Genomic DNA, 72,089 nt, shown 5'->3' on the forward strand with positions numbered 1-72,089 from the left:
GGCTTCTTCGGGCTTCTGGCTTTGGGATTCCGGCTCCCTAGAAGGGTGAGCGACAGCCCCGCTGAGCAAGGAGGCAGGGCCTAGCCAGCACCAGCCCTCTGTTGGTGCAGGGTCACCCCTGAGCTGTTAGCTACCTGGAACCAGAGTCAGCTTGAGTAATATGGGTGCTACGTTGTGTTCTTACCTGATTCCCCAAAGCAAAACAGGCTTGTTGTAAAAACCTTGGAAAGATGCATGAGTCAAGAAAAAAAGGCAAACTTTTCAATACTTGATCACACCAAGTATTAGACATAAATACTTAAAATGTCATTGTTCTTACACAAGTTTTTATATGCATGTACGCACGTGTGTATATTATATGCATAGATCATATTTCCTATGTTTATATATGCATGAATATATCATATATGTGTGTATATATCAAATATATGTGTATATATATAACGTATTTTTTATATATTACAATGGTATTATATACAAAAGATTTCTGGAGAATTTCTCCAGAAATTCTCTAGAAAGCAGTATTATGTGACCTGCCTTCTTCACAATACACTATATCTAGAAACTCCATATCATTATATCATCTACAACATGATTTTAATGACTTTATTATTGTAGTCTCTAATAAGGATGTGTCATTTGTTTATTAAGCCCCTATTTTGGACATTTAAATGATTTGCAAAATTTGACTATTATATGCTGGAATGAACATCCTTGGATATAAATCTTGTTGTAGATCTCTGATGGTTACCTTAGGATCAGTTCCTAAGAGTAGAATTACTGGGGCAAAAGTTCAATCATTCATTCATTAGGTGTATGTTGAGCACCCTAGTTATGGGCTAGTGCTGTTCTAAGTACTTGGGACAGACAAGTAAGCAATGTCCCTGTCACCAAGGTGCATATTGACCTGGTAGGGGGAAGCGGTGAGGGGAAATAAGTAATAAATAAACACAGTGATGGTGATAAAGGCTATGGAAAAAAGCGTTCATGACGGACACCTGTAAGCTAACCATGGCCCCCAGAAATGTGCCACCAGCAGAATGGGGGCCTGTGGCTTCACGTCTTCACTGACACTATGCAATTTTGCAATTTGCCACTTTAAGGTGCAAAAAAAGTTGCATTTTACTTATATTTCATGACCAGTGAGATTGAACATGTTCTATATTCCTGTGAGTTTATATTTTTAGGTTGTCAGTTCAGATTCTTCATCCGTTTTCCTCTGATATTCTGGTTTAGGGTATTCATCCTTTGTCTCTCATACATGTAGCCAAACTTTTCCCAATTGTTACTTGCTTTTGATTTTGTTTTTGATGGTTCTTGGGGGCATGGAGCTTTTTAATTTTATATAATCAATTCTGTAAATCATTTCCTTTATATTTTCTACCTTTACTGTAATGCTGAAGGAAATCTCTCTAATCTGAGATAATAGAACAGGTCAACCGTATTTTTTTCTAGTTTTCTAAATTTTCTTTTTAAGTTTTCTTTCTTTAATTCATTAATTCGTATGGAATTTGTTTTTCAGTAGGAATCTCAAATACTTTTTTCTAAAGTTTTTTTGGATAATGATTGGGAAAGACACTATCTTAAGAAAACTGGGGAGGCTGTAGCAGTGGGCCACCCGTGAGCTGAGACTCTGGGACAGCCTTGAGGCTGAAGTGTGGGAACCATTCCAGCCGCCAGGCACGCTAGAAGCTGCCTGTGAGAAGTAGAGCTCTCTGTGCTACGCTACCCAGGTGCTACCCAGGTCCTCACCTTGACTTTGCCGGTGTGGGCCCTGTCATTGGGAGAGATGGACTTGCACTGGGTCATGGAGGAAACTTGAGAGGTGTGGGCAGGGGCCGAGTTTGCTGAGGGACAAGTAGGCAGTGGTTGCTGACTGTCCCCTGTGCCTGGACCTCCCAGGGGGATGCCCTGGGAAGCAGCCAGCTCTTCCATTGCAGAGCTCAGGGGAATAGCATCTGGGGTCAGAAGCTGATGATCACATTGATTGGATCAATAAATGGGGACCGCTTGAGTCTTCTCTGTGGGTAGAAGGAGAGGTGAGTGATGACCTGGTGGGATGAACAGAGCAGAATGTCCTGGCTTATGCTGTAACTTTGCAACTAATTGCTGTGTGTCTTTGACCAAGTTACAGTACCTCTCTGGGCCTAGTTTTTAATCTATCAGATGTTCTTTCTATTATACTATATTTAGCAGCACTAATTGATTGGGAAGAATATCCACTCTAGACTTAATGGTTTGGAGTACAAGGTGCAGTAGTACAGATAGAATTTGGGAATGTGTACAGTATACTAGCTTGATGCATTGGAGTGAGTGAGTGAGTGAGTGTGTGTGTGTGTGTGTGTGTGTGACAGAGAGAGAGAGAGATATAATTAGAGAAAGAGAAGGGAGGAGAGAAAGAAGGGAGGGAGAGAGGGAAGGAGGAAGGACGCGAAGAAGGAAGTTGAAAATAAGTTGGCCCTGTGAGAATATCGAAGCAAGGTTTGTCGTGAGTTGGAATTTCTGCCAATCATCCTAACTGCATAAAGGTAAGTGGGAGGGGTAGGGGCCACTCATACAGGTGCAACAGCAACCTTTCAACCCACCAGCTGGATCAGGAGGGGACAGTCCTGTTAGCCTTCAAAATTAACATTTAAAACCCCCTTGTCCAGAATGACTGTAAGTCATAGCTACTTGCTGCCCTCTGCTGGTCAAAATAAATAATGTCTGCATTACAAAAGAGTTCTAACTGATTGTAATGATGATATTTATTTACCCCCAAAATATTTACGGAGCACCTATTAAGTGCCAGGCACTGTTCCAAAGCAGACCAGTAACCAAAACAGACAAATATCCCTACCTTCATGGGATTTAATTTAATAACAACAATGATAATATCTAACATTTATAGATCCCATGCTATGCATGTGCCAGGTAGCATTTTAATTCCTTGATATTTATCAATTCATTTCCATCCTCAAATCAGTCCCAAGAGGTAGGTATGATTATTTCCATCGTTTTAAAGCTGAAGAAACTGGTGCGCATCGAGGTTAAACGATTTCCCTGAGGTCAGACAGCTGGGAAATAACTGAGTCATGTTTAATTCATTTTGCTTCTAGAGCCTGTTCTTAACCACTCCATTCACTGCCTTTACTGGCGTTTCTAGCAGATACGCTTCTCCTCCTGTCCCAAATACTGTGTAGGTGCTGGCATTATGAGGTGGAAAGGCAAACACCCACCTGCTCCTTTGGCTCAGTCACTCATCCATCTCAGTCTCTGTGTGCCCTCGAGCCAGTCCCTTACCCCATGCAGCTGTGGGAAGATTAACACAGGGCGAGGGCATGCTGACAGCAGGGTCCTGCCAAGTGTTGTCCCTGTCCTCCGCCATCCCCTAAGCTGACCCTCAGATGGGAGGCTCAAGGAAGCCGCTGGAGGGGTGGAATCTCTAACCTGCTGCTCCAGGCTTCTGTCTTGAGGTCCTAGTGAGTCCTTCTCCAGTTCAGCGCTAAGGGCAGGAGGCAACCTGGAAGTTAGTGATGAAACTCAGAGTTCTTTCCTGCTTGGCCTAGATTTCTGGGGCAAAGGGATGGCATACAGCAAGAGGGCTTCAGGTCAGCTCCAGGGGAGAGCTGCACCTACTGACCTGGGAGATGGAGCTCCCCCAGTCTCCAGGGAGAGCTGCACTAAAATGCCAGTGGTTGCTGCCAGGAGGGAAAGGGTCCAGAGCAGTGGGGTACAGGAGGAACGAGGAAGTCCTCAAATTTTGTAAGCCCTAGATTTCTACTTGTTAAATTTTTTGTCATGTGTGCCCGACCTCATATAAAATGTCTCTCTTATTGGGAGAGAACATATTTTTAAATTTTATTTTAATAAAATCTCTTCAGAAATTTGATGTTTTTGAAAGGCAAATTTAAGAAGTATTCTGTTATTGTATACCCCAGAATCCCCTCTTGTAACCAATGTCTAAATAACATTATAAGAGCTGCTCTTTAGGAAGCACTGATGATGTGCCAGCACCTCACAGCAGCCCCATGACATAGGTACTTTAGTCATGTCACTTACAGATGAGCAAGCTAAAACTCAGAGAGGTTAAGTCATTTGTTCTGGGTCACACAGCCAACTCTCAAGGCTGTGCCTGGATGACTCCATTACCACCACCCTATACTATGTCCCAAAGTGAGGAAAACACCATAAACTGAGCGATTGACTTCTAGGTCCCAGGGACTGCTAAGTGTCATCCCAAGAACCAAAGATGATTTATCCGTGGGTTTTGTCTGAACGCACAATAGGGGTTTTATCCTCATCTCTGGGGTTCTCTCGTGTGATTTGGAAGCAGCAGATCTGCATGTCCGTGGGAGAGGGGTGATTGGGCCAGCTCTCATGTGATCCGGATCTGCCAGCCTGGAGCAACCACAAGCCCAAGGGAGCCCCGGAAAGGACCTCGTGAGAAGCAGTCAGTGAGTTGAAACAGGAGGTGCCAGGGACTGTCACATACACTCGGTGAGAAACTTTCAGCAGCTTCACGTGGGGACGGGGAAGAGGGGTATCATTATTCTGAACGCTAAAGAGAAGGGACTAAGGCTTCAGGGAAGAGGCCTGCCAGAGGCCCCGCAGCAGCTGGGGGCCAGAGTGGGTAGAGCCCAGGCCTTACAGAAGCAAGTTTAGTCCCACCTTCTGTCCTGCCTTCCAGGTCTGCCCCAGCAGCACTGTCACCACCCGGGGCATGATAGAAAGGCAGAATCCCAGCCCTGGCCCACTACTGAGGCTGCTCCAGTCTGCACCTGCCCACTTAGGGCTACCTCACACCTGAAGTGACACCCCAAATTGCAGACAGGAGAGACATTCTCCCAAAGGGGATTCGACTTTCTTGGTTTACACTATTTCAGTAGGAAGGAGACCATAGCATGGTAACTGGAAGTTTTGCTGAGGCACAAATTTGAGTCATGGCCACTGCCAGGCTGGTGCTCTGGGCAAGGCTCTCAGCTCTTGGGGGCTGGCTAGGAGGATAGAGGGGACCCAGGGACCACTTCCTCCTCTGGCTGGTTTGGTCCTGCCACCTAGATCTCAGAAGTTGCATTCAGAGTAAAAGGGGTGGAAGTGAGGAACCATCTCTGTGCCTCAGTTTCCTAGTGTGTAAAATGATTCACACTGTTTATCTCATTGCGTTGTAAGGAAACGTGAGCTAGGACAGTGCTTGGCGTGCCAGAAACTCTCCATAAATGTTAGCTGTTATCATCATGATCATCGCCACGGATTCTTGACACCTGTGAGTATATGTAGCCCAGACCCTTTTCCAGCTCCCTAAATGACAAATAAGGAATGCTTATATTGGCTCCTGGGTTTCTCCAAATGACACGTTCCATCTAGAATGCAGTGTTTCCTATGTACATCCTCACAATGCACGTTAACCAGCAATTTAAATTATCTCGAAGGCTTATCTCTCATGCAGTGGTGGTATTCATTGAGATGCAGTGTTTTCATTACCCCATGAGCTTTGCCACGGACTCAGTCAGAAACAGAGACCAACCCAGCCACGTGAAGGAGTAGTCCCTGGGTCCCCTCCACAACCCTCCCAAAAGCTCCCCAGAGCTGAGACTTTTGCCCAGAGCCCCAGCAGTAGGCATGATTCAAATCTGTGCCTCAGCAAAGCTGCCGGTTATCGTGCTATGGGCTCATTCCATCTGGAATTGTTTAAACTGAGTAAGTTGAAACTGTGACTGTCAGAGAGCCATCACGGTTTTTCCCAAGGTAGGTTTCACAGGACACTAGTTCCGTCGAATGTTTACAGGTGCTGAGTCATTGTTGGGCTGTCCAGTGAGTTTGAGGAACATTGGCATTTTAAACAAGTTCCTTTTCTGAGGACATCTGCACCTTTCTCATGCCAGCTTTCTGAGTCTGTGACAGAGGGACGGGTAGGCTCTTCCTCAAACTTTTTTGACCATCTACTCTTTTTTGGGTGGGACATGTTCTATCGCAGTGCTTTCCAAACCTTCACCTGCACATGGTTCACCTGGGAGCTTAGTCAGGTGCAGTTTCCGACTCAGAAGATCTTGGGAGAAGCCTGAGATCCTGCATTTCTACCAGCTCGCGGGGATGCTGCTGGTACACAGACCGCACTTGAAACAGTGGGGTTTGAGAAGATATTTCTGAAAGGTGTGTGCTGTGTTCCCTACCCCAGGGGCTCCTGTGACCTCCCTGTCACAGCCTTAACACCTGCTCAAGTGCTCGGATCCTGAGGAAAATTGAGCTAGGCACTGAGCTGGAGTGGAAGCTCGTGAGAGCAGAGTTCCATCTGTTTTGTTCCCAGCTGTATGTCCAGAACCTAAAGCTGTGCCTGGATCGCAGAGGGGCTCAGTCATACCTGTGGAATGATGGTGTTACTAGGGAAACTCAGCAAAGATGCCCATTTCCAGGGATTTTCTGAAACACGCTGTACTGAGTTGTGGTGGATTTGAGTTTTTAAGTGGTCTGAGATTGCTGCAAACTCACCAAAGAGTTTGAAAACCACCCAAAGCATCTCTTTCTTAAGCTCATAAATCTGACTCGGCCAACATCTAGGTGGGTCCTCCACCTGTGAGGCACAGTTGCTTTTCTTGTTATGGGAGCTTCAGCCCATGTGGCCTCCAAGCACTCATGAAGAGCGAGTGCTTCCCGCTCTGGCATTCAGGGGTGTGAGCTACAGGTGGACCAGTATCTCCAGAACGAGGCACTTTCTGTGAGAAGGGACCAAAGTAGCCCAGGCCGAGTTCATGGGCAACTTATTAAGCCAGGTTCACGGATTTGGCCTCAATCTTGTCCTGATGTTCTAATTACCAGTCCAGGCAGGGAGCCAGACTCCTTGCTCTTCAATGGTTGGTTTGTTTGTTTGCTTTGATCTGAGAGAACAGGTGAAGCTATTTGTTACCATGGTAACTGCTCAGTGAGATTCTTATTTATTTATTTTTTTTATTGAAGTATTGTTGACTTATTTTATTAGTTTCAGGTGTACAACAGAGTGATTCAGTATTTTTATAGATTATACTCCAGTTTTAGTTATTATAAAATATTGGCTATATTCCCTGTGCTGTACAATATATCCTTGTAGGTTATTTTATACATAGTAGTTTGTGCCTCTTAATCCCCTACTCTCATCTCACCCCTCCTTCCATCCCTTTTCCTACTGGTAACCACTGTGAGTCTGTTTCTGTTTTGTTATATTTGTTCATTTGTTTTATGTTTTTTGATTCTACATGGAATTGAAAATATACAGTACTGTCCCTCTCTGTCTGACTTATTTCACTAAGCATAATACCCTCCAGCAAGTTTCTTAAGTTGGGGAACATAAGTCTCCTCAAAAGCTTCCTACCTTTGAGAAACTTATGATCTTTTTTAGGGAGCTAGGCTCTCAGTACATGAGCTGTGCAGTCAGTGACCAATGGGAAGGGAAGTACAGTGGGTGCTTTGCGGTGGTTTCTGAGCTGGGGCAATTCGGGACCACTTCTCAGAGAAGTGAAAATGAGCTTAGTCTTCAAGTGGGTGGATAACAGGGCAGGATAAAGGAAGAGTGTGAGAGTGTGAAGATGAAATTTCACAAGCATTTTTTGGAAGACGGTGACTAGAGTAGCCTGCCTAGAAGAAAGTCTGATGTGTAGTGGACAGAAAAGCAAATTGGAAGCAGAGTGTAGAAGGCCTTGAATGTCAGGCCATGGGGGCTGGACACCTGGACCCATCTCTTTAGAACTGGAGTCCAGTTCAGGCAGTCACGAAGCAATCACAGAAAGGCAGGCTCCTCCTGAATGAAGCCAAGGCTGGGTCACCAGACTGATAGGGAGCAAGACGGTTTGACTACTAGGTACAGTGGTACAGCATGTGCACTGCACAAGAGAACCTGGGCAAGGGAGCAGGTTCTCACTCCTCATCAAGCTATGCACCCTGGCATGGGGCTGCCTTCTTCTAGAGGGGCCCTCCATCCAGTGTTCATAAGCTGGCAGTGGTCTGATCCTCTAAAGCCACAGCCATGGGTGTTTTCTCCTCACGGCAAGGCATTTTCTCAGAGCAGCCAGTCGTGTACGTTCCCAGGGTGTCCCAGGGAGGGCGCTGCTCAGCTTTGCAGGGGACGACAGAGCCCAGAACACAGAGTGGTTCTGAGAATGCAGCTAGAACTGGAGCAAGCCAGTTTTCTGCTCCTGAGCAGACAGGCCAGCGAGCAAGTGTTCTGTAACTGTCCACTTCAACCGAATTTAAACCAAATCTTACTGCGAGGACAACTTGCTGCTCCCAAGCAGCAAAGGAGTGAGGACAGAGCATCTGCAGCCCTGAAGATTCTGAAGTTAGGACCAGCAGCCCTCTGTCCTGAGGGGTCTGGGCAGAGACTTGCTTGCTTCCCAGAGGCCAGCAGTTACCAGCTGGGCAGGAGTGAACATCACATATACAGACAAAACAGAGAGACGCAGAGGGCTCCGAGGATGGGAGAGCCGGTGTGTCTCACCAGGGCCACTGCTGGCCTTTTGGCTCCCAAGTCCCTGTGACAACCAGGAACTTTCCCCTGCATGATTCAAAGGCTCTCTAAGGAGGGTTGAATCACCCCCAAATGAGAACTGAGCTAGCAGCATGTGGATAGAGGCAAGGGTCCCAGCCTCAGTCAAAGGCTGCTGAGTGGGCAACGCCACTACCTCCCACCAGGTCCTCGGCTAGCATCCTCAGAAGAGTGAGTTTACTCACTGGGACACAACCCCCAGCAAGGAGGGGGTGTCCCCAGTTATTTTCAGGGAGGCGAATCCAATGGCAAATCACCACTTAGATAGAGAAGGCCATGTGTGGCTTTGGTTGTTTACTGTTCCTTTGCCTTATTTTCATATTTTATCACATTCTTTCTTTTTTTAATTTTAATTTATTTTTGGCTGCGTTGGGTCTTCGTTGCTGCGTGCAGGCTTTCTCTAGTTGTGGCGAGCAGGAGCTACTCTTCTTTGCGGTGCGTGGGCTTCTCGTTGTGGTGGCTTCTCTTGTTGCGGAGCACGGGCTCTAGGGTATGCAGGCTCAGTAGTTGTGGCGCACGGGCTTAGTTGCTCCGCGGCATGTGGGATCTTCCCTGACCAGGGCTCAAACCCGTGTCCCCTGCACTGGCAGGTGGATTCTTAACCACTGCACCACCAAGGAACTCCCTATCACATTCTTATGAATGTTTAAACGATGTATTGTTTCATCTTGCTCGTTTGGGAATTTTAGAAAAAGATCATACCCTGGGTGAGCTACATTTTTTTAAAATTCAAAGCTACGTTTGTGAGATTCTTTTGAGTTGGTGCAAATAGCTGTAGTTCATTCATTTTCACATTCTCATTACAGGTCTCCCAGTGCACATGTGCAAGAGTCTCTCCAGGTATGTATTTAGGAATGGAATTGATAGGTCATAGAGTTAGCAAATTTTCAGCTTCACTAAGCAGTACCAAATCATTTTGCAAAATGATTGTGGATTTCATACATAGTTATTTCATATTTATATATGATTATTTTAATATTTAAAGTCCTTGAAGATCTAAATCTGGTGTACTTTGTTTCTGCTGCCTCTGGCCCAAAGTGGTTTGACTTCTTATGTTTTGGTTTCTTAAATCTTATTAAGAGCTTATATTTTGTTGATCTTAATCTGTGGAAATCCTAGAAACCCTAAATGAGGAAGCTTTGCTCCAGAGCAGAATTGTATTGGCATTTGCTGAGAGCCAGAGAGTCAGTGTTACCCAGCTTATACTTTAGCCCCCCTGTAGAATCCCAGACTTAATCTCTTCACCTTGTTACTTAGCTTTGAGTTCTGGTTTTGATACCAGCATTTGCCAGCAGGGCAGCACTACCTTTCTCCCATACTTATCACTTATCACTGTGAGTTCAGATCTCTGGGAGAGGGTGAGTGTGGGTGTGCATCGCAAGCCTGGGAATGAGATAAAAGGTATGTTTTATCAGGTTGTATTCATTTCATAGTAGTGGAGACTCCATAGCACGTAGTTCTCCATAGTGCCAGAAATGTTTTTTAACACTTCACTATTGGATTCTATTAACAGGGAATTTTGGTGTAGATGGTCAGGATAGAAATTATCTGGGCTTCACAGTCATCTCTACCTCCCAGACACCTTTAGGCAATATCATTTGTTTCTTTTGTATTCCTTTGGCCTTTCTCTGAATCTGCAGCATCTTTGGTGTGCGAATTTTTCCCATGATAAGAAAATCTCTTCAATCTTTTGCAGCTCTTTGGTTTCTGTTTTACCCTCTCCGGAGAATAAATCTATAAGCCTGCACTGTTCAGTATGATAGCCAGTAGCTCCATGTGGCTATTTAAATTTAAATTAATCAAAATTAAATGAAATTAAAAATTCAGTTCTCAGTGAAAAATCTCAAAAGAGAAAGGTGTTCCAAGTGACTGCATTCAGCATGTTGATGGATTTCTTTGAGGCCAGCTCACCACTCTTTGGTGTAGCTGCTTACCTCATTCTAATCAACCCCAGTAGAGAAGGGAGTTGGGGGCTGGGGGTAGATCACAGAACACAAAGCAGGGCGGGAGAGGGGAGTGTACTGCCTTAGAGGGAGCAGGGAGACAGTGGTGGGCATTTCTAATATCCTCCATGACTTCATTTGGTTCTCAAGAAAATCCTGGTACATTATGACCCCTGTTTAAGCACCCTTTTAAAAGATGAAGAAACTGAGACTCTGAGAAGTAAAGTGAGTTGACCGAAGATGCAGAGCTATGAAGTGTAAAGCCACACACAGACACACAGACACACACACGATTTATAGAATAATCCTTTTCCCACTTTCCTAATGAAGGTCTTTGTGCGTTCCTCTGACTTTCAGTGTATAGTACTGAAAGGTCTCCCATAGATGTAGCCACAGAATCCAGTCCTGTCTTCCCACCCCCGCTTCCTAAGTCAGACTCCTTGCTCTAAGACTGAGGTTACCCACACCCTCCACATTCTAATAAGTATAATTTTCCAGTTTTACATGGTAGCTAGTTTCTTAGTAATTTTTGAGTAGAATTCAGAGAGAAAACTAGGATCCTTTCTTGTCTGGGATTTGGACTTTCTGGAGAGCCCAGGGCCCCTTTGACAGTGAAGTCTGCCATCGTTTCATAGCTTGAAATTTGCAAAGTTGCCACTCATGACCATTTATTGCTTCCTGGAATCTTTCTCTCCAATGAGGCAGACCTTGGTTATGGCTTTGTGGCACATAAAACTAGATTTTGCATAAAAGCGACTGAACTGAATGTGTCCATTTTTATAGACCCGGGAACTCTTCGTTAAAACAATTAAGTAGCACAAAAACAAGCAATACTAAACAATGTGAAAGGGCTACACAAAATATAAACACTCAGGTTGGAAGTCTTTTTCCAAAATCCTAAACTATTACCTCTCACATGGATTATATATATATATATATATATATATATATATTTTATCAGATAAACTAATTATGATGCTTCAGTAGATCAGAGAAGGAGAAGGACTCCTCAGCCCCTGCCTTTCCTCCAACTTTTCTGTCAAGGAATTGGAAAGAGAGACTAGACATTGATAAAGGGTGGATTAGACATTTAGATTCATTAAAGATACTGGTTTGGATAAGTTAGAGCTGAGGAGAATGGGACCATGCCAGTGAGATCAGTTGTCCACAGGCAGTGAGCTCCTGGGACCTTAAAGACCAGGAGAGGTGCCAAGGAGCCAGAGACAGCAGGCTGCCACCTCTACGATCCTGAATTTTCCAATGCTGAAGGTGAGCTCATAAACTTGACAACAGAAGCAGACAAGGAGCTAGGAGCCCTGGACATCCACGGTCCCAGTAGAGCTGGGGTGGGGCCATGTAATGTTGCACCAACAAAGGAGAAGCAGTCTGGGGATTCTCACTGATTGCAGACTCCAACATGAATCACCACTGGGATGTAGCAGCCACGAGCTAATGTGACCTTCAGCCGCATTCACGGAACTATGGTGTTTCCAAAAGAGAGCACAGCGACTCCCCACACCCGCCCCCAGACTTAGCGACATCTGAAACACCGAGTCATCCTCTGTTGATCCTGATATTGTATAAAGAAGAGTTTCATATGACATTTACGCTGGGCAACAGGGTCTGTGCTTTGATTTTGGTTTTCTACCGCAATGAGATAAACATCACAGGGCCCTAGAGACAGCGGCTCTTCTCTTTGTTCTTAATCAAGCGTTGTATCAAGGAACATTCTGTTTTTTTCCCCACTGCTGCTCCCCTCCATCTGAAGGTAGGAGTCCCCAACTGAATGGATAGTCCTGGGCCCCAGAGCCAGTGTGGCTTGTTGATGACGAGCACATAGGACAGAGGAAGGATATGTCTCAGCTTAGAAACAAGCCTGTGGAAACTTGGCCAGTCGACTGCATCAATCAGGGAAAAGTGCCACCCACCCTGCATCCCATTTTTTGACACACTATAAGGCAGATTTCCTAACAATCAGGTCTGTTTAAAAGTAAAATTGGCTGTCTTGGGGAGGAGTGAGTTCCTCATCATTGGAAATGTGCAAGAGCAGAGTGTGGGTGACCCTCTGAAAATGAACGTGGATCAAGAAAAGGCTTGGGGGCTTCCCTGGTGGTGCAGTGGTTGAGAATCTGCCTGCTAATGCAGGGGACACGGGTTCGAGCCCTGGTCTGGGAGCATCCCACATGCTGTGGAGCAACTAGGCCCGTGAGCCACAACTACTGAGCCTGCGCGTCTGGAGCCTGTGTTCCGCAACAAGAGAGGCCCGCACACCGCGATGGAGAGTGGCCCCCGCTCGCCACAACTAGAGAAAGCCCTCGCACAGAAACGAAGACCCAACACAGCCAAAAATAAATAAATTAATTAATAAACTCCTACCCCCAACATCTTCTTTAAAAAAAAAAAAAAAGGAAAGGCTTGGTAGAGATGATGCTGGGCCCTCCTCCAAATCTAACACCATGATCTTACATTTAGACCGCCCTGCTTTTTGCTGGTGATAAAATTTTCCAAGTAGCTTGATCCTCCCCGTTTGGAGTTAGCAGCCCCCTGTGAATTACAGCGTTAGGATTCTGAATCCATTTTAAAATAAAAAGCCTTTGCAGATGTTCCTTTACGTCTCTCCATCACTATTGGTGTAGCCCTCAGTGCCTCTGCTATGACCACCTGAATTCATAAGAAGGGAGAGACTGCCCTCTTGGGTTTTCTGGATTTTCGGGTCCAGTAGAAGGATACCATGGTGTTCCCTCTGGCCTCCTCTCTAATCCCCATAGGCTTTTTGGCAAAGCGATGGAAAAAACACTTTATAAGGAGTGTGAACAGATTGCCATGGGAGCCAACCTGTGATCATTCTCTCCTCCTCACCTGCTTCCCAGCCAGCTCAGTCCAAAAGCATTTGAAGCGAGAGCATGAATTACTCTAATTTAGGGCAATTATAGGATTTACACATTAAACATATTCCTGGTGGTTTCCCTGGCAACCACCTCTGAATCACACAGTGAGATAAAACTATTATTCTATTTAATAGAGTCCACTGTTAAGAGAAGTCCAACTATAATTCACAGCGAGTACCCACCTGGTGTGGGAAGAAAGAACACTGGGCAAGGGGGCAGGAGACCTATATGCAGGTTCCAGTCCACGGGGGTCAGATCCAGGACAGGAACACATCCTGAGACCCTGGTGACAGTGCCCCAGCAAAGCAAAGGGGTCTGAGCAGGGCCAGGAGAACGAAGACTCAGGTGCTTCCGAGTGAGTGAAAACAAGCACAGAACAATCTGAGGCAAAGAGTCTATGTGAACGATGATGAGATGTAGTAGGGTCCGGTGCAAAGCAGGCTTATGCAGTGCCACAGGGCTCAGGCAGTGCTTAATTAATGCAGCAGGGCCAGGCCAGGCAACCGAGCAGTCTTGGGCAACATACTTCACTATGCTGCTAGCCTTGGTGGGGCCTGGGAGGGCGAGCCAGCAGGAGGGCATTCAGTTCGCAGCTTTTTACCTGTACGATAAGAGACTTGAGCCATATCCCTTTCAAGCCCCTTTCTAGCTCTTCTGGGTAGTAGGACTTATCTGGTTCTGGAACAATTAAAAACATAGTCATACTTATAGTCAGATAGAGATGAAAATAGCAGCTTTATTGGTGGTCATGTTGGAGCACTTCAACTGGACCTACAACCAAATGACCTTCAAAATGATACAACCCTGACCGAGTCTGGACCTGCACGTGGGCAGAATTGGGGCTACAACTCAGACACACGGGAGTGTGCAGCTTGCCTCGAACCCATGAATTCTGGAGAAAGACGTGTCCCGCTTGACTGTGGACTGGGATCCAACTGTTCTTCTTACAGGAAAGCAGAAACACTAAAAAAACTCTTCATCCAGCACACAGCCAGCCTAACAAAGAGAGTCCACGTTTCAGGGCGCTTCTCCAATCTCACCAGAAAGAGAAGTCTTTCCCTCCCCTGGGAAGAAATGAAGGAGAGGGAGAAAGATGGGTGTGCGCTAGCTCTCCGGTACCCCAAAGAGGGCAGAGATTCCTGTTTTGTGGACTGGCAAGAATGCCGGAGGGGAGAAAAGGATTCCCTAACACAGAGTCGGGGGGTGTTGAGTGAAATACTAGAGGCACGTAGCTGGCTCCTGGTGGACGCACTTTGCCTCTTCTTCCTTCCCAGACAAAAGACGTCTGGCCACCTGCACCCCTGTGTGTGCACGGAGAGCCTGCAGCTCCTAGCAGCTGCCACCCATACACGGAAGTCAAAGTCCCTTTGAAAATTAAAATCTGCAATAAGACGTGTCATTTCTGTCCAATGACAGGTTTGAGTAGAGTGGAGCTACTGAGTTATTGAATTTTTAAGGGTATAAAATTTTTTTTTAGTTTTCCAGTATTTCTCACTATGACTGAACTATAGAGTTTCATAACGTTCCTTGTAAAAGAAGGAGAGTGTGTAAGCATGCATTTTGCAAAGTCCCTTGCTGCCAGTCTTTCTGAACTGTCACCAGTGGGAGATTCATCCCCAATTCACTGCCTCTCTAGATTTCTTGTACAATTTTTCAAAGTTCCTCATTCAGGAACAAGCACTTTAGTAGTGGCAAACGCTGACATGTGTTATATTCTGGGCAATGAACAAATGTTTGTCTAAGGGTCAGAGGGGGAGGAGGACATGCTCAGGAACTCACTACAGTGAGTGATTGAGTTGGGTTCCACCCCACATCCATGCTGTCTTGCACTGCTTCTCATGGGCCTAGAGTGACTGGGCTTTCAGGTGCTTTCTTCCCAGACACCGCCCCGCCCCCCATTCCCCTCCACTAGATAACTGGGTTCGTAGAGGAGGAAAACACCGAAATAAAATCTTTCTGCGGTGGAATAACACGTGGCCTCCTTTCTTCGGAGCGTGAAGGAAAAATCTCTCTCTTCTGGTAGGTTGCTGATGCCCCATATTATATATCAGCTCCTGACCCTGTGCCAGGAATGGTGCTGGGCAATTTACGTTATTTCATTTAATCTTCACAGCAATCCCATGAGCAGTGATTATCATCCTCACGTTACAAATGAGGAAAAGGAGGCTTGGAGACCCTTAGATAACTTTCTGTGCGGTCTCGCTAGAAAGTGGTGGAACTTTGCCAGCTTATACAATTTCATTTTAAATTCTTGCCAAAACCTTTACCCTCTACCTATCCATTCCTCCTCCTCCCCAAAGTTGGAGATTTATTCAAAGGAAATCCACTTTGAACATGCCTGTGCCTTGAGTGTTTGAGCTTATGGGTCACTCACACTTGATTTGTTTCATTCATTGCTCTCTGTGCTTAGGGACAAATGGGAGTTTGGAGAGTAAGAGGACAGTTGGGGGAAGGTGGGATTTTGGAACCTGCAAACACGCTGGGTGCAAAGATCACAGGCCCATTCTCTGCATCCTCTCCCTGGGCCAGCTCCAGCCATGGAGTGTTGGGAAGAGCAGCAGACTGGAGCCGGTGCCCTGGCTCTTCCACTACCTTAGCTACATGAGTTCGGCCACTAGATTTCCACTCTCTGCTTACAGTTTCCTGCACTGTAGCACAAGCAGGTTGGGATTGATGAATGTTGAGTTTCCCCTGAGCATCCGAGCTAAGTAATTCAATCTCACGTCACTCAGTGAGAGAAACTGCTAGGAAAAGCTGTGTTTTCTCTGAGCAACTGTTTTAGCTTGTTTGTTTGGCAAATGCTTATATAACATGTACAAGTAACTACTGTGTACTGTTTTAGGCACTTTATGAATATCAACTTATCTAATCCTCCCAATAGTCCACGTGGTAGGTATTCCAGGTATTATTATTATTATCCTGTTGATAGGCAAGGGGTCTGAAGCACACAGAGATTTACTCAAGGTCCCAAAACTGGTAAGCATGGAGTCAAGTTGAATCCAAGCAGTCCAGCTCCAGAGTCCACGTTCTTACCTTGTTTTTATCTCCTGGACAGTGGAATTGTGTAACTGATCCAGTGCCCCTCTTTAACTTGACAACCCAGGCTACCTCTTACGTTTAGCAGATGTACAAGCCCTGGGAGTGCGTGCTTTAGGCACTAGGTTCACCCCCAGCTTCATTCTGCCTGCCTGTTTTCCTCTCATTCTTCACCCCGCCAGATTTTTTCCGCCTCTTTATGAGTATACCTCTTTGCCACTCACCAAAACATCCTTTTGGGAAGATGATAAGAAATTTTAAGAATAATAATGAAAATAAATATAAAGATGATTCAATGATGCAAGTTTGGAATCCTTCTAAGGGGCTTGCTGTATCCTCCAGTGTCTGTGTGGTGCTTTCACAGAGTTTGGGGGAGAGAGTTGGGGTGAGGAGGCAGCTCTACCTCAGGGGAACAAGGTCAAGGTTCTCAGCAAGGATGACAGTGCTTCCTGGCGGGGGGGCAGGGGTTGTTGGAAAATTTATTGTGGGAGGGGATTGATTATTGCAATAATTGGGGGGGGTGCTATTGGGATAAACTGGGTGAGGGACAAATCCACTAAAGTCCTACAGTGAGGGAGACAGCCCCACACAAATTACAAATGCCCCATTGGAAATATATGTAGGTAAAAATCTCTATGGTTACCAGAGCCTAACACCTAACTCCATTTTACATATGTTTAAAAGGATATTTCACATGGTTTTGACATATACTGAATTTTCCAGGAATGCAACTCCCATATAAATCAAGAGAAGATTGAACTTTGTTTCGGAACTTTACCAAGAATTGTTCACCACTTGGAAATATTCCATCGTCAACAACAGCACTTCTGGTGTCTGAGTCAACAATGCAATATACCATTATCAGTTTACACTTGTAGCTGTCACATTCATATTGATACTACTTATATATATACATACACAAATATGCTAATTTAGCTTTTATCTCAAAATGTTCAATATAAAGAAAAAGTGTCAACCATAAACATTATTTGAGTATTGCCTTACTTCTCATACATCCAAATTTGCTCATTATAACTAGGAGCAAACATCTGCCGACTTCAACATGTCTCTAGTGTAATCATGCCTAAGCATCTCCAGGTTGAAATACACACTCTTTTTATTATAAATTACTTTTCATTTATTGATTTTCTATTCAAGAGGATATTGGATTATTTTCTAAAAATTTAGACTATTTGTGAATTTCTTTTCAAGATATCCAAGGGGGGAGTTACAAACGTATATTTACAATGATGATGTTGTGTCTCTGATAGGTTTGGGAACCAGTGGCTAAGGCCTCAAATATACAGGCTCCTGGCATGCACAAGGGTCTTCTTCAACTGTGTGCTTCCCAGCTTAATGTGACAGTAAGTAGTATTTGGTCACTGTGTCTTCATGTGTTTCTGTTTCACTCAAATTTATTCATTCATTCCTCAAGTAATTTATTGAATGCTACCAGCTGATAGACACTGTGCTACGTGCTAGAAGGGCAGTTGGCTTAAACCCAACAGATGCTACAAAATTAACAAGAGAATAATATAAATAATTTTTGCCAGTCAACTTGAAATTTTACATGACATGGATAAATTCCTTAAAAGTCATTACTTACTGAAACTGACCCAAGAAGATATAGAATATATGAATTAGTCCTATAAATATTTTTTTTAATTTAATTCCATGTTTCTTTCCCAGAAAGAAAAGTTGGGCTTCACTGGTGAATTGTACCAAACATTTAAGAAAGAATAATTCTAACTCCACAAAAACTATCCCAGAGGATAGAGAGGAAAAGCTTCCAATTTGTTTTATGAGGTCTTATAACCTTGATACCATAACCTTGTTATCAAAAATCATAGGCCAATATTATTCATGAACTTAGGTGCGAATACCCTAAAGAAATATTAGCAAACTCAATCCAGCAATTCATCAAAATCATGTTGGATGTTTTCTAGGAATGCAAGACTAGTTTAACACTGGAAAAAAATAGGCAGTGTAATTCAGCATATTAACATTAAGAAAGCTATAAATCTTTTGGACATTTCAATAGATGAAGAAATATTTAATTAAATTCAACATCTATTTATGAGAAAAAAACTTCTTAAAAATTATAAATAGAGAAGAATTTCCTTAATTTCATAAGGGGTTGCTAAAAAAACCACAACATCATACTAAATGGTGCAATGTTGAAAGCTTTCTCTCTGCGACTAGGGATAAGACAAGTATGCCCAGCATCACCACTTCCATGTAGCATTTTACAGAAAATCCTAGTAAGTACAACTAGAACAAAAAATAAACAAAAGATATAATGAATGTAAAGTAAGAAATAAAACTATTATTGTTTAAAAAAACTATTATTGTTTACAAATAGTGCTGTATGCAGAAAAAATTCATTTACAAGTAAATTATCAGAAATAATAAGTGAGTTTAGCAAAGTTTGTGGATACAAGGTCAAGGTACAAAGTCAATTAAAGCAGCAAAAATTAGAAAATACAATTTTTTTAAGCAGATACCATTTATAGCACCAAATACCTATGAATAAATCTTACAAAATAGGGCAAGATTTCTGCAAGATAATAACACAATATTGAGAGAAATTAATGAAGACCTATATAAGTAGAGAAATATCTCATGTTTATGGATTGAAAAACCCTGTAAGATATAAACTGTATTGTTTATAATCCTGATAAAAGTCACAGGGTGCTCAGCTCGGTGCTCTGTGATGACCTAGATGGGTGGGATGGGGAGAGGGAGGTACAAGAGGGAGGGAATATATGTATATATATAGCTGATTCACTTCACTGTACAGCAGAAACTAACACAGCATTGTAAAGCAATTATACTCCAATTAAAAAAAAGAAAAGAACTTATGAGCTGCTTCTAAAATATATATGGAAATAAAAAGGGATACTATGAAAGAGTAAGGTGAAAGAACTTACACACTAGATATCAATACTTATTATAATGCTATAGTAATTAAGACCGTGTGGTACTTGTGTAAAGGTAGACAAATAGACTAAGAAAAAAGTCCTCAAACAGGTCCACACATATTTGGACATTTGATCATACAAGTTGGGGAAAGGACAGTTCAATCAATGTTTTGTCTATTGGGTAACCATATGGGAAAAAGAAAAGAAACTTGATTACTATGTCACAGCATACATAAAAATCAATTCTCAATTGATGGTAGCTCTAAATGTGACATTTCTTTAAGATAAAATAAGAAAATATCTTCATGATGTGAAGATAGAGAAAAGTATTTATTAAATGACACATATACTCACCAACAATAAAGGAAATATTGATAACTTGGACTACATTAAATTAAGAACTTTTATCAGATGACATCACTAAAAGAGTGAAAAAGTAAGCCACATAGTAGAAGATACTTGTGACACATAATTGACAAAGGACTTATGTCCAAAATACGTGAAAAACTTTTTATAAATCAGTAAGTAACACAGATAATTCAATATATCTTCTTTACAAAAGAGGATATCCAAATAGCTGATATATCTACAAAAGGTGCTTAACCTTATTAGTAATCAAGGAAATACAAACTGAAACACACCTACCCTGTGACCAGCAGCTCCACTACTGGGCATATACCCAACAGAAGTGCAAGCATATGTGTACCAAGATATTTACGAGAATGTTCATTGCGGCATTATTTGAAACAGTCCCAAACTGGAAGCAACCCAAAAGCCCATTCATAATAGAAATTGTGGTATACTCGTTCAGTGAAATACTCTTCAGCAATTATGATGAAAAAAACCATGGAAACATAAAACATGAGCAAATCTCACGAACATTATTTTGAGAACAGAAATCCAACACAAAAGAATATATGCTGTATGACTCCACTTATATAAGGTCAAAACCAAGCAAAACTTAACTGTAGCTTTGGAAGTCTGTGTAGTAACTAAATAGGGAGAAAGTAGTTTTGGAAAGGGGACCTGAGCTTGGCTTTTGGAGGTGCTAAAAAGGTCCTATTTGTTATGGTGATTGATTATATCAAGTTGTATGCTTATTATTTGTACATTCTTATTTAGTGAGGTACATTTCAATAATTTTTTTAAAAATTCAGCAATGCCCTAATAATATTAATCTTACGGAATTATTTGTTTACACTATCAGTTATAATAACATAATAGTTGATGTGAAAATTTATAAGTGACATTGATGAAACAAAAGTGAGAAATTATCTATGGTTAATAACTGCCAATAAAACATAAAGAACTCATGGAAGGAAAGCTACACACAGAATGTAACCTGAAGATTTTGAAGAAGGAAGTTTAACAAAGATCAAACACCTTAGAAAAAGGCTTCTTGCTTGACTCAAGACTTTGGGCCCTGCTGGCATTCAAGCATGCTCTGTCCTGGCCTATGAGGCTCTTTCTGGTTTATACCCAAATTACACCTCCTCTGGTCCCAGTGAGTTTTTTGTATTAATCTTGGACCAGGTGAGGACAGAACTCTTTGAGCACTGACTGGTTCAGAGAACTGAAATGTTTCCAATAACACAAAGCTACAAATTGCTATGATTTATCCTGAGTGCATGCAGCCCTTGGAGAGCTTTATTGTAAGAGGAACACACTTCCCAAAACCCTTCTGTATGGCCACAACCTCCCTCGTCTACACGTGGGATGCTGAGATTTGGGTTTTAAATATTAATCCAAGAGCACAGATTGGTATCTGGACTGTTTTCCTCTGTGAGGTTTTGTCTTTGCTGTTGCCGTTGTTATTACTGTTGCTATAAGAGAAAGGGAAGGAGGGAGGGAGAAATCTCATATTCTCTTGCCTGGATTTCAAGACCCTTATAATGGTTCCCCAAGCTACCTTTTCAAACATATCTCCCACTGATCCCCTGAGTGGTGCCTATGTTAACCGAACAAAAGTCACTACTGCAAAGTACTGTGTGCTTCTTGCTTTTAAGCATTGTTCCATACTTTCCCCACTCATTTCTACTTAGATGAATCAATTCCGCCTTCAAGGCTGAATTCAATGCAGCTTCCACTGGAAGGGTTCACTGACTGTTCCCAGCCCCTGTGAGTGCTCTTTCCTGCTCACTCTAATGGCTATTTAACTGACCCTATTTTCCATACCCTAAATCAGAATGCATAGTCTGCAGGGGACTTGTCAACCATTTATGGGTATGAACAGCCATCTATGAGACGTTTGAAGCTGGGAATAATGGAATTTCACATCAATAAATTTTTTCCTGCTGTTAAAGTATATATCACGTGCCAGGCACTATATGAAACACTTCATCTACATTATTTCATCAAATCCTCATGATAATCCTGGTTGGTAGATATTATCATATATCTGCCCAAGGTTATTCTAGAGACAATAAACCGCAGAGCCAAAACTCAAACCCAGAACTGACTCGTCAGGATATGCTCCCCACTCTGCTACAGAGCTGTTCACAGATGTGGAGAGGGCAGGGGTGCAAGATGTAGGAGGCTGAGGCAGCATTATGGAGAGAAGCTGGGAGAGATGAGGCTGGGCCTGACCATGTTTGGTCCATGTCAAATCAGTGCATGCTAATCTGGAGCTCTGTCCGACAAGCAGCAGGAAGACAGCGCGTGTGGGTGCGAAGGCTTCAGTGAGCTGCCTGGAAATACAGATCCGGTAGATCCTCGCGTAGTACAGCGGCTGCAAGCATAGACTCTAGAGCCAGACTGCATGGATTTGAATCCTGGCTCCGTCACTTATTAGATGTACGACTTTAGGTAAGTTACTCGCCCTCTCTGAAGTCACTTGTCCACTCTGTGCCTGTTTTTTTTAATCTGCAAAATGGAGATGATAGTACTTATCTTGTAGTGATGTTGTGAAGATGAAATGAGTTAATATGTGGGAAGCTTTCTGCAGGGTTCCAGGCACACAGTAGGTCCTGTGGGAGAGTGGGTTCTTCCTCTTCTTCTCTGTTTGGGCCTATGTAAGTGACAGTTGGATCAGATGGTCCACAGTACGGCCACCATAACATACGTTTCTGCTCTCCTCTTAGGTTTCATGAGTTCTTGGAAAGTCTAAACTCTGCTTCTAATTTGCTGCATCATGCTGGCAAACCATTGAAATGGAGAAGCAGCTAAATGACCCTGAATAGGTTACTTGATGTCTCCAGTCATCACTCCTGCTTAACTTTTCTAGGACCCCAAACAGAATAGTGCACACCTCCTAGCTGAAAAGTGTTTCTGGGTCCCCCAGACCTATGGAGTGTTAGAAGCGGGACTGTTTTCCTCTTTCAGCACCCATCTGCCACCTGCCAACTCGTGGGCAAGTTGCCCTTGAAGGTAAGGTCCAGGTGAGGCATTTCCGAGGTTAGCTCTGTGAGGGGGGAAAGCCGAGAAGACCACCTCCACAGGCGTGTGGGCAGCAGTGAGGGCTTTAGGCCCTCATAATTCTGCCGCCTTCTGCAGCCCGTTCTTGGATGAAGACAATGGCATTTTCAACATTTGATATGAAGTACTGTATGTATGCAGTTCAGGCTTCACTCCAACCCAAGGACTGCCCCTTAGCCCCTTAAATCAGGGGTTCAGGAGCCACTGATGCCTGCAGGCTTCCTGTGAAGGTACACCAGTGCACACCGCAATCCCTTGCACGGTGACTCAGGCAACAGTTTTATCAAATATTTTGCCATAGCAAAACAGGACTCCCCAGCCTGCCCGTCTCCAGTACCTGTTTCCTCACACAGTCAGTGTCACATGCTTTAGTATTCTGTTATGGGAGCATGCACTTCAAAGTACCAACTTCTAATTTGGTTAGGGTAGTCTAAGCCATGCTGTGATTGCAGACAGGCCCAAGCATGTCATGGCTCAACAGGAAAGCAGTTTACTTCTCACCTGTCTCAAGGTCTAGCAGGTTGGATTATTCTTTTCAAAGCAGTGATTCAGGAAACACAGCTCCATCTACCCGGTGGTTCTACCATCTACAATGCATGGCTCTCAGAGTTGGGAACTTGGGAGTTCACTCCATTCCAGTATGATGGGGAAGGAAAAAGAGAAAGAGAGAGAGTGAGATGGGCCTGGAAGTGTCATCCCTGACTTTCATCCGTAACCTTTCTGTCCACCTGGAACTCAGTTGCATGCTGCCAGCTAATAGAATGAAGGCCGGGAATGGAGTCCAGCTGTGGGCCTAGGAAGAAGAGATGGCTTTGGTGAGCATCCTGCCAGTCTCTGCTACTGTTAACTACGGTATTGGTCCAAATCCTGTCTATTCTGCCTCCAAAAGTTTTCCACTTTTTTTTTTTTGCAAATTTTCTCCTCCTATTCTTTTTTTTAACATCTTTATTGGAGTATAATTGCTTTACAATGGTGTGTTAGTTTCTGCTATATAACCAAGTAAATCAGTTATATATATACATATGTCCTCATATCTCTTTCTTCTTACATCTCCCTCCCTCCCACAGTCCCTATCCCACCCCTCTAGGTGGTCACAAAGCACCGAGCTGATCTCCCTGTGCTATGCGGCTGCTTCCCGCTAGCTATCTACTTTACGTTTGGTAGTGTATATATGTCCATGGCACTCTCTCACTTTGTCCCAGCTTACCCTTCCCCCTCCGTGTGTCCTCAAGTCCATTTTCTAGTAGGTCTGTATCTTTATTCCCATCTTGCCCCTAGGTTCTTCATGACCTTTTTTTTTTTTTTTTTTAGATTCCATATATATGCGTTAGCATACAGTGTTTGTTTTTCTCTTTCTGACTTACTTCACTCTGTACGACAGCCTCTAGGTCCATCCACCTCACTACAAATAACTCAATTTTGTTTCTTTTTATGGCTGAGTAATATTCCACTGTATATATGTACGACATCTTCTTTATCCATTCATCTGTTGATGGGCACTTAGGTTGCTTCCATGTCCTGTCTATTGTAAATAGAGCTGCAGTGAACATTTTGATACATGACACTTTTTGAATTATGGTTTTCTCGGGTATATGCCCAGTAGTGGGATTGGTGGGTCATATGGTAGTTCCTTTATTAGATTTTTAAGGAACCTCCATACTGTTCTCCATGGTGGCTGTATCAGTTTACATTCCACCAACAGTGCAAGAGGGTTCCCTTTTCTCCACACCCTCTCCAGCATTCATTGTTTGTAATTTTTTTTTTGCGCGGGCCTCTCCTGCTGCGGAGCACAGGCTCCAGACACGCAGGCTCAGCAGCTGTGGCCCATGGGCCCAGCCACTCCGCGGCATGTGGAATCTTCCCAGACCGGGACACAAATCCGCGTCCCCTGCATTGGCAGGCGGATTCCCAACCACTGCACCACCAGGGAAGCCCTGTTTGTAAATTTTTTCGTGATGGCCATTCTGACCAGTGTGAGATGATATCTCATTGTAGTTTTGATTTGCATTTCTCTAACGATTAATGATGTTGAGCATTCTTTCATGTGTTTGTTGGCAATCTGTATATCTTCTTTTGGATAAATGACTATTTAGGTCTTCTGCCCATTTTTTGTTGGGTGGTTTGTTTGTTTGATATTGAGCTGCACGAGCTGCTTGTAAATTTTGGAGATTAATCCTTTGTCAGTTGCTTCATTTGCAAATATTTTCTCCCATTCTGAGGGTGGTCTTTTCATCTTGTTTATGGTTTCCTTTACTGTGCAAAACTTTTAAGTTTCATTAGGTCCCATTTGTTTATTTTTGTTTTTATTTCCATTTTTCTAGGAGGTGGGGCAAAAAGGATCTTGCTGTGATTTATGTCATAGAGTGTTCTGCCTATGTTTTCCTCTAAGAGTTTGATAGTTTCTGGCCTTACATTTAGGTCTTTAATCCATTTTGAGCTTATTTTTGTGTATGGTGTTAGGGAGTGTTCTAATTTCATTCTTTTACATGTACATGTCCAGTTTTCCCAGCACCACTTATTGAAGAGGCTGTCTTTTCTCCACTGTATATTATTGCCTCCTTTATCAAAGAAAAGGTGACCATATGTGCATGGGTTTAACTCTGGACTTTCTATCCTGTTCCATTGATCTATATTTCTGTTTTTGTGCCAGTACCATACTGTCTTGATTACTGTAGCTTTGTAGTATAGTCTGAAGTCAGGGAGCCTGATTCCTCCAGCTCCTTTTTTCGTTCTCAAGATTGCTTTGGCTATTTGGGGTCTTTTGTGTTTCCATACAAATTGTGAAATTTTTTGTTCTAGTTCTGTGAAAAATGCCAGTGATAGTTTGATAGGGATTGCATTAAATCTGTAGATTGCTTTGGGTAGTATAGTCATTTTCACAATGTTGATTCTTCCAATCCAAGAACATGGTATATCTCTCCAACTATTTGTATCATCTTTAATTTCTTTCAACAGTGTCTTATAATTTTCTGTAAAATGGTCTTTTGCCTCCTTAAGTAGGTTTATTCCTAGATATTTTATTCTTTCTGTTGCAATGGTAAGTGGGAGTGTTTTCTTAATTTAAGATTTTTCATCATTAGTTTATAGGAATGCAAGAGATTTCTGTGCATTAATTTTGTATCCTGCTACTTTACCAAATTCATTGATTAACTCTAGTTGTTTTCTGGTAGCATCTTTAGGATCCTCTATGTATAGTATCATGTCATCTGCAAACAGTGACGGTTTTACTTCTTCTTTTCTGATTTGGATTCCTTTTATTTCTTTTTCTTCTCTGATTGCTGTGGCTAAAACTTCCAAAACTATGTTGAATAATAGTGGTGAGAGTGGGCAACCTTGTCTTGTTCCTGATCTTAATGGAAATGGTTTTATTTTTTCACCATTGAGGATGATGTTGGCTGTGAGTTTGTCATATACGGCCTTCATTATGTTGAGAAAAATTCCCTCTCTGCCTACTTTCTGAAGGGTTTTTATAATAAATGGGTGTTGAATTTTCTTGAAAGCTTTCTCTGCATCTATTGAGATGATCATATGGTTTTTCTCCTTCAATTTGTTAATATGGTGTATCACATTGATTCATTTGCTTATATTGAAGAATCCTTGCATTCCTGGGATAGACCCCACTTGATTATGGTGTATGATCCTTTTAATGTGCTGTTGGATTCTGTTTGCTAGTATTTTGTAGAGGATTTTTGCATCTATGCTCATCAGTGATATTGGCCTGTAGTTTTCTTTCTTTGTGATATCTTTTTCTGGTTTTGGTATCAGGGTGATGGTGGCCTCATAGAATGAGTTTGGGAGTGTTCCTCCCTCTGCTATATTTTGGAAGAGTTTGAGAAGGATAGGTGTTAGCTCTTCTCTAAATGTTTGATAGAATTTGTCTGTGAAGCCATCTGGTCCTGGGCTTTTGTTTGTTGGAAGATTTTAAATCACAGTTTCAATTTCAGTGCTTGTGATTGGTCTGTTCATATTTTCTATTTCTTCCTGATTCAGACTTGGCAGGTTGTGCATTTCTAAGAATTTGTCTATTTCTTCCAGGTTGTCCATTTTATTGGCATAGAGTTGCTTGTAGAAATCTCATGATCTTTTTTATTTCTGCAGTGTCAGTTGTTACTTCTCCTTTTTCATTTCTAATTCTATTGATTTGAGTCTTCTCCCTTTTTTTCTTGTTGAGTCTGGCTAATGGTTTATGTATTTGTTTATCTTCTCAAAGAAAAAGCTTTTAGTTTTATTGATCTTTGCTATCATTTCCTTCATTACCTTTCCATTTATTTTTGATCTGATCTTTATAATTTCTTTCCTTCTGCTAACTTTGAGGGTTCTTTCTCTAATTGCTTTAGGTGCAAGGTTAGGTTGTTTAATCGAGATGTTTCCTGTTTCTTAAGGTAGGATTGTATTGCTATAAACTTCCCTCTTAGAACTGCTTTTGCTGCATCCCATAGATTTTGAGTCATCGTGTCTCCATTGTCATTTGTTTCTAGGTATTTTTTGATTTCCTCTTTGATTTCTTCAGTGATCTCTTAGTTATTAAGTAGTGTATTGTGTAGCCTCCATGTGTTTGTATTTTTTACAGAATTTTTCCTGTAATTGATATCTAGTCTCATAGCAATGTGGTCAGAAAAGATACTTGATATGATTTCAATTTTCTTAAATTTACCAAGGCTTGATTTGTGACCCAAGATATGATCATCCTGGAGAATGTTCCATGAGCACTTGAGAAGAATGTGTATTCTGTTGTTTGGATGGAATGTCCTATAAATATCAATTAAGTCCATCTTGTTTAATGTATCATTTAAAGCTTGTATTTGCTTATTTCTTTTCATTGTGGATGATCTGTCCATTGGTGAAAGTGGGGTGTAAAAGTCCCCTACTATGATTGTGTTACTGTCAATTTCCCCTTTTATGGCTGTTAGTATTTGCCTTATTTGTTGAGGTGCTCCTATGTTGGGTGCATAAATATTTATAATTGTTATAACTTCTTCTTGGATTGATCCCTTGGTAATTATATAGTGTCCTTCTTTGTCTCTTGTAATAGTCTTTATTTCACAGTCTTATTTTGTCTGATATGAGACTTGCCACTCCAGCTTTCTTTTGACTTCCATTTTCATGGAATATCTTTTTCCATCCCCTCACTTTCAGTCTGTATGTGTCCCTAGGTCTGAAGTGGGTCTCTTGTAGACAGCATATATACAGGTCTTGTTTTTTTATCCATTCAGCCAGTCTGTGTCTTTTGGTGGGAGCATTTAATCCATTTACATTTAAGGTAATTATTGATATGTATGTTCCTATTCCCATTTTCTTAATTGTTTTGGGTTTGTTATTGTAGGTCTTTTCCTTCTCTTGTGTTTCCTGCCTAAAGAAGTTCCTTTAGCATTTGTTGTAAAGCTGGTTTGGTGGTGCTGAATTCTCTTAGCTTTTGCTTGTCTGTGAAGGTTTTAATTTCTCCATCTAATCTGAATGAGATCCTTGCTGGGTAGAGTAATTTTGGTTGTAGGTTTTGCTTCTTTATTACTTTAAATATGTCCTGCCAGTCCCTTCTGGCTTTCGGAGTTTCTGCTGAAAGATCAGCTGTTAACCTGATGGGGATTCCCTTGTGTGTTATTTGTTATTTTTCCCTTGCTGCTTTTAATATTTTTTCTTTGTCTTTAATTTTTGATAGTTTGATTAATGTGTGTCTTGCCATGTTTCTCCTTGGATTTATCCTGTATGGGACTCTCTGTGCTTCCTGGACTTGATTAACTATTTCCTTTCCCATATTAGGGTAGTTTTCACCTATAATCTCTTCAAATATTTTCTCAGTCCCTTTCTTTTTCTCTTCTTCTTCTGGGACCCCTATAATTTGAATGTTGGTGTGTTTAATGTTGTCCCAGAAGTCTCTGAGACTGTCCTCAATTCTTTTCATTCTTTTTTCTTTATTCTGCTCTGCAGTAGTTATTTCCACTATTTTATCTTCCAGGTTACTTATCTGTTCTTCTGCCTCAGTTATTCTGCTATTGATCCCTTGTAGAGAATTTTAAATTTCATTTATTGTGTTGTTCATCACTGTTTGTTTGCTCTTTAGTTCTTCTAGGTACTTGTGAAACATTTCTTGTATTTTCTGTATTCTATTTCCAAGATTTTGGATCATCTTTATTATCATTATTCTGAATTGTTTTTCAGGTAGACTGCCTATTTCCTCTTCATTCTTTAGGTCTGGTGGGCTTTTGCCTTCCTCCTTCATCTGCTGTGTGTTTCTCTGTCTTCTCATTTTGCTTAACTTACTGTGTTTGGGGTCTCCTTTTCACAGCCTGCAGGTTCGTAGTTTCCTTTGTTTTTGGTGTGTGTCCCCAGTGGCTAAGGTTGGTTCAGTGGGTTGTGTAGGTTTCCTGGTGGAGGGGACTAGTGCCTGTGTTTTGGTGGATGAGGCTGGACCTTTTCTTTCTCGTGGGCAGGTCCATGTCTGGTGGTGTATTTTGGGTTGTCTGTGGCCTTATGATTTTAGGCAGCCTCTCTGCTAATGGATGGGGTTGTGTTCCTGTCTTACTAGTTGTTTGGCATAGGGTGTCCAGCACTGTAGTTTGCTGGTCATTGAGTGAAGCTGGGTGTTGGTGTTGAGATGGAGATCTCTGGGAGATTTTTGCCGTTTGATATTACGTGGAGCTGGGAGGTCTCCTGTGGACCAGTGTCCTGAACTTGGCTTTCACACCTCAGAGGCACAGGCCTGATGCCTGGCTGGAGCACCAAGAGCCTTTCATCCACATGGCTTAGAATAAAAGGGAGAAAAAAAAGAAAGAAAGAAAGAAGAAGATAAAATAAAGTTATTAAAATAAAAAATAATTATTAAGAAAAGCAATTTTTAAAGTAATACAAAAAACCCCAAAAAAAACAAGCAGACAGAACCTTAGGACAAGTGATAAAAGAAAAGCTATACAGACAAAATCACACACAGAAGCATACACATACACACTCACAAAAAGGGAAAAAAAAATATATATATCTTTGCCCCCAAAGTCCACCTCCGCAATTTGGTCGTTTTGTATTCAGGTATTCCACAGATGCAGGGTACATCAAGTTGATTGTGGAGCTTTAATCCGCTGCTCCTGAGGCTGCTGGGAGAAATTTCCCTTTCTCTTTTTGTTAGCACAGCTCCTGGGATTCAGCTTTGGATTTGGCCCCACCTCTGTGTGTAAGTCGCCTGAGGGCGTCTGTTCTTCGCTCAGACAGGATGGGGTTAAAGAAGCCGCTGATTCGGGGACTCCGGCTCACTCAGGCCGGGGGGAGGAAGGGGTACGGATGCGAGGTGAGCCTGCGGTGGCAGGGGACGTTGCACCAGCCTGAGGCGCGCCCCGGGAAGTTGTCCCTGGATCACGGGACACTGGCAGTGGCGGGCTGCACATGCTCTCCGGAAGGAGGGTGTGGATAGTGACCTGTGCTCGCACACAGGCTTTTTGGTGGCGGCAGCAGCAGCCTTAGCGTCTCCTGCCCGTCTCTGGGGTCCATGCTTTTAGTCTCTGCAGCTCCTTTAAGCAGCGTTCTTAATCCCCTCTCCTTGCACACCAGGAAACAAAGAGGGAAGAAAAAGTCTCTTGCCTCTTCGGCAGCTCCAGACTTTTCCCCCGACTCCCTCCCGGCTAGCCGTGGCGCACTAGCCCCCTTCAGGCTGTGTTCACCCAGCTGACCCCAGTCCTCTTCCTGCGCTCCAACTGAAGTCCAAGCCTCAGCTCCCAGCCCCCGCCCGCCCCGGCGGGTAAGCAGACAAGCCTCTCGGGCTGGTGAGTGCCGGTCGGCACCGATCCTCTTTGCAGGAATCTCTCCACTTTGCCCTCCGTACCCCTGTTGCTGCGCTCTCCTCTGTGGCTCCAAAGCTTCCCCCCGTCTCCGCCTGCGAAGGAAGGGGCTTCCTTTCCTGCTTCACAGTTCCCTCCCACTGGTGCAGGTCCCGTCCCTATTCTTTTGTCTCTGTTTTTTTTTTTTTTTTCTTTTGCCCTACCCAGGTACATGGGGAGTTTCTTGCCTTTTGGGAAGTCTGAGGTCTTCTGCCAGAGTTCAGTAGGTGTTCTCTAGGAGTTGTTCCACATGTAGATGTATTTCTGATGTATTTGTGGGGAGGAAGGTGATCTCCGCTTCTTACTCTCCGCTTCTTACTCTTCCGCCATCTTGAAGCTCCTCTCCTTTTTTAAAGAAAATTTAATTATTCATTTATTTTTGTCTGCATTGGGTCTTTGTTGCAGTGCATGGGCTTTCTCTAATTGCAGCGAACGGGGGTTACTCTTCATTGCAGTACGTGGGCTTCTCATTGCAGTGACTTCTCTAGAAGCCACCCGTGGAGCACGGGCTCTAGGCGCTCAGGCTTCAGTAGTTGTGACATGTGGGCTCAGTAGTTGTGGGTCACGGGCTTAGTTGCTCCGTGGCATGCGGGATCTTCCCGGACCAGGGCTTGAACCTGTGTCCCCTGCATTGGCAGGCGGATTCTTAACCACTGCACCACCAGGGAAGCCCTTATAACTGCTGTTTTTCTCTGAGTTTTTATCCTTCCAGTTTCCTTTAAACAGTTGCCAGTTACTTTTCCAAAACTCAGACATGATCATATTACTCTCCTTACCCCAAAATCTCAATGTCCCCCACACCTATGCTCATAGAATGAAGTGCAAACTCTTTAGCCTAGTATAAAAGTTCTGCCCATCCTGTGTGCTCAGATATTAGCTCTCCATTTCCTATGCCTTGTCCTTTCCTTTTTCGTGTTAGTGCACGTGATGTTCCTTCAGCCTCCTCTATCTCTTAAAACCATACTCACATGTCCTACCCTTCATGAAACTGTCCTCAAGTTGCCTGGTTGAAATTGTTCTTTTTTCCAATATTCTCATAGTCCTTTGTTAATCTCTGCATTTGATTCCTACATTATTTCTATGATATGTTACAGTATTCTCACCTTATGTGGCCAAGGACAAATGTACATTAGCAAAGAGCAGAACCAATTGGAAAGTTACACATATTCACATCTCCATATTGTACAGGAAAACAAAAGTAACATTCTTGTGAGTCTTGTCAATTTAAAGCTTTATCAAATCAGATTCTTCATGCAATCTTCATGAGTCAGAAGGAAACAGCTCTCCCACAGTTGGTACAGGGGAAGGGAAGCCTCTTCTCGCTCTTTTTTGAGAATCCTTTTGCTAATTGTAAAGACTTCATTTTTAAGACCAGCCTCTGGAATTTCATTAATTAGTCTTAACATTTAAAAGCAGGCTTATAAGTATAGGATGGAAAGGGAGAAAAAGAAGAATAACTTTACAGTGAATAAACCTGACAGTCAGCACCTCAACCAGGTGATCAAGGATAATGTCAACAGTGATGAGTCATGTTGATGGTGTATCCCTTGATGTGGTATGATGAGAATGATACTGTACCTCTGTGGTCCTCCTCCCAAAACATTACCCCAGTCTAATTATGAGAAAAACATCAGACAAGCCCCACTTGAGAGACTTCAAAATATCTGACCAATAATCCTAAAAACTATCAAGGTCATCAAAAACAGGGGAAGTCTGAGAAACTCACAACCAAGAGGAAACTGAGGAAATAACTAAATATAATGTGGTAAACTGGCTGGGATCCTGAGACACAGAAAGGACATTAGGAAAGAAAATGAGGCTATCTTAAAAAATGAACTTGAGTTAATAATCATGTATCAATATCAGTTCATTTATTGTGACAAATGTACCATACAAATGTAAGATGTTAATAATAGGGGAGGGCTTCCCTGGTGGCGCAGTGGTTGGGAGTCCGCCTGCCGATGTGGGGGACACGGGTTTGTGCCCCGGTCCAGGAGGATCCCACATGCCGTGGAGCGGCTGGGCCCGTGAGCCATGGCCGCTGAGCCTGCACGTCCGGAGCCCGTGCTCCGCAACGGGAGAGGCCACAACAGTGAGAGGCCCGCGTATCGCAAAAAAAAAAAAAAAAAAAAAAAATAATAATAATAATAGGGGAAACTGGCTGTGGGGTATATGGGAACTCTCTTTACTATCTTTGTGATAATTCTGTGAATCTAAAACTGTTATAATATTTTAAAATCCTTTTAAAAATTCAGTCTTGCCGAATTGGCAAGAAACATGATTTTGTTTGAAAACAGTGAAAGAAGGAGTATATACCATTGTGTTCTACAAAAAAAAAAATAGCAGAGTCCTGATGAAATAACACAATGGGGTGAAAACTTATTTCTCTTTAGGGACTTGTACAAAGAATGCTTTTGTTTAGGCAATGAGTATTTTACAGTGGAAACACTGTGCACGTGGAAAAAATCAAAGGGGAATATGCTGCAAAACTGAACTTTTTAACTTAAAAGGGGCATAAAATGTGCTTCTGGTTTTTAATGGGGATAATTATTTTCATTCTTTAATAATTAGTCCTCTCTTTGTAGGCACCTCTTTCCTGCTACTTTAATAGAACTTAGTGGCACAGAGAGAATTGGGAGCAGGGGCAAGGGAGGTGTTGCAACTTTCTAGCTGTGTAAACTTGGACAGATTACTCACCTAGGAAATGAGGTAATTAAACCACAGATGATTTCTCGGAGGGATTCCAATTCAACTACTATTTCATCCATAGATGGTTTCTTGGCTCTGTGCCCTTTTGGCATCATTCTTCCGTCCGTCTTTTCCCCAATAGCCTCTTCTCCCTTCAAGGTTCTCTCCAGACAGCATGTTCTCTAAAGCTTTTCCTCAGATTTCAGATTTAAATAAAGACTAGAAGAGCATTAGAGATGGAATAAATAAAAGTAAAATAATTTTTTAAATTAATTGATCTAATAGATAGCTTCAAAGTGATAATAGTAACAATGCATTAGGTGATTATAGCATATGGATGAGTGAAATGAGTGACATAAATTTATAAGGGATGAGAGGGATTAATTGGGAATATTATAGGTCACCTGCCTTTCATCTGAAGTGTTATTTGAAAGTGGACTTAAATTTGTTATAAATGTATATTATAAATTCATATGCTAAGAGGAGAGAAAATGGAATTATATAAAATGCTCAGTTAAAACCAGAGAAGGAAGAAAAAGAGGGAAAAAATAAAGAACAAGTACAATGAGTATAAAACAGCTACAAACATGGTAGATATTAAACGAAATATACTGATAATCACATTAAATATGAATTGTCTAAATATACCAATTAAAATACAGAGACTGTTATAGTAGATAAAGAAGATCCAACTTTCTCTCTCTCTCTCTCTCTATATATATATATGTTTACAAGAAATCCATTTTAAATATAAAGACACAGATAGGTTAAAAGTAAAGGGATGGAGAAAGATATTCTATAGTAACACTAATCAAGAGAAAGCTGAAACAGCTATATTAATTTCAGACAAATTAGACTGCAGAACAAGGGAAATCATCAGGGATAAAGAAGGTCATTACATAATGATAAAGGAGTCAATTCTCCAAGAAAACATAGCAATCCTTAATGTGTGTGTACCTAACAACAGAACATCAAAACATGCAAGGCAAAAACTAATAGAACAGCAAGGAGAAATAGACAAATCCATTATTACGGATTTGGAGACTTGAATACCCCTTCAGTAATTAATAGATCCAGCAGGCAAAAACTGAGTAATAACACAGTTGAACTGACACAGCACCATTAATCAACTAGACTTAATTGACATTTATAAAATACTTTATCCAACAATAGCAGAATACACAGATACCATGCCATGTTGATCACTATAGCTTTACAGTAAGTCTTGAAGTTGGGTAATTGCAATCCTTCAACTTTGTTATTCTTCTTCAGTATTGTGTTGGCTATTTAGTTTTGTTTTCTGTTTGTTTGTTTTGCCTTTCCATATAATCTTTAGTTTGCTTGATATCCACAAAATGGCTGCTCAGATTTTAATTTGGATCATATTGCATCTATAAATCAAGTTGGGCAGAATTGACAACTTAACAATATTGAGTCTTCTAATCCATGAACACAGAATATCTCTTCATTTATTTAGATCTTTTTGACTTTTTTCATTAGAGTTTTTTATTTCTATGCATATAGATCTTATATATATTTAGATAGATTTATACCTAAGTATTTCAAGGTTTTTGATGCTAATGTAAATGGTACTGTGTTAATAATTTCAAGTTCCAGTGTTCATTGTTGGTATGAAGGAAAGCAATTGATTTTGTACAATTACCTTGTATCGTGTGACCTTGCTGTAGTCATTTACCCATTTCAAGTGGGTTTTTTATTTTGTCAGTTCTTTGGGATTTTGTACATAGACAATCATGTAACCCTCAAACAAAGACGGTTTTTTTTCTTCCTTTCCAACCTGTACACCTTTTATTTTTTTTAATATTTAGCCCTATTGTCCCCGTAAGTGGGAATAGCTAACATTTACTGAGTGATTACTATGTCCAGACACTGTCCCAAGCATATTATATGTATTTACTCATGAAATACTCATTATTTACTCACAAGAACTCTATAGAGTAGGATACCACTATTATCCCAATGTTACAGATGAGGATAGAGAAGTTAAGAAAATTGCCTAAAACATTGAAATATCCCAAGAATGTCAACACTTTGGTATTAAAATTTTCTCTCTTGAATCTGGGAGAAGCACAGAAATCCATTGCAAACCATGGTTTCCAGTTCTTGTTCCAGGAAATATAATCATGAAATCTGTCTAACCACCGATAATCATATTAAATATGAATTGTCTAAATATACCAGTTTAAATACAGAGACAGAGTAAAGAAGATCCAACTATATATATATATATATATTTACAAGAAATCCATTTTAAATATAGTGGATTTATATCCATCTTTCCCTGGAGTTCTATTCAATAGTTCCAACTGAGTACTAGAAATGGTCTCCTGTGTGTCCCACAGGCATCTCCAATTCAACGTATTCAAAATCATACTCAAAATTTTCTCCTCCAGTTTTGCTTTTCCTCTTGTGTTTCTTTTTTCTTGTTGTTATCTCTTCTTTCTTTTTACCTTTTGACCCCCCTTCACTCATTCTGTTAGGTTAGAGATGGGATGATGGATTAAGCAAGGTGCTAAAGTAGTTTCAAGCTTTCTTCTGTATCAGAATCACCTGAGGGCCTTGTTAAAATGCAGACCCCCAGGTGTCACCCATAGAGTCTCATTCTGTAGATGTGGGTTGTGTATTTTTTTTTAATTGAAAAAAAAATCGTGTAGCATCGTGTAAGTTGGGTTGAGTATTTTTAACAAGCATCCCAGTTGATGCCAATGCAGGTGATCCTAGAACCACAGGTTGAAAAGCACTCCAGGGCTCAGATGAAGGCATCAGCCTTGGATGGAGAAAAGAGAAAATGCTGCAGGATATGTGTGGGCTAGGGGCTTCTGGAGTTTTATCTGGTGTCCTCCTTTCTTTATGAGGTAGGAGCTAGTGTCTCTGTGAACAAGGAGCTGTTGATAGCATCAGGGTGCTAGGAGAAAGCAGTCAGGCTGGGAATAGAAGTCATAGGAATGGGAGAAGGTCGTTGCAGGGTTAAAGGAAGAGAGTCTGAAGCAACACTGATCTTGGAAATGAAAACTGTAAAGAAGATACTATTTTTTGGTGAAAGATGGGGAACACAACTGCCATTAGTTGTCTACAGAGCTTAAAAGAGGGGAAGAACCCAGAAAGAAATGGAAAGAAAACAGATTCCCCAAATTAGGATTGTGAGGGTCCTAAACATCACCACCTGTCTCTGCTAGAGAGGCAGCATGATGTGAAATACACAAGTCCGAGAGGTAGCCAGAATTCCTAGCCTCTACCATGCAGTTAATCTCTCTGTGCCTAGTCTCCTCATTTGTAAAATGGAGACAGTATTAGTTCCACTTCATGGACTCATAATATAAGTTCCAAATGAATAAACACAGGTAATATATTAGGCTCATAGCAAAGACTCAAATGGATGTTAGCTTATTCACATTCCACAAGCAATACCCTGCTTGAATTTTACACACATAAGTCAATTAATCTTACTTCAAACAGGGGTACTTTTGACCCCTTTTTACAGATGAAGAAACTGAATATAAAAGGAAAACAAGTTATTTGTCTAAGTCCAAACAAGCGGAATGTGAGCAAACAGGAACTGGAGACCAGGTCTCCAAACTCCAGCTGCATTTTGAGTGTCTACTTGTTGCCAGGTATTGAGGAAGGTGCTTTTAACATGTCAGCACTTGCCGTGTATTTCCCTATTATCAGTTGAGGATATTAAGGATAGAATTAAAGGCCAAATTATAAACAGGTGGTGGAACCACAGCTGGAGAGAAGCCAGCTCGCTCAAGAGCTGGGAACTCCTACAGTGACTTCTACCCCTCTTAATGGAATCTACATTACCCCACACCATCCTGGTCACCTCTGAGAGCTACATGCTGGTGCTTACTAACATCTGTGAGGGAATCAGAGATAAATGAATCTCAGTTTCATCTGAGAAAAGCTCATAGCTTTGTGGAGAGTATAAAACAAGTATGTACAAAGCTATAATACAAGGTAAAAGGTGCGTGGGAATTCAGAGGGAGGGATTCCCTTCAGCTGGATGTGCCATTTGGAGGTGAACCTAGAAGGAGGGCAGGATTGGGGCATGTGGATGAGGGGATGGGGTTGGAGGATGAACTGAGTAGAGAAGCAGACACAGGAACTCCCAAGAATATCCAGTTATTAAGCCAGTGTGTGTAGACTTGTGGAAGGTAAGATTTGAAAGGGAATCTGGGTTCTGTTTGCAGGGAGCTGGAAATTTGAAGATAAATAGTTTGAACTTTAATTCTGTAGGCAACAGGGAGCCACAAGAGATGTGTTGTTTTTGGCTTTTTTGCAAATGCCTCTTAAAATTAATGATTTTACTTGGAGATAACTGAAGACTGACATGCAGTTGTAAGCAATAATACAGAGAGAGCCTGAGTAACTTAGTCTCCCTCGATGGTAATATCTTGCAAAACTGTAGTCAATATCACAACCAGGATGTTAACATTGATACAATCCACTGCTCTTATTCAGATTTCCCCTGTTTTACTTGTACTCATCTGTGTATGCATTTAATGCTATGGAATTTTATCAAATGTATAGGTTTGCATATCTACAACCACAGTCAAGATACAGGACAGTTCCATCACCATGAGAATCTCCCCTGTTGCCCTTTTACAAGCATACCCACCTTCCTTCCATGCCCCTTCCCTCATCTCTAAGCCCTATTACTAGCACCATTTCTATAATTTTATTTCAAGAATGTTTCATAAATGGAATCATAGAGTATACAACCTTTGGTGACTGGCTTTTTTTCACTCACCATAACTCTCTTGAGATTCATTCAAACTGTAGCCTGTATCAATAATTCTCTCTCTCTCGCTCTCTCTGTCTCTCTTTTTTTTTTTTTTGGAGCAGTATTCCATGATATGGATGTACCATAGTTTAACCATTCACCTGCCAAAGGATGGCTGGGTTGTTTTCAGTATTTTACTACTATGATTTAAGCTGCTGTAAATATTTGTGTACAAAATTCACACATAAAGTTGTGTGCATTTTGTGTGAACATAAGTTTTCATTTCTCTGGGATAAATACCCAAGAGTTCTGGGTATGTATGTTTAGTAGTAGTAGGTATGTACGCTGGGTTGTATGTTTAGTTGCATCATTAATTTTATAACAAATGAATATATATATATAACTAATGTATATATATATATCATACATATTCTTTTCCAGATTCTTCTCTATTATAGGTTATTACAAGATATTCAATATAGTTCCCTGTGCTATACATTAGGTCCTTGTTGTTTATCTACTTTACATGTAGTAGTGTGTACCTGTTAATTCCAAATTCCCAATTTATCCCTCCCTCCCCTTCCCCCTTTGGAAACCATAAATTTGTTTTCTATGTCTGTGAGTCTATTTCTGTTTTATAAATAAATACATCTGTATCAATTTTTTTTAAGATTCCACATATAAGCGATATCATATGACATTTGTCTTTCTCTGTCTGACTTACTTCACTTAGTATGATAATCTCCAGGTCCATCCATGTTGCTGCAAATGACATTATTTCATTCTTTTTAATGGCGGAATAATATTCCACTGTCTCATTGTGCTTTTAATTTGCATTCCTCTAGTGGCTTATGATGTTAAAAAACTTTTCATATGGTTATTTGTTCTTTGTATATCTTCTTCAGTGAAATGTCTATTCATGTCTTTTGCCCATTTTCTATTTGGACTTTGTATTGTTGAGTTTTGATAGTTCTATATTTCTGGCATCCTAGTCATTTGCCAGAAATGTGGCCTGCAAATATAGCTCCCAGTGTACTCCTTCTCTTTCCATTAGTTTTACAAGGTCTTCCACAGAATAAAAGTTTTTAATTTTCCTTTTATTTATCAAATTTTCCTTTTATGGACTGTGCTAATGGCATCAAGTCTAAGAACTCTTTCCTTAGACTTAAATCCTGAAGATATTCTTTTCAAAAAAACAATTTTGTATTTTTACATCTTATGCTTAAGTCCATTTCCATTTGAAGATAATTTTTATATAAGGTGTGAGATTTAAGTTGACTTTTTTGTTTGCTTATTTGTTTTTGTTTATGGATATCCAATTGCTCTAGCACCATTTGTTGAAAAGACAACAACAATCCTTCCTGCATTGAATTGCTTTTGCACCTTTATCGAAAATCAGTTGGTTGTATTTGTGTAGGCCTACTCCTGGGTTCTCTGTTCTGTTCCATTGATCTATATGTCTATCCCTTCATCAATATGACACTTCCATGATTATTGTAGCTATATTGTAAGCCTTAATATCAAGAAGAGTGATTCTTTTCACTTTATTCCTCTTTTTTCAAGAGTGTTTTAGCTATTCTAGATACTATGCCTTTTCATATAAATTTTAGGATGAACTTGTTTATGCCTACAAAATCCTTGCTGGGATTTTGACAAGAATTTCATCAGACCTGTAGATCAGTTTGGAGAGAATTGACATCTTTACTAAGTTGTCTCCTAATCCATGAACACATTGTCTCCTAATCCATGAACACATCTATTTAGGTCTTCTTTGATTTCTATTATTAGCATTTTATAATTTTCAGCATTCAGACTATTTATGTGTTTTGTAAATTATACACAAAGTATTAACTTTTCTATAGAGTGTAAATAATACTGTGTTTTTAAAATTCTGGTTTCCATGTATTCTGTTTTACTATGTAAAATCATCCTATTTTCAACCTACCTATGTCATTGAATGTGAAGTGAATTTCTTCTTACTTCAAACACCATACAGTTGGCTTGTGTTTCTTTTGTTTGTTTTATCCACCCTGCCAATCTGCCTTTTTTGTTGTTGTTGTTTTTTTTTTTTGCGGTACGCAGGCCTCTCACTGTTGTGGCCTCTCCCATTGCGGAGCACAGGCTCCGGACACGCAGGCTCAGCGGCCATGGCTCACGGGGCCCAGCCACTCCGCGGCATGTGGGATCTTCCCGGACTGGGGCACGAACCCGTGTCTCCTGCATCGGCAGGCGGACTCTCAACCACTGCACCATCAGGGAAGCCCCAATCTGCCTTTTTAATTGGTGTATTTACGCCATTTACATTTAAGGTGATTCTTGATATATATGAACTTAAGTATGCAATTTTATTATTTGTTTCCTGGTTTTCCTCTGTTTCTCTTTTATCATCTTCCTGTGGGTTACTGGAATGTTTTATAGGACTCTATTTTGATTTATTTTTAGTGTGTTTGAGTATATCTCTTTGTATAGAAAATTATTGCTTTGGGTATTACAATATGCATATATGACATCATAATCTATTACCATTTGAGTGAAGTATGAAAACCTTACTTCTATTCAGGTCCCTTTGCCTTCCCCAAGTTTTAATATCATTGCCATGAGTATCAGGTGTTATAATTTTTGTTTTGATCATCATGATTGTAAAAACTTATGAGAAGAAGGATTGTCTATCATATTTACCCCTACTTTTTCTTTTACCTATCTTGATATTCTACTTTCCTTTATGAAGTTCCAAATTATCTTTTCCTTTCTGTTTATAAAACTTCCTTTAGCCACTCTTTAAGGGTAGGTTTGTTAGCAACAGATTTTCTTAGTTTTTCTCATCTCAACATGTCTTTTTTCATGAAGGACCATTTTTGGATATAGAGTTTGCAGTTGACAGTTCTTTTCTTTCAGCACTTGAAAAATGTCATGCCATTTCCTTTGGCATCTGTGGTTTCAGATGAGATATCTGCCATCATCTGAAATAATGTTCCTCTGACAGGTAATATATTGTTTATTTCTAGCTGCTTTCAAGAATTTTTCTTTGTGTTCCGTTTTCAGAATTCAATTATGTGTCTTGGCATGGATTTCCTTGGAATTATCCTGGTGGGGTTTGCTCAGCTTCTTGGAACTGTAAGTTTGTGTCTTTCACCAAATTTGGGAGATTTTCAGCTGTAATTTCTTCCCATACTCATTTAGACTTTTTTTCCTCTCCTTATGGGACTCTGATGATACAAATATTGGGATTTTGGTTACTGTACCACAGGTCCTTGAGACTCTGTTCATTTTTTTCCCCAGTCTATTTTCTCTCTATTGTTTATATTGAGTAAATTTTATTTTTTTATCCTCCCTCAAGTTCACTGATTCATCCAATGTCATCTCCGTTATACTATCAAGACCATTCAGAAAGTTTAAAAAATTTCTATTACTGTATTTTTCAGTTCCATAATTTCCGTTTAGATCCTTTTTATACATTTTATTTCTTTGTTGAACTTTTTTTAAAATTTTATTTTATATTGGAGTATAGTTGATTAACAATGTTGTGATAGTTTCAGGTGTACAGCAAAGTGACTCAATTATACATATACATGTATCTATTCTTTTTCAAATTCTTTTCCCATCTAAGTTATTACAGAGTATTGAGCAGAGTTCCCTATGCTATACAGTAGGTCCTTATTGGTTGTCTATTTTATTTTTTATTTTTAAAAATATTTATTTATTTTAGGCTGTGTCGGGTCTCCGTTTCTGCACGTGGGGTTTCTCTAGTTGTAGAGAGCGGGGGCTACTCTTTGTTGCGGTATGTGGGCCTCTCATTGCAGTGGCTTCTCTTGTTGTGGAGTGCAGGCACTAGGTGCACGGGCTTCAGTAGTTGTGGCATGCAGGCTCAGTAGTTGTGGCTCATGGGCTCTAGAGTGCAGGCTTAGTAGTTGTGGCGCACGGGCTTAGTTGTTCCATGGAAGTGGGATCTTCCTGGACAAGGGATCGAACCCATGTCCCCTGCATTGGCAGGCGGATTCTTAACCACTGTGCCACCAGGGAAGTCCCTGGTTGTCTATTTTAAATATAGCAGTGTGTACATGTCAATCCCAAACTCTCAGTCTATCCCTCCCCACCCCACCCTTCCCCTCAGTAACCATAAGTTCATTCTCTAAGTCTGTGAGTCTGTTTCTGTTTTGTAAATAAGTTCATTTAGTATCATTTTTTTTAAGATTCCACATATAAGCGATATCATATGATATTTGTCTTTCTCTGTCTGACTTACTTCACTTAGTATGATCATCTCCAGGTCCATCCACAGTGCTGCAAATGGCATTCTTTCTTTCTTTTTAATGGCTGAATAATAGTCCATTGTATATATGTAGCATATCTTCCTTATCCATTCATCTGTTGATGGACATTTAGGTTGCTTCCATGTCTTGGCTGCTGTAAACAGCACTGCAATGAACACTGGAGTGCATGTATCCTTTCAAACTATGTTTTTCTCCAGATATAAGCCCCGTAGTGGGATTGCTGGATCATACGCTAGCTCTATTTTTAGTTTCTTAAGGAACCTCCATACTGTTCTCCATAGTGGCTGTACCAATTTACATTCCCACCAACAGTGTAGGAGGGTTCCCTTTTCTCCACACCCTCTCCAGCATTTACTGTTTGTAGACTTTTTGATGATGGCCAATCTGACTGGTGTGAGGTGATATCTCATTGTAGTTTTGATTTGCATTTCTCTAATTAACTAGTGATGTTGAGCATATTTTCATGTGCCTCTTGGCCATCTGTATGTCTTCTTTGGAGAAACGTCTATTTAGGTCTTTGCTGAATGTTTTTATTTTTTATTTGTTTCAAGAAAATTTGTAAGTGCCTGTTGAAGTATTCTTATGATGGCTGCTTTAAAGTCTTTGTCAGATAATCCCAACATCTGTTTCATCTCAGTGTTAGTTTCAATTAATTGTCTTTTCTCCCTGATATATCTCCAAACTGTGGATCCTAACTAGCCAATATTTGCTCCAGAACTCTGGTCTGGCCCTTTCCTTTTTTTTTAATTAATTTTTTATTTTTATTTTTTTTTGTGGTACGCGGGCCTCTCACTGTTGCGGCCCCTCCCGTCACGGAGCACAGGCTCTGGACGCACAGGCCCAGCGGCCACGGCTCACGGGCCCAGCCGCGCCGCGGCACGTGGGATCCTCCCGGACTGGGGCACAAACCCGCGTCCCCTGCATCTGCAGGCAGACTCTCAACCACTGCACCACCAGGGAAGCCCTTAAATTAATTTTTATTGGAGTAGCTTTACAATGTAGTGTTAGTTTCTGCTGTATGGCAAAGTGCATCACTTATACATGTAGCAAGGGGGAAGGGGGGGTGGGATATACTGGAAGATTGAGATTGACATATATACACTACTACATATAAAATAGATAACTAATGAGAACCTACTGTAAAGCACAGGGAACTCTACTCAGTGGCCCATTCCTTTGACACTTCTGGCCCACCACAGTGCTGGTTCCCTGGGCTAGGGCTCTTAAAGTAAGTTATTTTATACTGGCTTTTGAGGTGCAAGACTTGGTTTGGATGTAGAAGCTATGGTTTCAAATTTTCATCATTCCTTGTGAATTCTATTTGTAATCTCTTAATTTCATCTCTCTGGCGTTTGAAGGATTTAGCTTTGTAATATATATTTCCACACCCCCTAGTTTGTTTGTTTGTTTTTTTTTTTTTGCGGTACGCGGGCCTCTCACTGTTGTGGCCTCTCCCATTGCGGAGCACAGGCTCCGGACACGCAGGCTCAGCGGCCATGGCTCACGGGGCCCAGCCACTCCGCGGCATGTGGGACCCTCCCGGACCAGGGCACGAACCCGCGTCCCCTGCATCGGCAGGCGGACTCTCAACCACTGCGCCACCAGGGAAGCCCCCTCCTAGCTTTTTCCTTCTTCTTCTTCCTCCTCCTCCACCTTCTGCTTCTCATCTTCTTTTTGGGCATTTCTTTGTTTTAAATGTCTTGCCTCCAGAGGCATCTTCATTTATCTTCCATATCAGTGTTTTCAGGAGCCTCTTTCCTTTTTTTTTATGTTTAAAACATGTATTTTTTAGTTTTTTGTTGTTTTCTTTTTACTGTAAAAAACAAATGTGCATTATAAAAATTGGAAAAATCTAAAAAGCGGTGGAGAAAAAGACACCCGTACCCCTCAAGGAACAGTTATTTTCAAACAGAAGATGAGGCTGAGGGAGAGAAGAGTAAGCTTGGTAAGGAGTCGGGGCATGACGTAGCCTCTGAGGTTCAGTTTCCTCATCACCAAAATGAAGGGCTTGTCTAGATGATCCTCAGGCTACTTTCAATGTTATGAATGACTTAGTGATGGGACATGACTGTCTTCAAATGGCTGAAAGGATATAAAGTTATCCAAGGGAGCAGATTGATCAATGCAGTTCCAGACTCCAGAAGATGAAACTAGAATCAGTGTGTGGAGAGACAGGTAAACTAAGAAAACTTCACTGATAATTAGAACTACGCCCCAATATAGAGGACAACTTGTCAAGCACCAAGTAGCCTGCTATGGGATAAACCGATGCCTGTCAGTTTCAGTTTCCAGAGCCTCTTTTCTAGTCTTTCTCATTTCTAAAGACTTTGTAGTTGCCCTAATTTCAACAGACAGAGTGATTCTTGTGGTTTAGGAGGAATGTGAAAAGATTTCATTAATGCTTAGAATTCTCACCCTACTTCCCCCCTGACCCAAGTTCTTCTATCAACTTACCCCCAAACCTGCTATGTTTTCCAGACTGAAATCTGCTCTTCTTTGGATTAAATAAAAAGATCATTGCCACTTCCAAAAATCCACTCTTAAAATAGTCAAAGACTACAGGATTATGTGTATACAGACTTCTGTATTACTATGTGAAGGCCAAAGCTGTCATTTATGTTACCTATTGCATTCTATATGCCTTCTAATTAGTCTTCAGGCAGTAGCTCCTTAAATCCTCCCCACAATTCTTTCTCACAGGTATCAGTTCCCCTTCTACAGAAAAGTAATTTCTCCAGGACCCCGCAGCTCAAAGGCATATTAAGATGTACTCAAAAGAAGGAAAAGGGAAAAAACCCACAAACATTCTAAACCTAGTTTTCTGCCTCTAAAACGTGTGCTCTTGATCTCTACCTAACACGCATGAGCTTTTGGGTAAGAAAGAAAAGCTATAAACATGTTTTCACTAGTGAGTAAAATATAGTGTATCAGGGCTTCCCTGGTGGTGCAGTGGTTGAGAGTCCGCCTGCCGATGGGGACACGGGTTCGTGTCCCTGTCCGGGAAGATCCCACATGCCGCGGAGCGGCTGGGCCCGTGAGCCATGGCCTCTGGGCCTGCGTGTCCGGAGCCTGTGCTCCGCAACGGGAGAGGCCACAACAGTGAGAGGCCCGCGTACCGCAAAAAAAAAAAAAAAAAAGTAAGTAAATAAATAAATAAATATATAGTGTATCAGCTTAATGACACAGAATGATAATACCAGAAAAAGAACAAGACTTGGAGTGAGGAGAACTAGGTTTGGGCCTAGGTTCATCATTTATGAGCCCTGTAGCCTTGAACAAGTAATTTTACCTGCTGCATTCGTTTTCTTTTGCTGTGTAACAAACTACCACAAATTTTGTGGCTTAAAACGACTCCCAACCGCAGAACCCACAATTCTGTAAGTCGGAAGTCTGGATGGGCTCCACTGGATTCTCTGCTTAATTAAGGCTAAAATCAAAGTGTTGGCGGTCTGATCTTATGCGCAGTTTGCAGAGAAGAATCCGCTTTCAAGTTCATTTAGGTTGTTGGGAAAATCTGGTTGCTAGCGCTGCGGTCCGTGTTTTCTTATTGGCTGTCAGCCAGGGGTCGCTCTCTGCTCCTAGAAGGCTGCCCACATTCCAGTCTCGATTCTCTTGTGAGGATTTTTTGATGATGACTAAATGAGACGTATTGTACACATAGTGATGATGGATGTGATAGCTGCTTAATGTCGCTGGGTGTAGAGGATACCCCTCAACCCTTAAACACAGCACATGTCTATACAACAGGACAGGAAATCCTACCCGGGGCAGGTTCCGAAGTCTCTTGTAACAGAAGAGACTTCTGTTGGTCTTCCCCTACAAAGACAGAAACTGGGTTTTGCGCTGGACAAATGTTTACTAAGTGAAGTGGATGAGATGCGGTGAAGTGTCTGGCACCAGTAGTGGGAAGAATTCTAACTGGCCATTCCACAGTGAAAAGAAGGTGGCGAGGCTTGGGAAAGGCTAACCCCGCAGGGGGCAAAAGCACAGAAGTGGTGAGGAATGCAGTAGGTGAGAAATGCCTGCATCGCCAGCGCTGTAAGCAGAGCCCCCTCAATGGGCGGGCACCTGTGAACTCAGGACCGCCTCCCACCCCCGCCCCCGTCCGGGCTGTGGGTACCCGTGTGGGGGACGCCGGGGGGACTGCGTGGGGGGTGCGTCTGGGTTCGGTCAGCCCCTCATAGCCCAATCCCCCCTCCGTGAGCCATGCAAGTGGAGTCTCCCAGTCTGCGCCCCCTGGCTCTGGCTAACCAGTCTCAGTCCCCCCGTTGGAGCATTTCGCCCCGAGCTTCCGAGCGCACTGGTTGCCAGCTGCAGCTCGGAGCTTGGTTACGCAATTACTTGCCGCCGCTGCGACCGCGGCCAAAGCCCACCCCGGCAAGGAGTGAATTTGCCGCGAGGTTCCCGCCTCGGAAAGAGGTAAAAGCTATCTTCCGCCTTTTTTTTTCGGGCACATGAACGCGCGGCATAGCGGGCGAACCAGCCTGGGTTATCGTGGGGGTGGAAACCGGTGGGTGCGTTGTCAGGGAAGCGGGTACCTGGGGACAGTTGCTGCAGGTAAGGGGTCTCTGTTAGCTTCATGAATCCTGGACTCTGTGGGCTCCCTTGGCGCCCCTCGCTGCCCCCGTGACCACACCCTGGATCGCGATGTCTGCAGCAACCTAACCTTGCCCGCAGTGATCGATCCATGTCAGAGACGCGCACAATTTTTCATACCGAAGGAGAGAAGACAACGAGGGCTTATTTGGGGAGAAAATGTTTGGTAACATAGCTCAGACGTGCGTGTTTTAAGGGTTGGCAAGTTGTCCGTCATTGCAGCCTTCTGTAGAGTGGAGTAGTATGGCGTGAAAAATAAAAATGGGTGCATAGCCACCGCGAAAGTAACAGTAAGGTATCATTGGAAGAGGTGCGGGGCGAGACTGCCCTCCTCCCCGCCCGCATTGCCTTCCGTAGGTGCGTGGGGTTGGTGGCTGGCTCGCCGCAGAGAAGGGAGGAGGGAAGTGGGAGGAGGGTGGGGTTAGGGAGCGAGATGAGGCAGACACCCCTCCCACCTCCCCCCGTACCCCCGCCCCCAGTCCCCAGGGAGCGGCGGGCCAGGCAGGCGCTGCGACAAAACACCATTCCGGGTTAGACTCCCATCGCTCACTCTTCCTCTCTTTCTCTCTTCCTGCCTAGGCTTCCCTCACTGCTGGCCAAGTGCCAGAGAAGGTGTGCACGCATCTCCCCGCCAAAACCCAACCATGGGCAACTCCTGCTTTGGCCTCAAGGAACGGCTGATGAAGCGGCTGCGGCCTCTGCCTACCGTGATCGTCATCCGTACCTGCCTGCCCCAGAGGAGGAGCAGAGATTTCCGCGTGGTGGTGCTCGGCTCGGCCGGCGTGGGCAAGAGCGCGCTGGTGCAGAGGTGGGTGCGCGGCAACTTCCGTGAGGCGTACCTGCCGACCATCGAAGATACCTACCGCCAGGCGCTGGGCTGCAGCCACAAGGCGGGCGCACTGCACATCACCGACACCACCGGCGGCCGCCGCTACCGGGGCCTGCAGCGCCTCGCCATTGCCAGGGGTCACGCCTTCATCCTGGTCTACTCCGTCACCAAGAAGCAAACCCTGGAGGAGCTGAAGCCCCTCTATGAGCTGATCCGTCAACTCAAAGGCAACAACCCGCAAAAGTGCCCCATCATCCTGGTGGGCAACAAGTGCGATGAGAGCCCCCGGGAGGTGAGCGAGAAGGAAGGTGCTGCCTACGCGTCGGAGTGGAATTGCGCCTTCTTGGAGACCTCCGCCAAGATGAATATCAATGTGCAGGAGCTGTTCCAGATGCTGATAAACTTCGAGAAGAAGCCCGCCGCCGCTGCCGGCGCCCAGCCTCCCCAGAAGAAATCCCAGATCCCCAAGACCGCCGAGAAGCTGCTGGGCAAGTGCATCATCATGTGAACCCTGAGCCTTAAGGAGCCCGACCCTCTTCTCCTTCAGTGTGCTGAAAACATGGACCAACCCCATTGTGCTGTGTCACCTGTACACGACTGACTTTTGTGCTGTGGTTTGGGTTGTAACAATTAGATGTCAATAAATGTCCCTTGTGAGTTAGTAACTTTTCTTTTCCCCAGGCAAGAGAACTCGAATTGTTAAAATATGGACATTGGAGGAGGAGAGGAAAAAGGAACAGGATGCATTTTAAAGGATGGGACTTGGACGGACTTTAGAGATTAATGTTTAAAAAAGAGAATGGAAATAGCAAAATGAATTGAAAGATGTCACTGCCCTTCTTGTAATCCTATTATTGTGTATTATTCGTAAACATTTCGAGTCCTGTAAATGTCTGATCATATCTTCCCATTGTGTATTTAATTGTTAAGAGACATGTTTTTGCAACAAAATCTCTGACAGATGACTGTGAGACAGATACTAAACATCATAAATAAATGAACGTTCTATAGTTGAGCATTGAGGGTGGGAGCAGAGAAAATTGTGATAGTGGAACTTGCTTACTAAATATATACCAACTGTTTCCTAAGTCATTTAAAAATGTTTGAGTATTCTACACTGCAGTTTAAAAAAATTGTAACAGTTCCGTGACTTAATAAAGCTTTTCCTGCATGCAATCAGCTGTAATAATTTCTTTTTCACTGAACAACAACAAAAATCACCCATTGCATTACCCATTACCCATTGCCAGTCACATCTGGAGAAGATTTCTAATAAGGATTTTTCACACTGATGCCCCTGCCCTCTTGAAATTAGCCAGTTGGGGGTGGGGCTGGTTCATGGGTCCCTGCAATGCAGAGCTGGTTTGTATCCATCACCTCTCCTGGACTGACATCCAGAAGAACTCCAGGCATCTTTGAAGAGGGTGCTTGCTCATTCTGCTGCTGTCTTGGAGGTAGGTGGTGAAAAGCAAACCTTGGCCTTTGGCTGCCTCAAAAGTCTTTCCTCTACAAGTATTGGATATAGGGAATGGGGAGTGGGATGGAAGGTAAGGGGAGAAACAGGTGGGATTTGAAATCTGAGAAACTTCTCCTTAAGAGAGTTTTTTAAAGACTCCTATTTGAACATAATTTTTTGAGTGAGGGAATCCATATCTATACATGTTCTTGTTTTCACGTGTTTTTGTTTTCAGTTAAGGGGAAGAGGAGAGGCTTTTAGTCCGGTGGGGTTTTTTCCCCATAAAATATTCCTTATTGGATAAGTATTTATTGAACAACTTAAATGTGTTTTTTAAAAATGGCTTCTTATAACTTGATTTTTAGGGGAGAAGTACATCGTTCAGAAGGAATCACAAACATCTGTCTCATAGTAGTAGAGTCAGAGTTTTGAGCTTAGAAAATTCATTCAGTGGATCCTTTTAAATAGTTATTTAAAAATTTTCCTGTTCATTTTCAAAGCAATTATTCTCAACCACTAGAAAATACCTAAATAGTTCTTCCATATTGCTTTTTAATGTAGTCTATTTAAAAAAAAATATTTCTTAGCTAACATCCCAAATGGAGTAATTCCATTTCTAAAAGAAAACTATCTTGGCTATTTTCCAGGTGAATTTTCCTTGAAAAAATATATGCATTCATTGTTGTCCTTTGTAGATGAGCAAAGGGATTACTAAGTGGCAAATACTACCCTTTAGAAAGGGGAAGGAGGAGATTTAATCTTGCAAGTAATGCTTAGTAAAAAATTTTTTTAAATTATAGCAAATATATATACAGTCTATCTACGTGCCAGTGTTTCTACATTACATTAGAGCAAATATTTATATACTCTTTCTACATGTCAATGTTCTACATTATATTATTTAATCCTCACAACAGTCCAATGAAGCAGATACTGTTATGCCCATTTGGCAGACAGATAAATGTTACAAAACCAGTAAGTGACAGAGCCAACATTTAAAGCCAGGTGTTCTGCTCCAGAGTCAGTGCTCTTAACCACCATGATGTACTTCCCTTCTAAGATGACTAGTCCAAGGACAAGTGAATTGACTTTTCTGTTATTTGTGCTATACAGATGTGGAAAAAAGGAAGCTTTCTCAGAGCCTCCCTAGAATCCAGAAGGGAGGCAAAGAAGCAAATTGACAATTACAAAATGCACAGGGTGGTTTAGAAACAGGGAAGAGAGCATTTTATATGGGGTGTTGGAAAATTTTCCCTGAAGGCATTACATGGTTGATATCTTTTATGCCTAGAGACTTAGTAGGGCTCTCCCAAACATAATTACAAGCAAGAAAGAAGCTTTACATTATTACTGCTTGGATCAGGGAAGATATAAACCATTCTAACCATTCTTTGAGCTAATAGTGTTATTCAAAGGAGCTGGAACCTATAGCTTCTATTTTTGCACTCTACAGTATAGTAGCCTCTAGCCTTACATAACTTCTGCACTTGAAATATGGCTAGACCAAAGTGAGATGTATTGTAAATATATCACATTATTACAAAAAGAACGAAGGTAGAATATCTCATAATTTTTAATATTTATTACATGTTGAGATAATACTTTAGGTATAGTGGGTTAAATGTAACATACTAATTTGGTATTTCTTTTTACTTTTTTAAATGTGGCTACTGGAAATTTTAAAATTGTATTTGTGGCTCATCTTTGGCTCACGTTATATTCCTCTTGGGCAGTGCTGATACGTAGTAAGAGTGGCTAGCAGAACTAATTTCTAGCTTGAATTTTATTACATACATTTCCTAGGATCAACAATCAAGTGTTGAGAAACATTAGCATGTATTTAAAATAATATATGTTGTCAGATATCTATGTAACTTCATGAAATTCAAGATTAACAGAAATGTAACAAAATCCACTGAGAGGTATGTTTGCATATAAATGAATGTGAATAGTACATCTATAAGCTACATCTATAAACCTGGACCCACAGGGCCAGAACTTGGAAACATAAATATGTAAGAGAGTGAATTCAGGGAGTTGGTGAGGATTAAAATAAATGAAAACTGAAAATATGCCCACTTCACTGATATGATGTTTTTTCAGGCTACTGATGCTGACAAACCTGCCATCCGTTTGATGTTGGGAAGTGAAAAAGTGGAGGAAAGAAACCTGGTATGGAGATAAATACAATTTTAAAAACTGAGATTCAAAAAATTTAACTATTTGACACCAGTATTGTGGGTCTATGCGGGTGCATTCATAGATGCTCATCTGTTTTCAGGTTAATGGACGTGGCCTAGAAAAGATCTCACAAACTTAGCATAGCATTAGAATCCCCCATGTCTGCCTCCAAATTTCCTTTCCAGTCTCCTCTGTGAGCACATCACACCATGTACCCTTTCTCCAAACAGGCTGGACAGTTTTCTGTTCCCTCAAACATCTTATGTAGTCATTCCTTTGTTGTTTCTTCACACAAAGAAGAAACATTTTCTTTCATTTTCTGCCTATCAAAATTTTATTCACCCTTTAAAACCCAGCCCAAATACCAAATACCAGTCCCATTGAAGGCTTCCTTATTTTTCAGTGCTAATTATTCACAAATGTTATTAAGGGTCAGCAATATCCTGGCCCAGTGCTAAGCCCTGAGGCTCAGAGTCCCCACCTTCAAGAAGCTCATAATCTTAACAAGGGAGACGGGAAAAAGTGCACAGCGGAGTGTGACAGGTGTTATAAGACGAGTCCATTCTCCACCCTGCTATTACATTGATCTTTCAAAAATGCAAATTGGTGACACTGCTGCTGTTATTAAGAGCCATCATTTGCCAGATATTCTGAAAAATTTGCACAAAACTCTGTAAAGATGTGTTACAGCATTGTTCATTCTACCTTTCCCACTTGTGTGTCTGTGGGGCAAGTCCTCTGGGAATCATTTTCCTCAGATGTAAAATGGATGATAATAATAGTTTCTATCCAGGACAGTTGTATTGAATCAGTTAATACATATAAAGTACTTAGAATAGTGCCTGGCACATTCCAAGCAATCCATAAATATTAACTATCGCTATTATCAACAGAAGACTGGAAATTACCTACCTATCAGTATGGGCCTAGCTACATTAAAATAATGAGGTGATATGGGCCAGCACACCGTATCTCCCGGTCTTATTTTAAATTTGCTCCCATTTGAGGGCTAGAGTGTGTGTGTATGTGGTTGTATATGCATAATAGAAAACTCTTCTGGAAGGATGTTCAAGTAAATGTTAATAGGCATCGCCTCTGAGGAAGGCACTGGTTGTTTAATGGGGAAGGAAGACCCACTTTTCATTTTATAACCTTTAATAGAGTTTGAATTATACTGCCATGTGCAATGCTGTTTTTCTAATTATTGAAAAAAACAGATAATTTCCTTATGAGTCTCAGAAGGAAAGGAAAGAGTGGGAACTAGAATCCAAATTTTCTAACACCAACCCCCAGTGCTTTTAAAATTATATTCAATATTAGTAACCCCAGTGAGGAACCACATAGTCTAATTGAAAGAAAAAAAAACTGTAAGTGTGTTGTGCACATAGCATATGGCATTTAACAGACAAGGAACAGATGAAGCTCAGAACGGTTAATAATTAACCTAAGGTCACACACTGGGATCACTGGAGCTGGGATTCTTCCCCAGATCCTCCTGACATCACCAAAATGAACCCAGAATCAAAAATGTAGGTTCAATACTGTCTTTCCTTCCTTATTTATTTTTCTTATTTTTTTTACTTTTTGCTGCTCACAGCCTTGTGGGTTGTGCAAAGGGAATAAACTAAAACCTGTGAAAGCACTGTACACAAATGCCTGGTACATAGTAAGTGCACCACTGCTCGGTTGAATTGGATTGTTGTTTCTTTCCCTCTTTACTTCTGGATATTTATTCCATGACTAATGCGAATGTTGTTCTACCCAACACCCACTGCCTCAGAGATTATGTTCACCTGATATTTGTAGGAGAAGCACATCATCTAAAAAATTCCATTTCTAAAAGCTCTATACTCAGGCGTGGGAGGTAACCAGCCCTCCACATTAATGCATGTCCTCCTGTTTACTCCTTTGGCTCTGAAAGCTCATGTGGACTCTTTGTGAAGGCAGTCATTAATCCAGAGTGGGAGAGAAAGAGAGGGATTCAGAGAAAAATTACTCGTAATTGCAGAGCTCTATTAGTGTGTTTTTCTCTGCAACCTGGAGCTGAACATTGTGAAATGTATTTGTTCCCAGTGTAATTTAAATGTGAATTAAGCAGTGCTATTAGGCCAGGCTGTTTGAGGACAAGGCAGTTTATCACGTTTGGAATTATTGCTTGAAAATGCCCACCTGAGTGAAAAATGCCTCCTATCCTGCTGGTAGAAGGACTCCTTAAGACACTAACTATGATATCAGCTCTGCTATTCTTAACTAGCTGGCAGCCTCTGGAAACTTCTGTGGACTGCAGTTCTTTTCATCTTGGAAATGAGAGGATCTCATACTCAAGGTCCACAGTGGGCAAGTAGGGAGTCTACGTGAGGGTATGCGGGAAGATTATGCCCATCTATAGGGAGCTACCTCTACTCAGTTCTACTGGGAGATGTGGACCCAGTGTTACAACTTTTTTCTGATGTTTGGGGGAATCTCACAATTTTTAAACAATGACAATTAATTAGAAATTGTTGGCACAAAAACAGACACATAGATCAATGGAACAAATCTATAGAGAGCCCAGAAATAAACTCATGCACTATGGTCAATTAATCTACGACAAAGGAGGCAAGAATATACAAGGGAGAAAAGGCAATCTCTTTAATAAGCGGTGCTGGGAAAACTGGACAGCTACATGTAAAAGAATGAAATCAGAACATTTTTTCATACCATATAAAAAATAAACTCAAAATTAATTAAAGACCTAAATGTAAGACCAGAAACCATAAAACTCCTAGAAGAAAAGATAGGCTGAACACTCTTTGATATAAATTGCAGCAATATTTTTTTGGCTCTGTCTCCTTAGGCAAAGGACACAAAAGCAAAAACAAACAAATGAGAGCTAATTAAACTTAAAGTTTTTGCACAGCAAAGCAAACCATCAATAAAACAAAAAGACAACCTACTGAATGGAAGAAAGTACTTGCAAATGATATGTCCAATAAGGGGTTAATATCCAAAATATGTAAACAGCTCATACACCTCAATATCAAAAAAAAATCCAAGTAAAAGTGGGCAGAAGAACTTTTCCAAAGAAGGCATGCAGATAGCCAACAGGCACATGAAAAGATGCTCAGCATCGCTAATCATCAGAGAAATGCAAGTCAAAATAATACTGAGATATCACCTCACTTCTGTCAGAATGGCTATCATCAAAAAAGAAAAAATCTGCAAATAACAAATGTTGGAGAGGGTGTGGAGAAAAGGGGACCCTAATACACTATTTGTAGGAATGTAAATTGGTGCAGCCACTATGAAGAACAGTATGGAGGTTCCTCATAGTACTAAAAATAGAACTACCATATGATCCAGCAATTCCATTCCTGGGTATATATCTGAAGAAAATGAAAACACTAATTGGAAAAGATATATGCACCCCAATATTAATAGCATTATTATTAACAATAGCCAAGGTATGGAAGCAACCTAAGTGTCCATCAACAGATGAATGGATAAAGAAGAGGTGATATATATCCGTATAAACATAATGGAATACTACTCAGACATAAAAAGAATGAAAATTTGGGGAGTTCCCTGGCAGTCCAGTGGTTAGGACTCAGCACTTTCACTGCCATGGCCCGGGTTCAGTCCCTGGTCAGGAAACTAAGATCCCGCAAGCTGCTTGGCATGGCCAAAAAAAGAAAAGACATTTTGCCATTTGCAGCAGCATGGATGGGCTTGGAGGGCATTATGCTAAGTGACATAAGTAAGACAGAGAATGACAAATACTGTATGATATCACTTATATGTGGAATCTAAAAAATCAACAAATTAGTGAATATAACAAAAAAAGGAAGCAGACTCACAGATATAGAGAACAAATTAGTGGTTGCCAGCAGGGAGAGGGAAGGGGGAAGGGGCAATATAGGAGTAGGGGGTTAAGAGGTACAAACTATTAGGTATAAAATGAGATACAAGGATATATTGTACAACATGGGGAATATTGCCAATATTTTGTAATAACTATAAATGGAGTATAACCTTTAAAAACTGTGAATCATAATACTGTATACCTGTAATTTATATACTACTGTACATCAACTCTGCTTCAATGAAATTTAAATAAATAAATAAAAGTATTAACATAATCATATTCTGGATGAACAGTTTATTATCAAATACTAGTTGAGGTGCTAGAATTTTTCCTTCTGTTTATGACTGTACTAGTGATATGTGTTCCCTCTTTAACTATCTCAAACTCATGAGAAAACACCTTATATAAAAGATTGTATTCTCGCCCTCACTTGGTTATATAGCACTCACCACCTCCATTCCCACCAAGAATTTCTGAGAGCCCCTTGAATTACAATTATATACAAATTGTTCAGCCAAGTGCAGTCCCACTTGGCATCTACCATGTTCTTCCAGAGCTACTCAGTCTCCCAATAGCAAAGTCCAAAGCTAAGTTCACATGATGCTGTTCCCAATACTCGAAAATGTCGGGATTTCATGCAGAAGTTGGGATAATTGCCTTGTCTCAGATTCTGTGTAGTTTGTCACCTGGTCCCCAAAGTAGCATGACTTATTCTAGAATCTTACTAAACCTCTTATGAAAACAGAATCTTCATCTCTAATCCTAAACCATAGCTCAACATCAAACTTTTTTCTCTTGCCTTGCAGCCCACACACCCACATCCCTTCTTTGCCTAACTCAGTTTAACCCTCACTGCCTCAGTTAAACCTTCTCTGATTGTCCAGACTGGGTTATTTCCCCATTGTAAGTTCCCATCACACCTTGTCTTTCCCCTTTGCATTGTTATTTGTTTAATGGTTTTGCAACCAGATAGAGTATAAGATTATGAGCATGAGGCCATGAGTGGCTTTTGCTCACTTGTGTACCTCTAAAGTCTAGCACAACGCCTGGAACTTAATAGGTGCTGAATAAATACATATTAATGGAGGAAGTCACATTTTATAAAGGAAATTGAGGCTTAGAGAGGTTAAGTATCTTCCCAAGGCACAGAGCTAGTAAGGGGCAGAACCAGGATTCAAGCCTAGATTTGCCCGATTCCAAAAGCCCTGTTCTCCTAACCACCATAACCAAGAGCATAGCCTCATGTTCTATTCCCAAGTTCACTCTCCCAAGGGAGAGCACAAGTCAAACAAATCTGAAGGTAGGATTTTGTTCTTAAGTCAGAGTCATCAACCAACTTTTCTGTGCAGATCGAAAACAAGAGCTAAATATATGCTTTGAAGTGCAATTACCCCATTGTTGCCGGGAAACTTGTCATTCTGAGGTTGGCTTCATCAGGTATGAAGCAGAGAAGCTTCTGGGATGTCAGATCCTAGTAACAGACCAAAAGATTTCCTGGCAGAATGAGAAATAAAATTCTCAAGTAGACTTCTTACCTCCCCAGAACACATTGGGGAGGATGGTGTCACCACAATGTCTTGGAACTGATACATGATGAGAGGCCAGGAGCTTGAGGAGGCCATGGCAGGTGCCACGGATGAAAAGGAAGCACGTTCAAGACCCAAGCAGGTACAAGTGAGCCACCCAATGGGGCCCCTAATCCAAAGGGAGATATTTGAAAAAATATTAAGTTATTAATAACAACCAACTTTTATTGAGCTCTCCATCCATCTGTCTAACCATCCATCCCTTTATCCAGTCATCAAACTTCATCCATCCATCCATCCCATCCATCTCCATCCATCCCTATCCATCCACCTATCCATCCCTATCCATCCACCTATCCATCCATCCATCAATCCCCACCCATCAAATATTTACTTGGGGCCTATTAGGTACTGGGGACTTTTTTAGATGCTGAGGATATAGAGATGAATGCAGCAGACTGAGCCCTTGCCCAGATGGAACATACATTCTATTGGGATGGAGAGTAGAGGGAGGAGACAATGAACAGATACATAAATATTATATAATATAACCTCAGTGATAAATGTCATGAAGAAAAATAACACAGGATGAGGGGATCAAGAATGTCAGGGGAGTTTTTTAGATAACATGGCCAGGACACTTTGTTAAGCACGGGACAAAAAACATGATTGCACTTGCTTCTCCTCTGCAGTACACACCAGTTTTCCTACAGAGGAGGAAACTGGATGGTAGTAAATTAACTTGTGTCCAAGAGTTAAGAGTCCAGCTCAAGCCCATCTGATGCCAAAGCCTACAGTCTTGCCACTAATGTACAATCCCAGGGATTTGGGCTGGTCAAAGCTGAGTCAGATAAATGCTGGTTTGTTGCTATTATTTTTTCTCTAGCACAAATATCTATGAAGTTTGCATGATGTCTAGGACGCTGCACCAAACTCTGGGAAATAGACTGTCCATGCTCTAAAGGAGCACACAGTCTGGTAGGAATGTGGACAGCTGGGCAGGCACTTAGAATACAGCAGAGAGAACACTAGGTCTGCTGTAAGGGCCAGTGCAAGTGCTGGGATGGGAGCTCTAGTGAAGGCTGGAGCCCCTCAGCCTGACCCCCAACCCGAGGCCCTCCGTGCTCAGCCCTGCCTTCCTTGGATCTCACCTCCTTTCACTCACCTCTTGCTCAGGTGCGCCACCCAGCCTGACCCCTTGCTGTCCCTCAAGCCCACCCCTCTTGCTCTTGCCTCAGACCTTTCACCACTCACTGCACCTGCATTGCTTTCCATTTCCTACCCTATTTTCTTCAAAGAGTTATTGCTATCCTCACATATAGTGTATAATTTCTGCTTCTGTGTTATTTTATTTCACTTTATTTTTGGCCGCGCCATGCGCCATGCAGGATCTCAGTTCCCCGACCAGGGATGGAACCTGTGCCCCCTGCAGTGGAAGCGCCAAGTCCTAACCACTGGACCGCCAGGGTAGTCCATCTGTTTCTGTGTTTATGAGCAGTCTCCTCCACTTAAACATCAGTAGCAGAGAGTTTGTTTTATTCAGTGTCATCTTCCTGGCACCTTGAAACAGTGTCTGGCACAACGCAGGCCCTTCAGCCTTCAATGTGTGGGTTGAATACTTGAATGAAAGGAAGAATGTACAAATGACTCTCTCTGGGCTTGGTGATAGCTGGGGGGCTTGGTAAAAATGCAAAAGCCTGGTCCCACCCTGGGGAATTAGTAATTGTGGAATAGAGCCTGAGCATCTGAAACTGTCAAACGCTGAACAGTTAATTCTAAGGTACCAGAGCCAATTGTTAATTCAGGAATTTTGTGAACTGGTTGCTAAATACGGCCATTGTGAAAAATTAGATTATATAAAGCCACAATTAAATAAATTATGTTTAATCATACTTAAAACAAATATACTCAAACTCAAAATACCCCAAATTCAACACTATCATTCCTAATTACTTTACTACAGGTTACTATTATCTGTGCTCTTGGGTTTTTTACATTGACTATATTTGTACGGTGGGAATACTCTATGACATGAGCTACTGCATGGCCCTTCCCAACACTGGGTTCAGTGATGTCACGTTGGTAGCTGGAAATTGGCTACCATAGGAGTATTTACACCCTGGAAATTGCTAAATGCTACAGATCACGGCTTGGTCCCTCTGGAGAACCAGCTGTTGAAGATTTACCACCCTCAAGTACAAGAACGACTGACAGAGTGGGAAGAGAGTGGATTCAAATCAACCATGCCACTCACTTGCTGTGTGACCCGAGTGGTTTCTAAACCTCTCTGAGCCTAACTTTCCTTAGCTCTAGACTGGAACTGATTATATTTTCCCCCTCCCTGAGCCTCTTTTCCCTGTCCTAGCCTAACTCAGAGGAAGAGAAAATGCAGGTAAAGTAATGATTACTATGCTTGGCATATAAGAAGCTTTCAGTACAAGTTAGCCCTGGAGCTGCTCTGGGGAGCTGAAAGAAGTCTTTCCCTGAGGTATGGCTCTCAAGCTGAGGACTAAAATGTGCAGAAGTATTGGCAGGCCAAGGGGGGGCAGGGGAAAGTTATGTGGCTAGGGAAGTTATCCCTGCCAAAGAGAGTCATTAAAAGAAACCTGAAGGAGAAGGAGAGAGAGAACATGACACTTTGGAATACTCTGTGTGGTTCCACTGGGCTAGCACAGTAGTTCTCAAACTTTCTGGTGCTGGGACTCCTTTATAGTGTTAAAAACTATTCGGGACCTCAAAAGATTTTTCTTATGTGGGCCCTATTTATGGATATTTACTGTAAAACACTGAGTTAAAACTAAAAATTTTTAAATGTGTTTATTAACTTAAAATAATAATAATAAGCCGATTAGGTACTAATATCAATAACCTATCTTTTATGAATATTAAATGCATTTTCCAAAACAAAACATTTAGTGATGAGTTAGGAGATTGGGATTGACATATATACACTAATATGTATAAAATGGATAACTAATAAGAGCATGCTGTATAAAAAAATAAACTAAAATTCAAAAATTCAAAAAAAAGAAGTAGATGCTTATATGTGAAAAGGTCAGTAGAAATAAAGTATTTTGATAAGAAAAAAAATTTAGCAAGAAGATGACACAATTACATTTTTACAAATCTCTTGTTGGGCTTGATAGAAGACAGCTGGCTCCTTGTACCTGCTTTTGCATTCAGTCTGTTGGAGTATGGCCCATCACGTAGCCTTGGGAAAACGTCACTGAATACTCATGAGAGAATGAAAGTGGATAAAGAAAATATTGTCTTAGCATTATTATGAAAATAGCTTTGACCTCAGACCCTTTGAAAGGGCCTTGGGGACCCCATGGGTCCTCGAACCTTGTTTTGAGAACCTCTTGTGTCATGTACAAAGTCCAAAGTATGCAGTAGAGGAACTGATGGATGGGAGATAAAGCTTGGGAGAGAAGCCAGGGCCAGATGGCATCTGATGGAGTTCATGGAGAGCCCCTGAGGGCTTAAAAGCCAGAGAGTGACAAGGTCGCTTTTATTTTGGAAAGATCATGGGCTCTAATGAGGAAACTGGATTAGAAAGGCTGAGAGGGGATGGGGTGAGGGCCCAGCCAGGAGGTTGTTGCCGTAAAGCAGATGATACATGAAAGTGGCCTGAACTGAAGTCGTGGCAGTAGATCTGGAGAACAAGGGCAGCCTGGTAGAGTTGCAACAATTTTGCCATGAGTTATGTGTGAGGGGAAAGGAAGGTAGGGAGGGTGTCCCCCAGGTTTCTGCCTTGGGCAGCTGAGTGGGTGCTGGGGAGGAAGAGTGGATTTGGTGCAGGAAATAATTAACTCCATTTTGCACATGCAAAGTAGAGTTTTCTAGCAGACAGATGACAGGTGGGTCAGAGGATAAGAGAGGTATCTGGGCAGAAAAGAGGTGGCCTGGGGAAAGTAGCCAAGGCTTAGAGGGACAAATTGATTTGACTGTGGTCATACAGCTTCTAAGTGCCTTTAAAATTTTTCAGCAGGGTACTGCATGAAAATGTTATTGCAGTACCTAGTACACGATGGTTATGCAAATAAATTGGTTATATTTTGCCTTTGTTTGTTTATTTTTCTCTAACTTGTAAATGAATTGTGTAGGTGGTCCCCCTGCAGTCCATTCACAGGTCCTTGACGTCGTTCATTTGCGACAGTACAATGTGTGGGCTTAAAGCGAAAGTCTTAATGCAATTTTCTTCAGCTGTGGCCAGGAAAATTAGTAAGATTGGAAAATATTACGTAGCTGTTCTGCAACTTGCCATGGAAAAATCTGAATAGTGTAGAAACCTGGGAGTAGAGTCTAAGGCATTTACCCCACCCCAGTGCTTTAGGAGCGGAAGCAATATGGTGCAGAGTTAAACAGCTACTGCATAGGCTCTGCCTGTGTTGGCATTGATACTGACCACATGAATGATGTGGACAGGATTTACAGTCACAGGGTGCCCAGAGGGTGAGGGGTATGGTCAGTAAAGGCTCACATAACTGTCATTCAGTCATACATTCACTCAACAAATATTCGTTGAGTATCCAATAGGAGTCAAAACAAGATGGCAGGTCCTGTGGGAGTTACAAAGTGGAATGAAATTAGGATCCTACCTTTAATGAATTTACAGCCTCTAACACAAATAAGGAACATTTCTTGAACTCTTACATTATGCTCGGCACTGTTCTAAGCCTTTGACATGTATTAGGTCTTTTGATCTTCACAAAAAATATATAGGGCACAAGTTATTACCACAGTTCTCATTATTCAAATGGAAAAGCTGAAGCAAGCCGGAATTAAGGCACTTGCCTAAATCCCTAGAACATGTGCTCCCGTTGGGGGGGGGATAAGTTAAAGTCTCTGAGAGTGAAACCAAGGGTAATCATCACTTAGATCCATTAAACTTGTAACCTGTCTTCACCGTGCAAGCTCACTTTAATTGTTGCTACAAAAACTTGCATGTCCTCCAAGTGTCACGTAGCCTAAACAATAAAGAAGTTTGCCCAAGTTGTTTTCAGGAACTTGGAGTCAGCTGCGTCCAATTTAAGCTCAAGCCAATTACGATTGTTAGGACCACCAACCCTCCAACTTGGGCTTGCACGGGTGTTTGCTCGTGGCCTTTTGACGTCAGAGGGCCCCAAACTCCACCCTCAGAACGTGCTAATGCCTCCATTTCATGAACGTGCATCCTATGAAGAAGGCTGTAGCTTAGTTACGCCTGCGCAGAACGATGATTACATCACCTTTTAATTTCCAATCACCTTTCCCCACGCCCCGCACACCTCAGCTTTATCCCATAAATACCCCCACCCTCGCACTTTTAGGGGAGGCTGGCTTGAGAGCTCTGTTTTCTTGTTTGGCTGCCTTGTGAATAAACACTTCCTCTGCTGCAAACCTCAGCGTCTCAGCATTTGACGTGCTGCACGTCGGGGAAATGAGAAACGAACCTGGCTCAATAAGAAGACGCACTGAGTCACTGGGTCTTCCACAATGGAGTGTGCCAAGGAGCAGAAACTTGCAGGTGGGAGCATATGAGACTGGTCCGGGGCAGAGGCAATATATGGAGCATAATGGGAGGTGAGGGGGGGAGGCATGGAGCCAACCTGGCACAGAGTTGGCACTTCATAAACATCTGTTGGATGAGGATTTGACGGGGAAGAAGTGCTAGTAACAATACACAGATAGTATACTGTTAAAAGATTGCCGAAGACATGGAAGGCCAAGTTTAGGAGTTACTGCGTATATATACACACAATATATATTTATATATTTACAGTGAAGAGCCAGAGAATCTTTAAAGCAAGGGATTATGTAATAAAAAGAATGGTTTAGAAAAAGTGACACGGCAGAAGGTATAGCAGAAGAGTTGAAGGAGAGGGAGAATGAAGGCAGGGGAATATAGAATTAGGACCCCAGTGATTCCCAGTGATTCTTTGATCCTCTTCTTTGAAAGAAGACGTAGGGTTAGCTTGTTTCTGCAATTGATATTCCTTATAACTCCCTTTCACATTTAAAGTAGCACGTGCCTACTATAGGAAATTTAGAGCATACAGAAAAGTGTAAAGATGAAAAACACCCATGAGACTAGTATTCCAAGGTAATTACCATTAACATATTTATTTACTTGCAGGCATTTTTCTAGGCATATATCCTCTAGGTAGATTGAGAGATGATGGATGGATGGATAAATAGATAGAATTGATTGACAAAATTGGAATCGTATTGCTTGTCGTTTTGAATCCCGGGGTTCCCTTCTCCCACCCCACCCCCATGGTCAAATTGCAAATGTTTTTCCCCTTCTATTAAACATTTCTTTAAACAACCATGTATTTGGTTGATTGAAATATGACACAATTTAAGTAATTTACTATTGTTAGATATTTCCTGTGGTTCCTATTTTGCTTTTGTACTTGCAAATAGTACTGCAGGGAACAACCTTGTACGTTAACCTTACCCCCTTGTCTCTGAATATTTCCTCAGGTTTAATTCCTACGAGTGAAATTACTGGGTTAAGGGGTCTTGATTGGTTAAGGTTCTTGATCTGTATTTCTAAATTGCTTTTTGGAAAGACTGCAACAATTTGCATATCCACCAGCCCTGGGCAAATGTTCTGCCAGTGGATTGTGCATTCTGCATCAGCTTTTAAGTATCTGGCCCTGAATTGTGTCAATTATGCCAGACCACAGTTTCAAATTGGATTTCAAATATTTTGACTTGGATCATGTGTCAGATCAGGAGAGTTCTTTCCTGAAGCCAGGTTTGTGCAGTGGCCCGGGCATTTGATAAGGAACTGTTTATGTCATGGGAGTAGAAATGAAATTAACATCATTGAGCTCATTGCCTGACAGAAAGGAATGCAACTTGGAAAAAGCTCTTTAAAGAAATGGGAGGATTGGCTTTTCAGACACCTTACTTTTAAGTCAGCTTCAACGTAGGCAGTCCTGATGATTTAGGGCCTGATTACCATGATTTTTGAGCCCTGTTCTGTCTCCTTCTGATGAGATGGGATTTGACCAGTTCACTTTTCAATAACACCTCCGCCAGAGGACTGAATGAAGGAGTAAAAGGGAAAGAAAATCAAAGATGCCCAAGCTTTTTTTTTTGATTGATGGGAGAATAAACTTAGAATATAAGTGAACACTCTAGCAATCCCTGCTCTTTGACCCTCAAATCACAGAAAATTGAGAAGTTGTCTTAGAAATGATTGGGAAGAATGTTTTGTTTGTTTGTTTTTGTTTGTTTTCTTTTTGCGGTATGCGGGCCTCTCACTGTTGTGGCCTCTACCGTTGCGGAGCACAGGCTCCAGACGCGCAGACTCAGCGGCCATGGCTCACGGGCCCAGCCGCTCCACGGCATGTGGGATCCTCCCGGACCAGGGCACGAACCCGTGTCCCCTGCATCGGCAGGTGGACTCTCAACCACTGTGCCACCAGGGAAGCCCGGGAAGAATTTTTTTTTCGATCATAATGATGCCGGATTTTTCTAGCTCTGTATATTACATGTCTAATCTTCTTTAAACCTCTAACATACAGAAGGCCTCATATTTCTCCACGGGACTCCCAGGATTTTGTCATATTTCATCCCACTCATCCTTCTAGCATGCCCCAGTTTGTTTATATGTATGATGAGAAAGAGGGGATGAATTAGGTTATTGTCACCTTTAACCCCAATGATTCTTTGATCCTAACATCTTAATCCAGGGTGAATGCCCTATTGGGGAAGATTGGGGGAGCAGAGAACCCTCGTGTTTTGACATTTCCTGTAGGCAAACTATAGTTCCTTCCCATAACAGCTACACTATGCTAAGTGCTCTATAAATATTATCACATCTGGTCCAAATGATGACAGGTACTATTAATAGTGCCAGGGTCTACAGATGGGGGAATTGAGGCACAGAGGCTATAAGTAATTCAGCGAAGGTGCCACACAGTAAGCTGTAGAGGTGTGTTTCAAACCAAGCTGGCCTGGCCCCGAAGTGAGTGCTCTCAACCACTGTACGATGCTGTCTCCACAATAGAGCCTTCCTCAGTTAGCCTCCAGATGGTCCAAACCCTGCTGACTCTGCTTCCCATGACTGGCCCAGTAAACAGGTCTGTATGTCTCGCTGGCCTCAAACTGATGGAGGGAACACAAGCATACCTCACTGTGCTGGCATGCAGCATAAATACTGTGTTGTTTATAATAACTTTATTCATTTATTGGCATTTGCTAGCTGTGTGACCTAGGCAAGTTTACTCTCTCTGTGCCTCAGTTTACCTATCTGTCAAATGGATGTGATAATATCCATTTCAGGGGATTGTTGTGAAAATCAAATGAGTTAATACATGTGAAGTACTCAGAATAGTATCTGGCACAGTGAAACTGCTCTTTAAGTGTTGTTAATATCAATACATTACATTATAAACTACCAGGCGCTGTGCAAAGCATTGGAGAAACAAGGTTAAATAAGACAGGTGGGTTCCTCCCCTCAGGTCTAGTGGAGGAATTTTTTGAACAAATACAAATGATAAAAGTTAGGAGTGTTACCAATGAGAACTATACATTGCTCTAGGAGCAACCAATAAAAGGCTCAAACCAGGACTGGAGATCAGGGAAGTCTTCTGTATGAAGGTAACTTAGTGTAGCAGACACTGAAATCTTCATTTCACCCCAGGGGTATTTCTCCTTACTTTTTGGATCGTCACTTCTGTTTTCTTCACCCCCACCATCTAGTCCATGAACAAGATCTACAGGCTCTTATTCTAAAATAAACCCCAATTTTATTTGATTCCACCAATACTACCCTTGTCTGAACCACTCATATGTCCACCTTGCCTCCTGCAGGGTTCTCCAAAGGTTCTCCTTCCATGCCTTCTCTCTGTCATCTCTACTACTCATTCTCCATAACATCCAGGGTAATCTTTTAAAATGTAAACATAATTTAAAATGCCCCAGTGACTTCCATTTATAGTTAAAATCTGAGCCCCGTACCCATAATGCCCTAGATGATCTGCCCCACCTACCTCTATGACCTATGGTATACTTTTCAATCTCCATCACTGGCCCTAGGAACAAGCCTTCTCCCCACCCCCCACCTTGACTTTACAAAGCTTGTCCTGCCTCAGGACCTTTGCACTTGCTGCTGCCTCTCTCGTGTATCCTTCTTACCAGTGTCACAGCTCAGGTCACTAAGAGGTGAACCAATCAATGTATATGGCCCTCTCCCACCCAACCACCACCCTCCAGAGAGCCTGGAGTTCCCCCATCCCTTCATTGTCTTTTAGCACCCATCAAAATCATCCTGTTCATTCATTGCTTGCTTGTTTACTGTCTCCCCAGTGCTAGAATATGATTCATGGGACCCAGGGCTCTGCCTTTCTATTCACTACTGTCCCCATCACCTAAAACAGGGCCTGGCACACAGTAGGTACTCAGTAAATACAGTAAGTCTCCTACATACGAACGAGTTCCATTCTAAGAGAGTGCTTGTAAGTCCAATTTGTTCATAAGTCCAACAAAGTTAGCCTAGGTACCCAACTAACACAATCAGCTATATAGTACTGTACTATAATAAGCTTATAATACTTTTCACAGAAATAATACATTAAAATGTTTTATTTTTTGTGTTTGCTTTTTATCTTACAGTACAGTAAGTACAGTAGTGCAGCACAACAGCCGGCATCCAGGGGCTGGCATCGAGTGAACAGGCAAGAAGAGCTACTGACTGGAGGAGAGAGAGGGGGTGGGAGATGGTAGAGCTGAAGGATCGTCAGCGATAGGAGACGGAGGGCAAGCTGCAATTTCACTCATGCCTGACGCTGATGGAACGCGAGTCCATATCTTTGAAAGTTTGCATGTTGAAGGTTCATATGTAGGAGTGTTTCTGTGATTTGAATGACTGAAGTTCATTTAATATGAATCCTAAAAGAAGGATGAGAGTTAACCAAGTGAAGATGAGCAGCAACAATTTTCCAGGCAGGGGGACGGTATGTTCAAAGGACTAGAACTTTGGGAAGAGTGTGGTATCTTTAAGGAAAGTGAAAAGAAGGCCAGTGCAGCTGAGTACCAAGAGCAGAGGAGGGCATGGTACAAGCTGAAGGTGGCAAGTAAGTAGGGCCAGAGCATCCTGCGACCTGCTAAAGACTGTGGACTTTTGTAAGGGCAGTAGGAGGCTGTTTTAAGGCTTAAGCCACAGACTCAGGTTAGTGTTTCTAAAAGAACTCTGTAGCCGACGTGTGGGCTTAGGGTAGAGACGTGACACCAGGTCATAGCTCCCTTTCCCTTGCCTCAATCTTAACAAAACCCTGTGGGGTAGACAAGAAAAAGTATGGTTACTTCCAACCTATAGATGTAAAAAAGCAAAGATTCTGGACTTCCCTGGTGGCTCAGTGGTTGAGTGTCTGCCTGCCGATGCAGGGGACACGGGTTCGTGCCCCGGTCTGGGAAGATCCCACATGCCGCGGAGCGGCTGGGCCCGTGAGCCATGGCCGCTGAGCCTGCGCATCCAGAGCCTGTGCTCCGCAACGGTAGAGGCCACAACAGTGAGAGGCCCGCGTACCGCAAAAAAAAAAAAAAAAAAAGGCAAAGATTCTGAGAGCATAAACAAGTGGCTGGTGGTCAGTGTGACTTTATTCCAGCCTCTCCTGTCTTCAAGCAGCCATGAACAAAGGACACAGGAGGTGCTTATGGGGAGCACCCAGATGAATGCCCTTGGCGTCTCTCCTCTTCCCTGTCCTAAGGAGGGGGGGAGGCGGGCATCGGGCACACCGTACATTAGAACCTGTGCTTGTAATAAATCTTCTGCTTCCTTGTGAAAAGACCGTCATGAATCTTGTGTCTTAAAGAGCTTCTCTGCTCTGTGAATTTTAACAGCCTTCTTTAGTGTAGACACTCGGACCCTTGTTCGTGTTTGAAACTCAAATCTTGGGTGAGTAGATGTATTACACCGCTGAGCTGCAGGAGCGGGTAGGCCATCCATCGATCTGCCTCCATTTAGGTCAGTCTTTCTCACCTGTAACTGATGAGTCCTCCGCTCTGGTTTGCTTCCACATCACACTTCACCCCGTCCCACCCCCCAAAGATGAGAGCCCAGAAGTGACCGCTGCAATGGGAGGAGGAGGGCAGCAGCTACCGATCAAGTGCCAGGCTTCGGACGAGGTGTGGTGCATGCCTGATCTCACGTAATCTATCTGCAGCAGTCCCTGCCGTGTTTTGCTGATTGAGAGATCTAAATCACATGTTTCAGGTAAAACGTACCAACACATTGGAATTAAAGTCAATGTTCTCTATTCTGACTGCCCCCCACGCTGGATCCACCCCCATCATCCTTCACATTGTCAGAACTAACTCCCCGGTGACTCAGCCTCGGATTTTTCTCCCAACTATCTCATGCTCCATTACCAGCAGTCATCTGATTGAAGCACAAATCTGGTTAGGTTTCTGCCCGGCTCAGAAACATTCCCTGGCTCCCCACTGCCCACAGCTTACTATCTAATAAGGAACAAAACCAATCATGCTAGAAGAACAATAATAGAAGAGGACTGTTAGGGCAACGGGAGGGGGATGATTCAGACGCTTTTGCTGCGGGAGCAGTGGGGGGTGGGGTGGGGCAGGGAGACTCCACAGAAGGCGGCTGAGCTGGGTTTGGTGATGGATAGAGGGGTCTCTCTGAAACGAAGGCAGCAACACGAGCAGAGGCACTGAAAGGCAAAAGCCACGGCTCTGGCTGCCCCTGGGACACATAACCGGTTGTTATTGCACCATGGAACCTTTCTTTCTGAGCTCTAAAGAGCAGCATAGCAACAAGCAATGATTTGTTACAGCTAGGCTGTCAGGCAGTTTATCTGATGTTAGCGCCCACGTGAACTACATGATGATTTATGAAACTCAATTTCTCCACCAATACAGGCAAACAGATTTAGCTGTGCAGTTAGGAAGAGCCTGGGGAAAGGCAGCCTCTAGGGAGAGACTGAGGCTACCCTCCCCCCATGGCCCCGGCTGCACCTCCATGGAACACTGGAGCACTGATTGGGATCAGGGCCCTGGAACATAAAGCCGCAGGGCTGGGGCAGAGCTTCCAGGGTGATAAGAAAAACGATTAAAAAACAAAACAAAAAGCAGTGCTGGAATCCAAATGCCATGGTGTCTCTGACTTTTCCCTTTTTGCCTTCTAGCTTTGGCTTTGGAACTCTCTTCTCCTGTGGGGCTAAGGAAGGGGTATTGGTGCCCTGGGAAGGTCAAGTAGATGCCACAAGGGCACCAATAGAGGGGCTCAGGGAAAGGGAGGCTTCCTCTGTCTCTGAGGCAGTTCCTAGCCTAGACTTAAAGCTAAAGGGGTGAAGAGTCCTGAACATTTTCCCAGCTCTGTTCACTGGGACCAAGGGTTCCACAGAGGGACTAGGTCTAAATCATTGCTAATAATAGAGAGGGTCCATTTCCCCAGGCTTGTTCTCTGTGTGTTGCTTTCATGAAACTTGGCAGCCTAAGGTCAATGGTAGTTGTCTAACCTTGTGATTGGTTTGTCGGGGACTCTGGCAGGAACCCACAGTAGGATCTAGAAACAAGGGTGGGGACAGAGCTCTAATTGCCTTCAGCCAAAAGCAGAATTGCCACTGATAAATGCACACTAACCCATCCTAGGCCACCTGCCCCTTTGGCACTGCTTCTGCACACCCTTCCATGTTCTCTCTAGGCCTGTGTATGTACTTAGCCAGTCCATAAGAGTCAATTGATCTATAGACTTAGTGCAATTTCTATAAAAACCCTAGCATGGTTTGGTAGACATAGACAAGCCTATTCCAGAATTTATATGGAAAAGGAAATTCCAAAAAGAGGAATAAAGTAGGAGTAAAGAATAAAGACTTTTCAATGTTAAGGCTTAATGCATAGTTACAGTAATCAAGGCAGTATTGTATTGGCATAGAGGCACACAGATCAAGGGGGCAGAACAGAGAGCACAGAAATTGACCTGTAACATACGCCCAACTGATTTTTGACAAAGGTGCACAGGCAATTCAAGAATAGCCTTTTCAACAAATGGTGCTGGAGTGATAGGATGTTGTGAATGAATAGTGTCTGTCCCACTCTCCCACAAATTCATATGTTGAAGCTCTGACCCCAAGGTGACTATTTGGAAGATAGGGCTTTTAGGAGGTATTTAAAGTTAAATAAAATCATAAGGATAGGGTCCTAATCCATATTAGAAGAGGAAGAGGGAGAGATCTACGGTCTCTTCCTCTCTCCCCACTCCCTCCTCTATGTGAGAACACAGCAAGAAAGGAGCTCTCCGCAAGCCAGGGAGAGAGGGCCTTCACCAAGAACCCAATCCTGATCTCATGCTTCCAGCCTCCAGAACCGTGAGAAAAGAAATTTCTGTTGTTGAAGCCTCCCAGTCTATGATATTTTGTTATGGCAACCTGAGCTGATTAACATACATCTACAGGCAAAAAAGGAACCTAAACCCCACACCTTATGCAAAAATTAATGCAAAATGATTCACAGACTTGAATGGGAAATACAAAACTACAAAACTTTCAGAAAAGAACATAGGAGAAAATCTTTGGAACCTAGGACTGGGTGAAGAATTCTTAGGCTTGACAGTAAATGCATGATCTATAACAGGAACAATTAAAATATTTTCATCATGAAAATGAAAATTAAAAATTTTTGCTTTGTGAACAACTCTATTAAAAAGATGAAGAGACAGATATACAGGCTGGAAGAAAGTAATTGAAAGCTGAACATGTAAAAAATTCCAATTAGAAAATGGGCAAAAGACACGAACAGACATTTATCACAGAAGATCTACAGATGGCAAATAATCACATGGAAAGATGTTCGGCATCATTAGCCATTGGGGAAATACAAATTGAAGCCATAATGAGATATCACACACTCCTACCAAAATTGCTAAATTTAAAAAGGTGATAACACCAAATGCTGGGGAATATGTGGAGAAATTGACATATGTTGATGGTGGGAATTTTAAATGGTACAACCACTCTGGAAAAATGTTTGGCAATTTTTTAAAATGTTAAACACAAATTTACCATATGACCCAGCAATTCCACTTCCAGGTATAGATCCAAGAAAAATGAAACATACAGACTTGCACGTGAATGTTCATAGCAGCTTTATTCATAATAGCCAAAATGAGGAAACAATCGTGATGCCCATCAAATAGTGAAGGAATAAGCAAGATGCCTGTTGGTGAATGGATAATCAAACTGGGGTACATACATACAATGAAAATGAAGTACTGATACATGCTACGACATGGATGAACCTCAAAAACATCATGCTGCTTGTTCCTGCCGTTTGCCTCTTGGAACACCCTTGATGTGCTCAGCTGAGTGTCCCACAGGCCCAGAATGTTTATTGTTTTTTTAAAAAAAGCAAAGTATTCAAAGCCATTCCAAGCCCCTTGGAGACCACAGCCATGAATAAGGAAATAGGACCACAGTTCTATGTGGGGTTTTGTTTGTTTGGGTTTTTTGGGTTTTTTGGGTTTTTTTGGCCACAGCACTACAGCATGTGGGATTCTAGTTCCCCGATCAGGGATCGAATCCTGCACTGCCTGCATTTGAAGCGCAGAGTCTTAACCACTGGACCACCAGGGACATCCCTCTGTGTGTGTGTGTGTGTTTTCTTTTCTTTTCTTTTTTTACAGTAGGTCCTTGTTGGTTATCTATTATAAATATAGTAGTGTGTACATGTCAATCCCAAACTCCCAATCTATCCCCCCGCCCTTCCCCCCTGGTAACCATAAGTTTGTTCTAAGACTGAGTCTGTTTCTGTTCTGTAAATAAGTTCATTTGTATCATTCTTTTTTTTAGATTCCACATATAAGTGATATCATATGATATTTGTCTTTCTCTGTCTCACTTAGTATGATAATCTCCATGTCCATCCATGTGGCTGCAAATGGCATTATTTCACTTTTTAATGGCTGAGTAACATTCTATTATATATATGTACTACATCTTGTTTATCCATTCATCTGTCAATGGACATTTAGGTTGCTTCTATGCACCCCAGTGTTCATTGTGGCACAGTTTCCAGAGTTCTGTTTTGTTGGTCTTCAGAACCGAAGTCATGGTTCGAGGGACAGCTGGGGGATACTTGTATTGCACTGCTAGAGATGAAATTCATGTACAGACAGAAGAAACAGAATTAGTTATCAAGAATGTATAACTTTCATCCTTGATCGAGGTAGAGATAAAGCAATGCAAATTAAGCTATGCGACAATGTAATTCCCACGACACTTAGGGCAGCTTCTGGGAAACCAGTCTTTGAGTTCTAGGGGCAGTATGGTTGCAAAGCTTAAACTTAAGGGAACTGAAGAAAGGCACCCACAGCAGTGGCACGTGTGACTTAATTTGATTCAACAGGGGGAATCCTTGGCCAGCCCAGACAGACAAGATTGATGGCTCTCCACTGAACATTCTAAGTTGATGGAGCAATTCATCTGGTTAATTCTGATAAGGAAG

At 42.0% G+C, this 72,089-nt stretch overlaps 1 protein-coding gene across 3 annotated transcripts; it reads left to right on the forward strand.

Annotated features, from left to right (window-relative positions):
• The first annotated feature begins 532 nt into the window (after positions 1-532).
• Positions 533-52,793, forward strand: DIRAS3 (DIRAS family GTPase 3). 3 transcript variants are annotated; one of them, XM_089921168.1, is made up of 2 exons: positions 533-23,511; positions 47,377-52,793. In XM_089921168.1, exon 2 carries the CDS (start codon positions 47,442-47,444, stop codon positions 48,132-48,134), a length of 693 nt encoding a protein of 230 aa, XP_089777294.1. In that variant the 5' UTR covers positions 533-23,511; positions 47,377-47,441; the 3' UTR covers positions 48,135-52,793. The 3 variants fall into 3 exon arrangements, with proteins under 3 accessions (XP_089777294.1, XP_022436605.1, XP_089777293.1); XM_022580897.2 differs by lacking the exon at positions 533-23,511 and adding an exon at positions 28,094-46,620; XM_089921167.1 differs by lacking the exon at positions 533-23,511 and adding an exon at positions 28,094-41,044.
• The last annotated feature ends 19,296 nt before the right edge of the window (positions 52,794-72,089 follow it).

The sequence above is a fragment of the Delphinapterus leucas genome, chromosome 1, assembly GCF_059928025.1.
Source record: "Delphinapterus leucas isolate spDelLeu-1000000601 "Yukka" chromosome 1, BTC_Dleu_Yukka2, whole genome shotgun sequence".
Classification (NCBI taxonomy): domain Eukaryota; kingdom Metazoa; phylum Chordata; class Mammalia; order Artiodactyla; family Monodontidae; genus Delphinapterus; species Delphinapterus leucas.

Bases quoted from the DNA above. Each gene is read 5' to 3' on its own strand.
- DIRAS3 (XM_089921168.1), top strand. From the start codon at position 47,442: ATGGGCAACTCCTGCTTTGGCCTCAAGGAACGGCTGATGAAGCGGCTG.